The sequence below is a fragment of the Triturus cristatus genome, chromosome 9 (genome assembly GCF_964204655.1).
Source record: "Triturus cristatus chromosome 9, aTriCri1.1, whole genome shotgun sequence".
NCBI classification, from domain to species: Eukaryota; Metazoa; Chordata; class Amphibia; order Caudata; family Salamandridae; genus Triturus; species Triturus cristatus.
Window position 1 is genome coordinate 647,989,337 of NC_140592.1, and position 72,089 is coordinate 648,061,425.

Genomic DNA, 72,089 nt, shown 5'->3' on the forward strand with positions numbered 1-72,089 from the left:
TTGCTTGTTTTGACTTTTTCTGCCATCTTCTATTTTCTTTGCATTTATGAAAATGTCCCCAATTTTAATTTACCAGCAGTATGACTACATATCTTGTAGAATGATTGTCGCATGAAGGGTGTAGAATGAATATCCCTATTGAGCGGTCTAATCACGATACGGTGGATATGTTTGCGTCTTGATAAATTTTCACACTTAGGAAATATGACACACGTGTTTGTACACATTGCTATGCTAGGTATCACTATGAATGTGTGCCACTGTAAGGATGACATCGTAATAACTTAATAACTACTGGCTGAGGTATTCCTGTTTCAAAAAATACTGATCAATTTCCACATCTCATCTATGTTCTATAATTTATGGCCAAAGATTAACCGGCATATTATCGGCTGTATTTAGGCGTTACGGTCATCTGACTACTTGATATTTAGATACTGACTAATTTTTCTTTTCTTTTTTAAGATGGCGCCCAATTTTTTGGTTGATGTCTAGAAGAAGACCATCTTACTTTAGGGCTGGCTCTATTATATATATCTATCTTTCTACCAGTAGGACGGTAGGAAGAAAATATAATAATTTCTCATAATTTTTAGATGGCTCTGCTCATGAATTTTTCTCCGTAGCCTCGTCATTATTTACGCGCCAAATCTTTTGGGAATACACTCCTTAAATTCATAAACACAGCGTGATTAATCTCTGTTTAGTTGTTCTGGATACCTGGCATTTTGACACAGAAACTTGGAGATCACGCTGTCATTTTACCTTTTAACCTTATTCTATTCCTTACGTATCACATTAGCTACATGCTTATCGTAACTGAACGACTCGTTACGAACATTCTATATTAGGATTCTTCACCATTCCAAGATGGCGTCTAACAAATCGGTTTCCACGATTACCGTAGCCAGGGACTTCTCGCAGGACTTGTTTCTTCATTCCTCATATACGAGGCACCGGTCACTACGAGGCTCTCGCACTCGAGAACCCATCAGGATACACGACGAGAGCTCACCGGCACTATTCACGGTAAGCGTCCTGGATTACTTTTAGAATTAGGACTTATCTAGCTACGGCGGATATTAGAACCACGGGCAACTTAGCATAACGCCTTTATTACTGTACTACACGCATCTCTAAGGGACCGACTTTATAAGAGCGCTTGCTTCTGTAAGCTTTTACTTCTTACTTTAATTAGCAAGGGGAGTTTTCTAAGTATCGGCAATGAGAAGCCTTACTTATGGATTAGACCACTAAAATCTTTTTTCCTATATCGGCGCGTACATTATTTTTTTAATAGATCTATGCGTAGGGGATGGAACCACACTTTAGTTTCAGCCGCTTTGCACTTATACCCTCTTTCCGACGTTAGACTGCTATTTGTCTTTTCACTCTTTAGCCTAGGATTTCGGGCTATTGCGCTATTGTTACTAAAAGCTATAACATTCTGTTCTCATTGAAAATTGTTGACTGCACTATATGTCATTAGCAATCTCAGGCTTGCTCAAAACTATTGAGTGAGGATGGGATCTAGCTCACATTAACCTTTACTTTCTCTAATCTACGAGTGATTTATAATGAACGATAGTAAGGTCCGTTTCCTTTTTCCTTATATTTACAGACACCAGACCAGATTTGGGTTCTGGTTTTTGACTCTGAGGTACAACATTTTACCTACAGAACGTGTGGGTCGGAATTATCACCACACTAAAAGTATGTATTATACAGCTGTGTACAATTACTTTATTACCTGAATAGTATATAATTGCAGTTTGGTTTCCTCTAGCGAATTTTCTTTACATGGTGCTACTCCTTGTTATTCTTTTAGAAAGAACAGAACACAGAACACAGGAGGTTTGTCCTTTGGCACGTTTACTTGAGTGATGCACAAACTTTTTCATTTATGAGTGCTTTCTCACGGTCTGCCTGCACCTGATATGAGGTTGTATACGGAGATTGGGACTATATACACACAGTGTGATGTGATCCTCACCTACAGACACATCCTTATCCCTCAACCTTATATATGTTGTCATTCTGCTGACAGTGTCAGGTTTTTACACCTTTCACTCTTTTGCCCTTTTGGCCTTTTCGGTTACATGCACTGTGTTTACATTTTCGGTTTCTTTGGTTTGAACATTGTAATAATTTGCTTCATAATCAACATGCTTATTGATTATGCATCTTGCATTTTTATGTAGCCATGAAAAAGTCGCGGGTTAATCCCCTTGCTGGCGACGAAACACGTGTTGGCTTATTACCTGTATGACCTGTAACCTGTATTACAAAATACCGAAATCCAAGGAGCCAAAAAAGAAGAATAAAGGACATTAGAAAATATATTTCAAGATTTCCTGTACTTTCATGACATACTATTGCTACAGCTGTCATCCCACTATATGAAATGTGTGCTGGGGTTACAGTTTTTTTGTATTGAGAATGTGGCAATTGTTGCATTAATTTGGGAAGGCCAGTGGTTCTCCCCACCATTCAGCACCATTAAAACACGTATTAGTTTGAAACCAGATAGGGAGTGAACTCACCCTTAGAGCGCCATCTCCCATAGATAGCATACCACTGTCCAATAGTAATTATCACTTCTCCCGGAGTTTATGAAAGGTTTCTGGTAGGTTATTACATAGTTTTTTGTATGTAAGGGAAATGGCCTTGGTGAGCAATTATCCGTCCAGAAGCCTGTCGTCTAACGGCGAAGAGTCTGGAATGTCCGGGATAGCTGCAGTGAGGGTGTGTCGGATTTGTAGGTATCGGAACACCTCCCCGTGGGCCAGATCGTACGTCTTCTGTAGGCCGTCAAACTTGAGAAGAGCACCCTTTTTAACCAAGTCCCCTATTGTCGAGATGCCTATTATGTCCCATTTGTCGAACCCGGAAATACCTGCCGAGGAGCCCTAATCTCTGGGTACACCACAGGGTTGTAGCCTTGGTGAGGGTCTGCGCCCTACCCAGACGGGAGTTCGCCAGGTGCCATATCGTCACCGTGTGAGCTGTGGGGCCAACATAACAGCCTCTTCGAACCTTGGAATACAATGCCTCCAGATACCCCACCCTCCCCATCTGATATCTGTCCAGCATATATGCTGGGTCCAGCGGGGATCTATAGAGACAGTGGTTTACCACCACCAACTGTGATGCCCAATAATACAGACGGAGATCCGGGAGGGCAATGCCACCGTCATACCACCCTTTCATTAACTTTTTCATGGCAATTCGAGGGGATCCACCATCCCATAGCAGTGTTGTAATTTCGCTTTCGACCCCGGAGAAATAGGCATCTGGGACCCTGTGGGGCAGTTTTGAATGATATATAGAAACCTAGGAAGGGACAGCATCTTAAAAAGTGCCGCTCGCCCGATCAGGGACAGAGGCAGGGAACGCCAGTGTTTAACATCCGCCCGTAGTCTAGTCAGAGGGGCTGCGAGATTACGGTCGTAAATAAGATGGGGGTCCGGAGTTACAAAGATCCCCAAATACCGGAAGCCGTCCAACGTGACCTCCACCGAACATCCCGAGGGGAGTCAGGGAGCCTGGCCCCTTAGAATGAACAACACAGATTTACTCATTTATGGCGTACCTCGAATATTTCCCGAAATTTGTGAAAACGTTTAACACCCCATGAAGGGATCTGTAATGGGACGCCAGGTAGAGCAATATATCATCTGCATATAATGATATTCTATCCTTGTGGTCTTCCGCCCATTTCAAACCCTTCACCATAACATCACGCCTGACTCCAGCATTAGAGAAAAGAGCAGTGGGGAGAGGGGGCAGCCCTGTCCAGTTCCCCGTTTTAATGGGAAGGATCTTGAGGTGCAATTATTTACTCGGACCTGTCCCTGAATATCCGTGTATAACAACCTCACCCAGCCTATGAATTTGGGTCCAAAGCCCATACGTCTTAGTACCTCAAATAAGTTAGGCCATTCGATGGAATCAAATGCCATCGAGGCGTCCAGTGAGAGGACAACAGCGTCCTCCTTGAGAAACTCACGACGCGCTCTAACATTGTGGAGGCGTCTGATGTTTAGCGCCGTGTTCCCCCCGGGCATGAAACCCGATTGGTCTGGGTGGACCAGTGAGGAAATGACCGCTATCAGGCGTAGAGCAAGGACTTTTGCTAGGATCTTTGCTTCTGCGTTTATTAGGGAAATGGGACGGTAGGAGCTACAGGCATCCGTGGGTTTACCTGGTTTCCTAATTACTACTATGGACGCCAGCCGCTGGTCCTCCGGTAGGAGCCCTGCTTCGTAGCTTTCTTCAAGCATGGCTCACAGATGGGGAACCACCAAGGTGGCCGCCACTTTGAGAAATTCTATGGGGATCCCATTGGGTCCCATTGCCTTGCCTGACTGAATCTTACTTATTGCTTGCTGGATTTCTAGATCCGTCAAGTCTCGATCTAGTGCCTCTTTGTCGCTATCAGACAATGTTGGTATGTCGCTATCTGCCAGGAGTTGACGGAAGTCCTCCGTTGTGTATGAAGTGGACGGAGTGTATTCGCGTTCCAAGTGATTAGCGAATGCATTCGCGATGTCCCACGGATAAGTGACCTGCACCCCATCCTCCAGAGTTAATTGGGGCACCCATTTCTCCCCCTGCTCTCTCCTTTCCAGCAATGCCAGCAATTTCCCGGCCCTGTCTCTCAGTTCATATAGTTTGTGCGTCGTGTGCCGGAGTTTGGCCTGAATCCGTTCCCTAACTAGGATCTTATATTCCTCTCGTTTGAGCTCCAGGCGGTGCCTGGTGTCCCCTGAGGGGCCATGTTGTAATCGGTTTCCAATTTATGGAGGTCGTCTTCAACCTGGAAAATGTGGAGTTGCCGCTTCTTGGTGTAGCCCACCTTGAGGGCCAGTGCCTGACCCTTCACCACCGCCTTGAATGCCTCCTATATCATTTGCGCAGAGTCTACTGAGCCTACATTTTCTAGAAAATAATTAGTAGTGTGATCAAGCAGTTCCTCCTTTATGTCAGGAATTGTCAGCAACCAGGGACTGAGAGTCTGGATGGTGCGTGGTTGACGCTCAAAAAGTGTGAATTCCACTGCCACTGGGGAGTGGTCTGAGATACTTCTCGGGAGTGTCCGGGGGTTTTGGAAGTGGCCGATGGACTCCGACTGTGTTAAGAAGTAATCAATGCGGAAGGAGCTCTTGTGGGCGTTGGAATAGTAGGTGTACTGGACACCGTCTGGTTGGAATGTACGTCATACATCTACTAGACCCAGAGCAGTGGCAAACTCTTCCATATGTGTGTGAGGTCGTGACGACTGGGTGGATGTCTTTCCCTGCTGTCATCCATAGTCATATTAAAATCCCAACCCAATATGAGCGTGCCGATGGTAAGATCCGTTAATATCTTCCCTAGATCTACCATAGCTTCTTTACCCATCGCCGGGGGGAGGTACACTGAAACCACATTCAGTATGCTCCCCTCCCATTGTACCTCTGCCACTGCAAACCTGCCTTGTGGATCCGCCCATGTATGCCTCACCATGAGTGCTGAACTCTTTTTGATCAAGATACCCGTGCCCCTAGAACCCGAGGTGAAGAACGCATGCACCAACAGCTTGTATCCCCATCTGTTGAGGGCTTTGCATTTATTACCCACCATGTGTGTCTCCTGGAGGAATACCAGGTCAGGGGCCTGCCGTTTTAGGTATTGCTGCACTATCCCCCGCTTAATTTTGCCACCCATGCCGTTCACATTCCACGTCATTACTAGGAGTGATTTGACCCTATTAACCCCTGCCATCAGATGTTGCTAGTCTCGTACTTGAATGCACCCATGTCTCCAGGAGCGGAATTACTGCGTCTAGGAGGCAAATCTCCACCCACCTATCTCTGCCTGCCCTGAAGTGTACAGAAAGTTCAACCCAGTGTATAGCCAACTCAGCTACAAAGTGACTGTCTCGAGAGATCCTAGAACCTCCTCTCAGTGTGCCTGTGATTTGAGAACTTAAACCCCCAAAACATCTCAACCGCTCTCCCGAAAACTGCCTCCCCTCCCCCCTCCTGTGGATCTCGAACTACCCACTCCCAAACTAGGCAGAGTGCCTCTCTTCTCTCCCAAAGTACTCATTGGTGTTGGCTATCAGCTCACACTCCCTCGCCTTGTCGTAGTGTTCGTGTTGTTTTAAGTAAATGTTCACAGCCTGCTTTGTCATACATCACCGTCTCCCCCAACCAGCCACCCAGTGTCCTTGACTCCTGCCGCCACTTATCTGCGAACTGGTCCATGTCAATCCACGTCGGGGTTCAGGCTATACCGCTGCGCGACGTCCTACCCTGTGCCGCCGAGGAGGTTCCTTCTTCTTGCTCCCTACCATGCGTAGAATTGGGCGGAGGGGGTCCTCCATTCCGACCCCTTCGCGGACCCTCCACTCTCCGCCACCCTTCCATCCAGTCCCAGGCTTCCTCCAGTGTGGAGAAGAACCACGTCTTCCCCTCCGATTCCACTCGCAGTTTTGCAGGAAATAGCATTGCGTATTTCACTTCACGCTGTCTGAGTTCTTGTTTGTCAGCCATAAAACTGCGCCTTTGGGCCTGAACCTTCGCTGTATAGTCAGGAAAAAATTTAACCACACTGTTGTCAATTTTAAGTGGTGGATTAGGTCTGGCTGTCTGCAGGATTGCATCTCTGTCTCTGAAATTGAAGACCTTCGCTATTAGCGGACGTGGAGGGGCCCCAGGCTTGGGTCGACCGCCCAGCACCCTGTGGGCCCTTTCAATGGAGAAGTAGCCAGACAGTCGTTTGGGCTGGAGATGTTTAGTGATTAACTCTTCAACGTAGAGGTCCGCGGCAGGCCATTGTGCGCGTTCTGAAACCCCCAAAATACAGATGTTATTTCTGCGTGCCAGCCCTTCATAGTCGTCCAGCTGTTTGGCCATCGCGGCTTGTTGAGTTTGTAATTTGGTGACTTGCTGTTGGAGCTGGGAGGTGTCCGCCTGCAATGCCGCCGTTGTGTCCCCCAGGCTTCTAACTTTATCGTCCATTTTGTGAAAGTCTGCCCTGAGGAGGGACACCTCCACGTTCACTGAGTCTATGCGAGCTTCCAGAGAGGTACGTACCCCGGAGATGGCCTCCATGATATCATGCAGTGTGAGGTCCACCTGGGGCGATGGGGCGTGCTCCGCCAAACCCCACAGCACCGGGTATTAAGAATGCATTACTTGGGGGGGGGCCTCCGGGGATGTCACCTCCTTCGGTCCTCCTGTGGAGTGTCTGGTTTGGCCGCCGTCCGGCCGCTGAAATCGCCGAGGGCAAAAGGGGGATGTGGGCGCCCAGCACGTTGATGAGGCCTCGCTAAAGGCTCCCTCCAGGACCTCGATCTACAGACTGGCCAGCCGGGTCTCCAGGCGCCACGCTCCCTCCCCGCACTCACCGCCTCTCCCTGTGCCGGGACTGTCGCCGCTGGTACTGCCCACCGCTAAGCGGCGTCACCTTGAGCTCCGGACCCTCAGAATGCTGTCAGTCCACGCTGGTGAGCTGGGTCGTCCGTCTGGGGCTGCTGTACACGAACGGCCGATTATGGTGCCGCCGCCATCTTGCACACTCTCCCGGCTACCAGTCCCATCTATGTTCCGCTGTATGGGCACTGTGAGGCCCTGTTATACCTCCCACTGGGTCTCGGGAGTGTATTAAATCGGGCACACGATCTGTTCAGGATAATTAGCAGATTTTTCGCGAGGGCTGAGGAGCCTCTCTAGCGAGCCGCCATTCACCTCGGCTGCTTGCCGCGCCCCCCCTAAGAAAGGCTTTTGATTCTACAAATGACATCAGGTATAAAACTTACAGATTTCACTTCAATAACTATGAAAATCTTAGTATCAACAGCTAGCAAAATGGGTCAGTGAGCTCTAGCTCGCCACTAACAACTGTTGTGATCTGCAGGACATCAGTTTGGTTAGTGGCAGGGCTGGCTTAGCCTTCTATCCTGCCCCATTTTTCAAACTAAGTACTATTAATTTGGGTAACAAAAATATGTAGATACACAGTGCTCACGACTGGTCATATTATGGTGTAAAGTGCTCTGCAAAACACGTTAATGTACTGTCGGTGGCACTCTTTAGAGCAGGGGTCCCCAACATTTTCTTCAATAAGAGCTACTTGAGTTCAATGAATATCATCCCGGCTACTGTTATTCCTATAGTAACAGTGAGCTTATCAGATAAGGTTACATTTGCGACCACCCCATGCATGATTGCCAGCAGTGATCCTCTCAGTGCCACAGAGTTGCCACCAGTAATGTGAAAACAGGCTTTGTCAATTTAGAATGCCTCTACATTGGTAATACATAAAACCATATCTGTGATACAATTGATACCGAGGTAATATGAGTCATAATTCTCCCTGGTACTGCATGATTTATCATTCAAATGTTGTCTTTAAACATATTTTATAAATTCTATAGTTTTTAGCAAAACATACCCACATTTCATCTCGAATACACTCTTTTCGATTCTGGTATACATATGTTAATTCAACCCAGCAAAAGCTTCTAATTTAGTAGGCTGGGCTGCACACAGGAGAGCTACTTACAGGTATCTGAAGAGCTACTGATAGCTCACGAGCTACTCGTTGGAGAAGCCTACTTTAGAGTACTAAAGAGTGATTACTCACTACCACCAGCCACCACCACTACACCCATACTGTGCTTCAGATGACCACAAATAGCATAGAGGTTGGGCAGGCTCCTTGGCAAGGGCATGGGGCAGAGTCTGGTCATGTGTCGTCAAAAAGCTTATCATGTGACCAAATGTACCCATACTTTCAGGCCTTATTGCGGAGCCTGTCATGTGGTAGCTCTGGCTTTCCTATCTTTAGATGGTACTGACTTGTTCTAGAATCTGGGAATGATGTGTATTCAGTGACCACCTTCCTTTCCACTCTTCTCTAATAAAGTTCCCTCACTTTAATTAAGGGCTCACAGATAAATTCAAAGGCAAATGAATTACTACTCAGAAAATATGTTGTACCAAATATAGGGACAGAGATAACATCATGTAGTAATGTGCACCTGAAAGGTTCCAATTTCTTGTAAGCCACAGTCCATAGAGGCTAAACCTGGAAAGGTGGCAGTATAATGAAGGCTTGTTAGACAGCACGTGTTATTTGTTTAGTGTCATATTTAAGGGCCATAAGCCTTCCACCACAAACCTGTGATTGTGACACTCTTGGGTACAGCATGCAAGGCAGTTAATTTTTGTATCAGACAAAGGCAGTAGTGTTCATCTGGGAAGGCAACTTCAGCAGTAATATCCCTGGGCATATTTGACGGGTAATGCTGTCGGTGGGTTGCAGCAAATGATAATTGACATGGGGTGCCTAGGGGCATGTCTAGTAGGGGTTTAGAGTGACAAACTGGCTCTGCTAAGTACTCTTAGGTAGGTAGAAAGCACTTCAATTATTGAAGCAGTGGGAAAAAAATGATAGGCCTCTTTGGCATGGGAGGTGAGATAAGATTGGGAAGGGTGGGTCTGGAGTAAAAAAAAAAAGACTTGGAGGTAAGGCAAATTAGGGATGATGATGATAGAGGATTTTAGCCACTGGGTATTGTGCGGGAGTGGATTATTAGTTGGAATGAGTCCTCACCAAATAATAATGTCCCAATTCTGCACCAGGTCCAGTTAGGCCTCAATCATTTAAACCTGAGCTCAACCCTTGGTAGCTGTAGCACAGAGCAGACAGGCTTAACTTAGGAGAAAAGTGTAAACCCTTTATCGATACCAAAACACAATTAAAAAGCAGAAAACATAACACAATAAAATAGAGTAACATTTATTGAACAAGTAACACAATAAAATAGAGTAACATTTATTGAACAAGTAGACACTAAAATTACGAAAAACAGATGTAGGGAACCGGGGATATCATTTTAGATGTTTTAAGTCAAAATAGCAAACGTCAAGGATGACCGTGATCTGCTGGTTAGGTACAGAGACAAGGTTTGTCCCAGAGGAAAGTTTACCTTTTAACTTAGAAGATTTTCTGGAGCAAAGTTCTTGTCGGCAGATCGTCTGCGGGTCTAGCTGCAGGCTGGGTCTGAAGGAGGTCTCAACAACGGCAGCCTCATGAAGCATGTGTCGTTTGTGTGAGCCTTGGCTCCAGTGGGACTCTTGGCACAGTCGTCAATGACTGCGGGAAGCTCAGAGCAGGCCAATCCAGAATCTTTATCCAGGAAGGTCCATCAGTGGTTGGATGCTGTTCAATCTCAGCCTCTGTGAAGTCCCCCTAAATTCCTAGAAACTCTTTTTTAAGTTGAAATCCTTTCAACTGGGAAAACTGGAGAGTTGGATCCAACAGGCGATTTAACATCGGCGACTGCGGCTTGGGCGTCAGTCCCGGTCTATACTGGTTCTCTGAATGGAAAGTTCTTAAGTGTCTAGTTGTGCAGGTTGTAGGATCACAGTACACTCTAATGACAGCCAAGGGTTCAGGTCCTTGTGGGCATCACTTGGAGGTTAGGACCCACTGTCCCAGAAGCCACCTGCAGGGTCCAGTTTCAAATGGTCAGCTGGGTTCTTGGAAAAAGGAGGGTTCTTGCAGCTTTTTTTGGCCTTGTAGCTTAACGGGAGACCAGCCAACTGACTCTTGGAGTCCACTTCTTTGTCCTGGGTACAAGTGGGAGCAGGTACAGTCCTTTGGGTCTCTCCACAATTTCAACAGCAGGTGCAGCCTTTATCCTGTCTTCCACAGGTCCAGATGTGTTCGGAAGAAAGTACCCACATTAATGCCTGTCATTAGCTGATGGGTGTGAAAGACTCAATGACCAATAAGGAAAACGTCTCCAGAGGCAACCCTACCCACTTTAACATTATTTGCCGGGGGGGGGGGGGCGGGGGGATTGGCCCTAAACAATTCCACAGTGCACTGCTCTGTCAAAATTCAACTTGGCAGAATTTTTTTTTCCTTTGGTTGAGCTCTGGGCACACCCCTGATGTATGTCTGGGAAAATTAGAAACTCCCCCTGCAAATCAGTCTGGAATAGGGTTTTCCCTCATTGGGATTGGTGCCGGCCTGACTACTTGGACAATGGAAAGTGCAGACCGAGGAGTGAGTTACATCTGCCTGTGACATTGGCTGCCTCTTTGAAGCTTGTGCAGTTGGCGGCACATCTTCCAGACAACTTTGTCAGGAGTAGGTCACATCCCCTCCCACTCAAGGCGCTTTTGTTCCCTTCCCTGTGAGCCATTCACACCTCCTTACAGGGGGCCAGGAAGATACTAGGTGACAGTTGGGGATTCACTCTGAAAAGTCTTCCACAGAACTGTCCCAGGAAAATTGTGACTTTCTAAAGTCGCTATTTCTGATATAGTTACACAAAATTCGACTTTAGCGTTAAGATGGGTTTTGTGTAACTATAATAAATGAGTATTTGTAGTATTATTCTAGTGAGTGCCAATCTGAAGTTAGCTTTATTCAGCGTAATAAAGTAACCAAGTGTTTCTTATGGCACAGCTAGCCTTGCTACAGTGAAAATAACATTTAGGGCCCTTTTCACTGTAAGGCCATGTACAAATATTGAATTCATATGTCCTACTTTTAAATACTATTCACTCTGCCTTAGATGTGATAAGCCCTATTTTTGGGTGACTTACTACTATTCAAAAGGGTGATGTTAGGAGTTCACAATGGTAGTTTAAAACTGACCAGCTGGGCTGCTATAGCAGGCCTAGATTTATGTTTTGCATGGTCACATTAGTGGTGGCACAATAAGTGCTGCAGGCCTCCAGTGACATTTAACCTACAGGCCCTAGGTACACAGGGTACTACATAGTTGGAATTTCTATGCAAGTTAAATATGCCAATCAGGATTTTAACCAATTCACCACATTGTTTTGGGCCAGAGCACATGCACTGAGGTCTGGGTAGCAGGGTCCCAGCATACAAATTCCAAAAACCACCAGAATCAGTCCAAAACAAAAGGTAATGATCATGATAAAAGAGACATTTTCTACCAGGTAATTTTTGATGAAAGGTGGGTTATCAGGGACAGTGTTAAAGAGGGCGCAAAGGATAGTGGTACAGAGCAATGTGGGGTAGGTGACACACGAGGAGGTGTGGAGTCATGCCACTTTGGCACTACAGGAGTTAGTTGGTGATTATGAGAGGGGGTAATGAATGGGGTGAACATAAAAATGGGTATCAAGATGGGGAGTCAGGGGTCAGGATGGCTAGTGGTAGGCAACATGGAGATGGGGCTGTGAGATGGAAAAAGGAGCAGATTAAAGGAATGAAAGGCTGTTAGGATAGGAATGCGACCTACATGGTAGACAGGCGTGTTCTACCATGTTTTATTTTCTAAGCATGTGCACAGAACCCTAGGCCTGTCTCTGACCATTTGAGGTCCCCAGCCTTTACAGTAGCCTGGAGGGGCACTCCAAGCATTTTCTCATTGTGGAAGAGGACTACTGTCCCTGACATGGGTCTAGTGCACAAACCAGTGGGGGCAGCATATTATGGTTTGGAGGAGTAATAGTGTAACCTGACTTTTTATCTGCACCTTTGGGAGTGAGGCCTACCAGCGCTGCTTGTGTAAAGGTCCACTGTTATGTGTATACCAAGAACCTTGTGGTTGCAACCTGTGTGTTTTTTTTAGTGCAAGTACACTTTGAGTAGTACATGTACAGTGAGAGGATTATGTCTGTGACTATGCCAAAGTACTGAGGTCAGTGCAGTCCTTTGTGCATACTTCTGGCCTAGCACAGGACAAGATGGAGGGTGAGGACAGCTCTACCAATCACTGGAAGTGTATTGCCTGCATTCTTGTGGCAGGAGTGGAGATGTAGACAATGAAGGGAGGAGTATGTGGAGATGTAGACAATGAAGTGAGGAGTATGAAGACAGAGCTACTCTTAGACAATCCATGAGGCCTTTTGTTAGCAAGGGGTTACTGCTTAGCTATTCCTAAGCACTGTCATTTGGTTGATTGTAGAAGACAGGAGTGGAATTCCAGGTTCTGTTGTGTATGGTGAGGACGTTTCTAGGTTAGGCCTTTTCTGCACCTCTGTTTACTGCTTCATTTGGGATGACAGCCAGGTGCAGAAATCTCACACTTCACTGCGCTTGTATTGTCGGTGTCTGAAGACAGCCATAGTGTTCCTTGACCTGAGAAACATCACTCTACACAAAGATTGTGTCTGGAAAGCAGCCCGAGTAGGGCATCTGAAAGGAGAACCACCCCAAATAGGTTGTTTAGTTTGAGACAGTTGACACATATCTCCTAACTAAAAAACGTGTATATATATATTTAAAAAAAGAACCCAAACCACCCCAACGCATTCCAGTTCCAAGTGCTTTAAGAGCAGGGAAGGAAGTGCTCTGCTGATTACTTGATGGACTTCTGTGTGGCCAGGACAGGTGTCTACCTGGTAGTCAGTCATTCAGAGGTAAGGGGGCTTCCCTCAAAGTTTGCACTTCTGTTGGAGGACCTGAGGATTTGTCTAAAGTACCTAGAAGTCTTCTTACCTGCAAAGTGAAGGAAGCAGTCTTAAGCGCCATCCAGAGGGAGCTTGCCAAGGTTTTCAGTTGGGCTGTGAAGGGCCTGGATGAAAGAGAAGGGCAGAAAACTTACTTTCATCTAAGGAACACCAAGAGATGGGTGGATAGAAGTTGAGTAATTAATTGGAAGAAGCAAGAATCGAGGCTCCATTTGAATACTGGCTGGTAGAGGTTTTGATTATTTTCCTTTGTGAGGTTCCAAATAAAGAACTATGGAGATATGCTTGATTCAGCATCCTTTGTGGTCAGTAGAGTTGTCTCTGAATAATCTTATTTCAGAAGAGCTGAGTTCTGTGCACTTTGCCTCAGTCGGTGATATTGTGGAGCTTATCAGGCTAGCTTGTGCTCACAGCTAGGAATGTCTCATGCTGTAGGTCCCCATGGGCTCTCACAACTGATTTCTGTTTGGAATGACTTCAAGTAGTGCTGCCTGTTGGCCCATTGGGGTTGCATCTGCTTTGGTTATTGCATTAGCCTGATCGGGCTGCAACTACCTATCGGCCAGGTCACCGGCATATCTGCCATGTTTACTGAGTCAGCCTGATCATTGCTGCCTCTACCTTCATCAACCCAGGCGGCCCGAAAACTGACCCTTTGTTGAAAGCAGCCGCAGCAGCCAGACCTGCACTGTCTTCCAGCACTGAGGCTAAGCCATGTGATTTATTTTGATTTATTTGTCCATTGAAGTTTTATATAGCGCAAACTGGACCCAAAGGTATTGGACTGCTTTACATGAGCACCAGTTACATTACACATGGTCACATTCAGTATTTTTTAGGTATGGGTAGATTAAGTGATTTGCCCAGAATTACAGGATGTTGAGCCCATTCAGAGACTCAAACCTGGTTCCCTCGTTGCATGTTCGGCAGCTCTGGTGATAACGCCATATCCACTCTGTAAACAGATGAGGCCCATCTAACTTACTTAGTGGCCTTATGGGACAATCTACACCCTGCAGCACACACATGCAGAAGTGCGGAGAGGCAATCAAATCTGCTTCAGAGGAGTGAGGAAAAGTCAAGTTGTATACTTGCTATACTACCAGGGTTAAGAACTGAAAGAAACAGTGAACTGAATGTGAATATGACTAGTGGAGAGAAAATTGAGACTGTACATGAGATTAAATAATGCTTTTATCTAACTTCTTGCAGGGACCAGACATCAACGGGTCACCGTAGTGGGAACTAGCTCCATTTGGACTCGGCGGGTGCATCGCCACAAGGGAGAATTTTACTCAGGATCATTGCCCTGTATGCTAAGATGGATTATGTAGTACTTTCTCTTTCTTAAATGAGAAGCCTGTGGCTGGACTACAAATATATTTGTGTCTTTTGACTGATTTTGGAGTGCTAGCACAGAAACTCCACACTACCTCCCTGTGAAGCTTGTGACTGCTTGCCCTCCTTACCCTGATAGTCAAGTGTGGAGGGGTTACCACTTGGCCCAGTTTGTAGAGCCATGGAAGGGTGTATCACAGGACACTGGTGGCAAATGACCGCAATCTCCACAGATGGGGCCCAGCAACACGTCTGCCCTGTGGCTCCCAAATATGGGGTATGATAGATGACCAAGGCACATGGCAGGATATTCATGGTTGGGTGGAAGGCCAATGAGAGAGCTGCAACATTTAGAACAGGTTTAGGGAAAGAGAGTGGTTATACAAGGGGGCAAAAGGGTGTGATAAGAGGGCAATATCTGTTGGAGTTGAGCTTGATGTAATGAATATGGAGAGGAAGGGCATTTTAGGAAGAATACGTGTTTTTTGGACAAAGGGCTTGGGAAGGACCAGCCAACCACAAAAGAGAGCAATAAAAAGGATGGAGAGCAAAAACGGGTTGGTAATGATATGGCTGGTAATGGAGGAGAGAAGGAGCAGGCAAAATGAAGGAGAAGCTCAAGAAGCTGCCATAGATGCAAGTCACTAAACCAGTGGGTGTGCATTTAATAGCAAAGAAAAAAATATGGAAGAGCAAATATGTGGCGATTGTCAAACTGTTGCACTGGAAGGTGAGAGCAAATGGAGGGTACAAGTAGGAGGAGTTTGAGCTATCGGAACATGCCTACGGCTATTGCAGTTGGATGCTAGTATTTTTATTTACACTTGTGTGTATGGTAAAAACTAAAAAAAAGCAGAGTGGCTTCTTTCATATATAGATGTGATTAGGAAAGTAAACATCAAATATTGTGAGGAAGGAACACCATAAAAAGGTCCGTGAACTCTAGTCTTCTGTCTTCTAAATTTCTTTATTTTCCACAAACGTGGAATCTTCAATTGATGATGATTCAATAATTCACAAAATATTGGGCTTCCAAATACATTTCACAAAACTTTATCAACCTCTTAGCCCTTGTTAAGCCAACGCGTTTCGTCCTACCCTTAGGACTTCCTCAGGGCTGTAAAGAGTTCAAAAGAAACAGAAAAACAAGTTTTTACAAAATAATATGAACAATACAAAAACAATTTTTCTTTTTCAAATACAGGAATTCACTCTATTCTCACTTGATTTTACTATATTACAATGTTTGTTGAACCCATAATTTATATTGCACTAGGCAACACCTATCGACTATACATCTTCTACTTCCTAATTCACCTGAAGCTTTTCAACCTCAAACAATTTTTCATATCAAACCTCAGATTTTATTGATTCAGAGTTCAAGAGGACGCACATATGCTAATTTTACAGACAATTCTTGGACCATGTGAGTACTGAAATTATTACCCCCAGCTTTTTCTTGTTGCACCCACGTTTCTTCAACTATTGGATCCATCTTCCCACCAGTGTTATCTATATACAAGTTAGACAGCAAAATTTGTATGTTGAACTTCTCTCTCTCCATGACTTCCCCATGCAACCATAGCCCTAGGTGATCTATACTCACCAAAAACTATCATGGATATCAATACGATATGTGAAAAACAGTCCTTGTCTCAGAAATTATAACCAATCTATAGAAAACAAAAATATCAATCATTCTCCACCTATTTTTAACTTTTGTAATTTTTTTTTTTTTTAAAACACAAGACAGTCATCATGAATTAAGAACAACGTACCTTTCTCAACATAAGTTAAATGCCTCTAATAAAAGGCAAAATTCATCCAAAATGCCAACAACTTCCGAATATAATCATAGCTAAAATAATTAAAAAAACGCCACATATTAGGCTTTCATATAATGCCACATAATATCCTCTAACGTCTGCCCAATATCCCTTATGACAACAATAACGTCCTTTCACGCAACTCACCAAGAGCGTTATATCTCAAAGACCTTCTCTTCTGCCCGGGGCTCAATAAATCCCGTCGGTGAAGTTCATGCCCGAAGTACTGTCTTAAAAAGCCTCCATTAACCAATCAACGCTGGTGTTGGAAAACGATTTTTAACCAATGCAATTACTCCATTCTAAACCCTGGTTATCATAAATCAGTTCCCTCTCTGGTCCATTCACCACCATTGACCAAACAACGCTAGTGTTGAAAAGCGATTTTTAACCAATGAAATCACTCCATTCTAAACCCTAATTAGCATAAATCAGTTCCCTCTCTAGTCCGTCAACCGAATACTGCATAACATTTCATATCCCTGAATAAAAAGCTAATATTCTAGATCGCTCCAATCCAATTAGAAAAATTCTAACTCTAACGTTTATTCTTTGCTGATTGTTCTAATCAGAACTATTACCCTTTTTCCAATCCAGTTCGGTTTAGCCCTCCTCAAGGATCGAACTCACCACCCTGCCAATTCATTATGTCATCATTCTTTATATTACGCTATAAACGATCCTCTCTTAAAACCCAAGCAAACGTGTAAAAGAATCCGCAACCAAAATCCTTGCCTATACAAAAAACAATTCTACAACTTTTCGAAAAATATTATTTAATCTCCGAAAAATTCTCCAAAAAAAGGAGGGGGGTTTTGTGGTTCTTAATTATTAAACCAGTTTTCCTGGATGATTCCAGATTAAAAATTCTATTCGGCGTCCTCAAGACTCGAACTCACTACCTTCCCCCTAGATCTTGTTTCTATTCTCACTGTTCCTATTGAGCTATCAACTTTCCTAGATCAATCCACTAATATAAGCATCACATGTATTATCCTATGCGCAATTCAACCATGCCACGTTCTTCCAACGAAAATTCCAGCAGTTCAACTTTTCCTAATAAATCGGGTTTTTACTCCCTCAAATTAAAAAATAATGTAGCTCATGATCACTATTCAAACCCGAGCTTACTGCTCTGCACCGGCTAATCCATCTCGCCTCCTGCTGTCTTAAATATAGCTCTATGTCGCCTCCCCTTGAACTCTGTGTGATTCTTTGCAACCCATGGAACCTGAAAGACAACTTTTCTTTATGCTCTACAAACATGTGTTGATAAATCGGGGATTTCATGTCCTTGTTTACAATCGACCTCCTATGTTCCTGTATACTTAATTTAAGTACACGCTTAGTGCTCCCAATGTATATCTTTGAGCAGTTGCATACTATAACATATACTACCGCTGTACTGTTGCAATTAATAAACTCATTTATACGCCATGATCTCACTGTATTGTACTGGAATGATCGCGTCCGGTTCAGACCTAAATCACAAATGCTGCAATTATTGCATGTATAGAAACCTTTCGGAGGCATGGGTAGCCAATTTTTTTCTCCTTTGTCCTCCAATTTTTCAACATAATTCCTGGTAATAATGCTACCTATGTTCGGGCAGGTTCTATTTGAAATCATCGGTTTCTCCGAGATCACCCCTACTAAACCTGGCACTCCTTTAAGCAAATCCCAATTCCTATTTAAAATCTTGTAAATCTGACTCTTTTCATTGCTAAAGGTTGATATGAATGCCAGTCTTTCCTTTGAACTTGACCTCTTGGTTGTTACCAACGTTCTCACCCTTGAAATCCCCTCCATTTTCGTCCTGGCAGTAGCTAAACTCTGTTTCGAGTAACCTCTATTCCTTAACCGGTCTTGTAAATCGGTCAGCCCTGTCACAAAGTCTTTATCCTGACTGCAGTTCCGTCTCAATCTGATCATTTCACCATACGGAATCCCCTCAATAACTCATCTGGGATGAGCACTGTCTGCCCTCAAAATAGAATTAGAAGCTGTGTCCTTTCTAAACAATTTACTTTGAATCCTGTTGTCTTGTACAAATAATTCTACGTCCAAATATGAGATTCTATTGCAATGATGACATGCTGTGAACTTGACATTAAAATCATTCTGATTCAAGTAACCTACATACTCTTCCAATTCAATTGCAGTTCCTCTCCAAATTACCAACACGTCATCAATTAATCTGCCCCAAAAAACAATCAGATCAATCCATTTGGCAGCACCTCTGTGCCAAGTTTTCCAGTTGGGCTGTGAAGGGCCTAGATTATAGAGAAGGGCGGAAAACGTACTTTTATCTAAGAAACACCAAGAGGTGGGTGGAATGAAATTGAGTAATGAATTGGAAGAAGGGAGAATGGAGGGCCCATTTGAATACTGACTGAAAGAGGTTTTGATTATTTTCCTTTGGGAGGTTCACAATAAAGAATTGTGGAGATATGCTTGATTCAGCATCCTTTGTGGGCAGTAGAGTTGTCTCTGAATAATTTTATTTCAGAGGAGCTGAGCTATGTGCCCTTTTGCCTCAGTAGTTGATAATATGGTGGAGCTTATCAGGAGATGGGGTAAGGGGCTTTTATTGCTAAATGTGATTTTAAATCGGCCTTTCAGCTACTATGAGTGCATCCAGATAACTATGAGTTGGTGGAAGTACAGTTAGTTTCAAGGGCAGATGTTTGTAGATATGACATTGCCAGTGCATTGTTCTATTTCGTATTCACGGTATGAGAAGTTTAGAAGTCAATGCCTTATTATTTTTTTTACAATATTTTTTTATTGGCTGAAAAGAAGTGGCCACCTCTAGCCTGGCGTTGGGGAACTTTCAAAAAGTTAATGAAATACTCAGAGGTGCTGTTGGCTCTTGAGAAGACAGTAGGTCTGGTTACAACATAGACAACCTTTGGGCTTGGGCTGGATTCAGTGGTAAAGGAGGGGAGATTACCAATCGCCAAAAGAAATATGATGTCACAGATACTCGAGAAGATGTTGGTGTGTAAGAAAGTGGAAGCTTTGTCTCAACAGGTATTGCTGGGGCATCTGCACTTTGCATATCAGATGGTGAGAGCATGAAGGGTGTTTTGTAGGGGGCTTGGCTTGGCATTATCGGTGGAATACTTGCCCCACTGTAGAAGTAAGCTGTCCACTGGTGTTAAAGCTGACCTACAAGTGTGAGAAGTCTTTCTGAACAACTTCAGGGGTGTTACTTTGTGGTCTATTGGCGATCAGGTGGAATGGATTGTGCAAATATTTTTATATCCTTCAGCAGGTGGTGGTTTTGGTTTATTCTGGCAAGGAATGTGGAGTGTGGAGCAATGGCCATAAATGTGGAAGCAATAAGAAGGGACTATTGGCTACTGGAGTTTTTCCCTTTGTTGGTGGTATTGGTTCTTTGGAGACAAGACTGTCGAAACAATACGAACATGAAGGTGATGGAAATACTTAGCTGGCAGTCGGTCAGGAACTGAAGGTTTTGCAGCTTACTTAGGTTTTTGTGCTGGGCTATTAGCATTATAAAATATTGTGTTTCAAGTGAGGCATGTGCTAGGGGTTGACAATGAAATTGTGGATTTGTCATTTTGTTCACCGTTTAGAAGCTTCTTTAGTCTGGCGTGGGGAGCAGATGCACGCAAGACAGGGCTGCTGCAAATAGGTAAGTGAGGGTGTTGCAGCTGATCAGGATTTCTTTGTGACCCTCGAACAGACAAGCATGCAGATAGTTATGGCTATAGGGGTGAAACCATAGTTGTCAAATGAGTGTCCATTTGAAAGGTGGCAGGTGGAGGTAGCGGACTTTATAATCTCATGCTTAATATGGGCTTTCTGTCAGTGACCATAGCATGTAAAGTGGCATACATTTTTATGGTAAATTGTTTTGGGCTATGACCCCTCAGCACATGAGGTGAGTATTGGAAATTTAGAAGGGTGGTCTTGGAAGTTTAAGGGTCAGGAGAGAATTTGGTGTCCGATCACCTTGTCTCTGTTGCAAAGCATAATACATGCCTTGGGCAGTATGTGTCTTATTAGAGTTGAGGCATTCAGGGTATCAGAATTATTATAGGGTAAATGAGGTGTTGGGCTTCTGAGCCAAGATGTTCTCGTTAAAGAGGATGAGACTGGGGCATGGCTGAGAAGATTGAAAACTGATCAGAGAGGGAGGGGTAAAATAGGTTTCAGCAAGATTTATTTTCCCAATTGTGTGCAGGCACCATTTCTGGAAGTTGGTTAAGGGTAAGGAGCACATGTTTCTGGACATACTAATTGATCAACAAAGCAGGTTTTCACCTATTAAAGATTTTGTGCAAAATATTAGTTACGTTGGGCTTGTCTGATTGGAAGTTTGGGACCCATTTGTTTAGGATTGGGGCAACAACAAAAGTCAAAAAGATTAGGGATCTGGGGAGATGGGGATCTAATTGTTTCTGAGGAGATAGCAATCAAATTTTTTTAGTAGGTACACAAGGCTTGAAAGGGCTGTGCTTCAACAACCTTAGTCTCTTCATCCCATGGTCCTTGACCCTAGCGAGGCGCGCAACGCCTATAGGGTTAAAAGGGCTTCAGCTCCCCCACTGGTGTGTCTCAGGCCGGGCTTCTGGAGCTCGAGTTGCTGTGGGCTTGGGTGCGCAGTGTCTGGAGTCTTATCTACGGTACGCCCATTTTTTCACAGGTCTTTACAGACCATTTGCATTTTTACATACTGTTGTGAACGGGTTATCAAGGCTTCATTTTTTTTCTGGTTCCAGTACCCGCTGGGCCCCCACTCTGCCTTTTCCTTACATCCATATTTTACATTGACTGCCGTAGTGTGAGAATGTATTTCATGAAAAAGAATATAAAGTAGGGTCACCTTAAGAAAAATGCCAATTGTGTTGTTTAAAGGGCCTGCAAAGACCTTGTCTTGACAGTAAATAGGGTTATAACTTTAAAAAAATATGTATTCATTTGTAATGTGACTTCTCTGTCTTTGTTCCCTCTAATTATCAGTCATGGATCATTAAGGCAGCCCTAGAACACGTAAAAGTGCTTTCTATTTATATTTGCTGTTCGAAGTATGCACAGATAAGTGCTGAAAATACAGCTTTAGGTGACTGCTTATTTTTGTACCATCTGGGACATCAAGATACTGAGCTGGCGACCCTAATCATAAGAGTGGAAGTCTGCTGCAGGATCTGCAAATCAATTATTTCCTCCACCCTCGATCCCTGATTAATGCCATAATAGCAGGGCTTTAAGTGGGCTGGATCCAGCGAGTGCTCAGCACCCGCAGTTGTTGAAAGCAGGTGCCGAGACGGGTTCCTATCAGGCTCTCCATTTTCACCCACACACTCAGAATGGACCAAAAAATCTTAACTCTGCAGCAGTTCACTGTTTTGATGTAACTTTTATTCTTTTGCAGTTCTGTTTTGCTAGCTCAAAGTGCTTTACATGAGCACCAACAAGGACATCTTCATTTATGTTTTGGTAGGCACGGACGATTGAGTGATTTGCCCAGAAACACAGGGTGTTGAGCCGACACTGAGACTCAAACCTGCTTCCTTAGCTCCAAACTTGGCAGCTCTAGCCATTACGCCATAACTTATTGCGTAAGAACTAAAGCATTTTCAATATTATATGCAACAAAGCCATAGTTGTATGTATGCATGTAGTATAATTATCTTAAAAAGAAAGTTAAGAAAAGTGTTCCCTTAGAAAATGCTTATCACAATATCCATGCACTTATTCACCACGACCTTTCACTCATACACTGGGTCCCATAAATACTACAGCCAAGATGCCAAAGCCCTTATAAAAATATTTAATAAATCAATATTTTTAATTAACAGTACTACAATAATGCATACAAATTTGTGCAAATCAGCAGTTTAAAAAAAGACATACATAACATATTAAAATCCTATACATCACAGTTATACAAATTCATTTTACTACCCACTCCTTGGAAAGGAAAATTTGAGACAGTTATATTTGTCTTATAGCTGTTAATTTACGATAATATTCACAACTGTGCAGGGTTGCTACTATCCTGTCCTCGTCTGGCAGAGTTTTGTATAGCACGAACTTGACCCGAATCGGGTATCATAGCGCTTTACATAGCACCAGTTACGTTGCATAAGGACACAGATTCATTTTTGTTAGGCACGGGAGATTAAGTGATTTGCCCAGAATCACAGGATGTTCAGCATCATTGCCGAGACTCGAACCCAGTTCCCCAGATTCGAGGTCGACCGCCCTAGCCGTTAGGCCAACTCCTCTCTCTTATTGCTGTCTTTTAACAAATTTAACAAACAAATTTTGGCGTCAACACGTTTCGGTGGCGTAGCCTTGATTAAGCCACCTTCTTGAGGACAATATGTTTAATTCACTCCTTTCCATCATTAAAATGGTACAAACACTCAATTCTTTATTCTAAGTCGAAAGAAAAATATGTTCATAAAAAGGTTTACACCCTTTGTCTAACACAATCATAGTAGAACAAATGAAAAACTGAGATGCGACAACAATTTTTCTTAACCCTTAACTCATATTTCAAAGGATCAAATTACCGATTTCAAAACATATCAGGCTATATAATAACCTCTCCTTAGTCCCCACAGAATCAATAAGTGCTTCAAACATCCCTACTTTGGTTTAGTTACCATTTAACGCCCATGTGTAACACCATTCAACCTCACTCATAACTCCATCATCATACATTTCACCATCCTCTTGACAACTCACTGGTGCAATAGCACTCAGTAGATAGTTGTTTCAGTATGGATTATTTTGGGTGGTTCACCACTAGTTCAATGGTCTCTAAATAAAAAACATGAGATGGAATCTTATTTTTTAGGAAAACATGTTTGATTTCTCTTCATGCTTAAACATAATCAGGACTGTCCAGTATCCCTGATATTTCCATTCCATTACCTATGGATCTCCACTGTCTCCCAACCTGGGGTTCTCTGCTGTTCAATCAATACTTTTCACAGCAACACCTGGGTATGAAGAAAGGATTTGTTTGTCCCAGAGAGCACACATTTTCAACCCAAATCATTAAGGTTATTTATTTTTAACGATCTCACCAGTTATGAGTAAGTGGTACACTTAGCCACAGGGGTTTGTTAAATTCCCAGAGCGCGTATCCGTAGCTAAAATATAGGCATGGATATACACTTTAGACACAGAATATCATTGGTGTATTAATATAATTTAGTAATACACCAATGTACCAACTTAATCATAAAAGGTGAGATTGTTAAAAATAAATAACCTCCATCCTCATGTTTTTTATTTAGAGACCATTGAACTAGTGGTGAACCACCCAAAAGAATCAATACTGAAACAACTATCTACTGAGCGCTATTGCACCGGTGAGTTGTCAAGAGGATGGTGAAATGTATGATAATGGAGTTATGAGTGAGGATGAATGGTGTTACACATGGGCGTTAAATGGTAACTAAACCAAAATAGGGATGTTTGAAGTACTTATGGATTCTGTGGGGACTAAGGAGAGGTTATTATATAGCCTGATATGTTCTGAAATCGGTAATTTGGTCCTTTGAAATATGAGTTAAGGGTTAAGAAAAATTGTTGTTGCATCTTGATTTATTAAATATTTTTATAAGTGCTTTAGCATCCTGAGTGTAGTATTTATGGGACCCAGTGTATGAGTGAAAGGTCGTGGTGAATAAGTGTGTGTATATTGTGATGAGCATTTTCAAAGGGATCACTTTACTTAACTTTCTGGTTATTGGTGCTCTGTCCATTTGGAACATACGAGTCCCTCTCCTTATTTTTCAAGGTATAATTATCTTATGCAACTAGCAACCTTTGACAAAGCCAATAGTCCTGGCTTGATGTAGGTGTAACGTTATTTATGGGAGGGCAATAACAGAAGCAGCGACATACCAGTCGGGCGGCACATGATGCTGAGCACAGATTTTTAGCATAAATGTTTTAAGCCACGCCCTTAATTGTACGGGCCACGCCCCTTTGAGAGACCCACTTTGTTTTTCCATCCCACTTAAAGCCCTGCATAATAGCAATAGTTTAACTTATATCGGAAACCCTAAGCCTCCGTCAATAACATGCTGAGTTACTTCAATTGTCTGGAATGCACACTGCATTCAGACAACTCACTCCTCATTCTTGTCCTTCACTTTCACGCTCACCCTGCACTCATAGCGATCACAATGCACTCATACTGATCACCATGCACTCACACCATTCACCCGCTCACCCTACACTTACAGTGATGACTCTGCACTCACAATGCACTTGCACTGTTCACCTGTACCTCACGCTGCAGTCACACGAGCACACTACTCATTCTGCACTCATGTGACACTTCACTCACATGTCCCCCTCACTGCTCAATCTGCAATCTCACTCAAACAAGCCCATCACTAACCGTGCATTAATTCGTCCCACTCTCCACTTACATCTGCACCCAAATTAATATGGTCACCTCACTCACCATGAAGTCACTCCTCTTATTCTACTCTCATACTATTGCATCGCTCACCGTGCACTCACATGGACACTCCTGCCACCCACACAGCGCAGAGGGTTAATGTGCCTGCTACAAAGAACGTGTACCATGCAGATCACAGAACTGAGTGTGAGTAAACTATGAGTAGCGCTATGAAAAAATTAAATATTTGTCAGAAAGGTGCTATAGAGTAATGAGGTGCATTGTTGGTAAGTGGTAGTTAGGGAATTCATGGAGAAAGAGGAAATAGGGGAGGGGGCACCAAAAAAGACTGTTGCACCGTGTGCGACCAGTGCTAAGGTCAGCCCTGGCTGGAAGTGTTAGCCCCCCCTGAAGTTCGGGTCTAGTTGCGCCCCTGCCCCTAGCCCTCCTCAAGCGAGACCCGTCACTACTTTGGCCCACAGAACACCAGTAAACCTGCCATACAGACAAAACTCTCCTCCTACAATCTTTTTTTACCCCACCCCTAAAAATCTAGCGTCAAGCCCCCTCCTTTAGCAACACGGCTAGCGTCTCACGCAATTATAAAAGATGAACACCGGCATACCTAAAGAACTGGCACTCTTCAAAGATAGTCTCTGCATGCTGAATTCTCTGAGCCCTACCCTGCAAAAAATTCTGTATCTCCCTATTAACCATGCACCAAGCATTGCCTATTGCCAAAGGCCTCATTGTCCTGCGCCACACTCATCTTGGAAACTATTTAGGCCATTTAACGATGTTCCCTGACCACCATTTTTGCAACTTTCTGATGTCTCCCCTCATCTTCAACAAACTGTTACCACTGAGGTGCAAAAAACTCCTTCTCGCCATAATGAATCTCTAAATCATTAGGATACACTGGGAGAAGCTGTGTCCATTGCTGGTCGGACTGGCATATAGGGCAATCAGGCAGTGACCGAATGGCTGATCTGACTGTTCAGTGTGGGGGCAATTTTTTTTTTAGATTTGTGGGTCCTTATTATGATCTGTTGGTCGTGTTTTTACTGTAAATTTCCCAGATAATACCACAAACATTGATTGCCTTTAGGAAGACAAAAGCATGCACATCTTACAAAACACCTGTATGACATGTTTCTAAATGTTCAAAACAGCCCTATTTGCAATTGTCAGCATCTTTTTTACCTATTTGATTCACTAATCGGGTTCACCAGTCCGAACCTGCCTCAATGCATCCCACACTTAAGCTACCTTTATCCTGATCCCAAGTGCCATTAAATCCTAGCTGCTTCCCAAACACCCATCTAACGTTTGAGTCAGCTGATCCACACAGCAATCACATCCTCGGTGGAGCCGAAAATGCAGCCTGAAAATAAGCAGCTACAAAGCAAGTAACATACATGAATGTACACAGAAGTAGTCAGAAGGTAGAGGAACAGATGTAGGGGTCTGGACCAGTGCTTTAAGTGGGAAAAAAAAACTGGGGGTGCTCTAAAAGGGGCGTGGTTAATGTCTTGAAGGGGCGTGGCCTATCCGAGTAGGGGCGTGGTCTAAATCAAAATAACTAGCACTGTGTGCTTAAGAAAATCATGAAGTCGCATCCAGCAAAGGATAATAAAATAGGCAAAAAGGTATATTTATTAAGTATAACCCATAAAAATACCAAATACTTTAAAATACATGTAAAGAATATTTATATTACTTAGAAATCTATTGCAAGATTCCCCAAAACCCTCGAAGATATTCAGTGTGTTTGTTTTGCTGGGGTTTCTCACAACAATTTTCTTCAGCAGACCTTCTACCTTTTGCAAGCCAACTCTTTACATACAGCTTTGGGTCAAATGTTTCAAATGGAGGACCATTGAGTTTTATCCATAGGCATGAAGAAATGGTCGCTACAAGAAGAGAGGCCCTTGTTGGACAAGCAATTAAGTTCATTGCGCTGAAACCTCTCTCGCAATCCGCATTACTTGCTGGCAGGGTTTCCATGCAAACTACTAACTTTTTTAATGCTTCAGGGGTTTTCTTTCCACCAAAATCTTTGAAAAGTCTAAAAGCTGGTATAGTATCTCTTGCTGGCAGCTGAAATTCTGAACACAGTTTCTGGATATCTGTTTCCCCATAAAGAATGCATTCATCACCAGAAGGCAAGTTGCCTGCATCTAGCACACTGAAGCTGGCTATATGTTCTTTCTCAGAATCAGGGGCACATCGTTTATTGATATTTACTGAAAGACTTTGGTAAAACTGATTTTGATTAAGGGCAACAGAGTTACTTCTACCATGGGAAAGAGGAACATCCTTGAATTTGCCCTTGTCCACCGCTTTCTGAGCCGCAGAAGCAAACTCCCCTGGTGAGTCCTTCATTGCTAGAAATATGCGTACTTGACTAACCAAAAGTCTGTGGGCATTAACAATTGTAATATCCCTCCTCTGTAAGGAGAGGGATAAGTCTTTGAGCTCTTGAAGTGCATCACACATTACCCCAAAATCTCTGATAAAAGAATAGGATGTAAGCTTCTTCAAGAGACCTTCATACTTACTCCGGTCTCTTATGGGTCTGGATGGGTCTTTAGAAGCATTCTCAAAATGTTTGCACAAGGCAGGGAAGCAGTTCCAAACAGCTTTCACAGATCTGTAACTGGATGCTACCCATCTAGTATCAAGCATTTTCCCTATCTTCTGAAGCTGTACACATACCTCGCTGGCGGCCAGATTTAGCTCTCTCTGGTTTTTTGGTGACATGCTGTATGTGGCATACAATGAGTCCATGAAAATCTTAAAGTGATTGACCCCTGCAACCTCATCAACTGTATCTGCCACAGCAAGTTCTAGTCTGTGAGCCAAACAGTGCCATGTCAGTACAAGATTTGGAAATTCTGATTTCAACAATGCTACTACTCCTCCTTTTTTACCAAACATTACTGCTGCTCCATCAGTACATACCGCAATCAAGATATCATGAAGCAGATTTTTTGTGAGTCCAACTTTTTCAAAGTAGCTTAGGAGAGCTGTCTTTACGCCAATAGCATTAGTTTCTGCCAGCTCCAGAAGGCCGAAATAGATGGTCACTGGGGTACTTTCATTTCCAAAAATGCCACGGAGGTAGATGATCAAGGTAGAAGCATTGCTAATAGAAGTGCTCTCATCAATTAATACTGTGATCTTTGGTTTTTGTTGTCTGATATAACAGACCAATCTTTGTTGCATTTCCAATGCAATGTGTTTTATTATTTCTGTTGCAGTCACATTGCTGTGCAAAACACGGCCCATTGCACTGCCACTCTTTGCCTGAAGGAGAATTAGATCAGGGTGGTCAGTGAAAGGGCGATCTTTTTTTGCCAAGTAGTAGGCAGTGTCAAATACCCTGCATGTGCTCTCCATATGTTTTGCATTACATTCGTGTACTGTCACCACAAATGTATTTTTCTGCTGAGCTGTAAGAATGTCCTCAGCTGCCAAGTGACCAGCGCTCGCCTTATGCTCCATAATCTTCTTCCTGAGCTGTTACTGCCTAAAAGCTTTTCCGTCACCGGAAGGACCAACCTCGCCATCTGCCCACACTTTAGTTACGCGCATGCCTTGGGTGTTATTGTGCACTGAAAGACCTGTTGATTTAGCCCGTTTACAGGAAGAACATCCAATATTGCCTGACTTAAGGTACAACCACTTATATTCCTCCTGAAAGTAATACCACTGTTTAGTGTTCCAGCAGTCAGGGAGTTCGACAGTTTTTTTCTCTGGCACACATTGAAGTCTTTGTAAAGGTGGACTGTCCCTGTCAGACTCTTGCTGAGTTTGACTAGCCTCATCAATAGTTGGTTGTACTGGACAAGACTCCCCTGTAACTCGCTGGCGCTTCAGTGCCGGTAGGAAGTCAATCATTGAAGACTGCATAGACTTGCGCTTCAGAGCAGAAGCAGATAAGCTACTAGTAGCCATGGTAAAACGTACAACTTCCTTCTTGAAGGCTGGACTGGTATATCTGAAAAAGAAAAGAAAATTTTGCTCTCCTGGTTTCCTCTGCCGATTTTGGTTTCCAGGTGATAAGGCCTTGCGTCACGAAAATAGAATATTGAGCCTCTTATCTGCAACAAAAACTGAATAGTTTACTCCAGTGATCAACAATGTTTAATTGGAGTGCTATTTGGCAGGCAGGTGTTACTCTTCATTTTGTGCTGCTCCTGAAAGGATCTCTCATTGTATAGTGAAGTTGTAAGGTTTTCCTGATCTGGAGATCCCAAAATACGTCTTCCCTGTGTCTCCAAAAGTCTTTTAGATGGCACTGGTACATCTGTATGTACTCTACTCCAGTCTACTTACTCCTTCGTGATTTGCATACACTGGACTTGTTCACTGCCTCACACATGGGATACCAGTACACACTGCCTGCACAGTTCTCTCACACACATACTCCCTGCTAAGGCCCGATGTATAGTATTTTGATTTATGTAACACTTACTACCCCTGATGAGGGGTTGCATCGCTTGTTCGGCGAGTAGCATGCTACTATGAAATCCATAAAGGATTAGTGGCAAATTAGTATAGTGATATATGAAAGTAATTTGAGCGGTGGATGTGTTAGTCATTTGGATTGAGAAGGGTAGTGGAGGGATAGAATAGGGAAAAGGTATGCATTTATATAGCACTTGCTACCCCCGAGGTGTTGAATTGCTTTTTCGGCGAGTAGCAGGCTACCCCAGAACCCATACAATACTAAACCCACAGAACAAACCCACAAAGCAAGAATAGACTACTGCAACACTGCATGGAATAAATAATATCCAGAGGCACTGCCATCATACTGCGTCACTGCATGGAATAAAGAGTACCCGTAGGCACTGCTCTCTTCCTACCTCACTGCACAGTATAAAGAACACTCCTAGGCATTGCCATCCTTCTACATTTTTATATCACTGCACAGTATAATGAATATCCTGAGGCACTGACATCCAGCTGCCACATTGCATCCACCACAGCTCTCTGAATAGGATTAACTCTACCACCTCAGTCAGAACCTAAAGATGTGTCTCAGGTGGTCTGCAGCCAGAACACCTTGGAAGGAGGTGTCGCTTGAAGCAACATCAGCAAATCCATTCCTTTCTTCAGCTCTGATGGTGGAACGCAGCTGTGGGCAGGAGTCTGAACCAGAGCAAAATGCCAGGAATGGGCGCGCGGGAAGGTGCGCCATTAACTGTAAGCATTAAGAAAACCTATCCAGCACAGATACAGGCCCTCACACAGGCCCTCGCCACCTCTACAGCACAGACACAGGCCCTCACCACCTCTCCAGTACAGAAGCAGGCCCTCACCACCCCCACCCCCCAGCACAGACACAGGCCCCCATCCCCTCTCCTGTACATATCCAGCCCCTCACCAATTCTCCAGCACATATACAGGCCCCCATCCCCTCTCCCGCACATATCCAGGCCCCCACCACCTCTCCAGCACAGACGCAGGCCCCCACCACCTCTACAGAACAGATGCAGGCCCCCACCACCTCTCCAGCACAGATACAGGCCCTCGCCACCTCTACAGATCACTCAGTTCAAAGTATGCAGTACACAACAGTTCTGTGTTGCACGAAACAAAAACTACTTCCTGGTTGGGGGGGGGGGCGACGACGACGACGACGACAATTCCTCTTAGGGAATGCAAGATGAAGTAACACGTGACTGCATGCATAAAGCACTCTCAACGGATACCATCTCTGGGTGATGAAGAGGGCTTGGAGTCAACAAATACTTGGACAGACTGTCAGAGGGCTATAATTAGCATTTATATAGTGCACAACCTGCCATAAACTGCACTTACCGAGAAAGGATGGGGCTCCACAGGTGAAAATGCTGAAGGTCGGGTTTTCGTGCTGGAGCAGGCTGCCTGGGGTCCTCTGCCTCTTCAGTTTTTCAGCATCCCACGCTGGCACCACCTCGACGTTGCTCCTGGATTTGTCCCGCGCTGCCACCACCTCGACGTTGCTCCTGGATTTGTCCCGCGCTGGCACCACCACGACGTTGCTCCTGGTCCTGGATTTGTCCCACGCTGGCACCACCACGACGTTGCTCTCCCGCCGGAAAAAGAGAAGAGAAGGGAAATCCCGAGAGAAAATGGCTCTCTTAAAGGATTTCCCTTCCTCCAACAAAGCTCACCTGGCATGACGTCATGCCGTCGTGCCGTGGACGTCAGGCCGTGACCACTGAGCTGATAGGTTCCCAACAAGTTCAGCAAAGTGGAGGATGGCGAAGGGAGACGGGGTCAGGTTACCTAACAGTGCAGCAACAGTGGGCAGAGTCTGAGCACCGGCAGTTTTTTTTGGGGCCCTCAAAACGGGTCCGAAAAAGAAAAAAAATAAAGAACGTACTACCTTTAGTAGCCACGAAAATAGAGCCCGATAGAGACCCGTTTCGAGGGCCCCAAAAAAAAAACTGCCGGTGCTCAGACCCGGACAGACCCGGCCCACTTAAAGCCCTGGTCTGGACACAGCACAGGCATGGTTGTGGAGTGAAGTTTCGGGTGTTGCCAGTTGGGAAAAGATAAAGTAAAAGGTTTTGTAGTGTGAAGAAGTGTGGCCACTTTGCTTATGTATGTGTGTGTGTGTGTGTGTGTTGGTGCGCGCGCGTATGTGTTTGTGCCCGCTTGTGTGTGTTTAGTAAGGTTATATTATGTCTGAAAGGCCTCAGTCAGTGTGTTGGATTGTGATACTCACCTGTCACATTAAAGCGCCCTTTCTCACATTTACATCTGTTTTGCTTCCTTCTGTACACCATCTCGTCCAAATCCCCGTAAGGTGGAGAATGAGCAACTGTGCGTCAGACGATATACTGTATAGACTGCTGTGGCCGTTTTAAAGCATGTTCCCTTCGTGGTGACACGCATGCGCACGAGCCCAGTAGTTTTGAACCAGGGCAGCTAGGCCCAAACATGGACCTTAATAGTGACAATTCAAGCTTCTGTTAGAGAAAAGCGGTGAGAAAGTGAACACATGCTCTTTTTTTTTTTTTTTTAGCAAATATTTGTTTAAAAACTACATGCTGTAATGGAATCCCCTGTAGGGTTTTATTTTGAAATGCATTCCTTTGGACGCAAATTTTAGAGGGTCACGACAGGCAAAAGAATCATTAGATAAAAATGTGAGCCTGAGCATGCTCATAGCGGTCGTTAAAGACAACGATAATATACTGTGGTGCGCATAAATGTTCGTTGTTATTTCAAGTTTTGGCCATTGTCATAAATTATCGAAAAAAAGCTGAAAATCTGTCTCATTGTCCAAACTTGAGCGCTGTTCCAGTTGTTCGCTCCTATATTTTCAGTAGGAGGACGCCTGTCTTAAGGCATCAGGCACGCTTTAAAAACTCGTTACCGCAACATAACAACTCAACGGTTTGTCATTTAAACAACGTCACTCGTGAAACGGCCACATCAGTAAATATTTTGTAAAGGTAAACATTTTTTGTTCAAATATATGGCAACCACGATTAGGTTTTTTTCCCCTCTTTTTGTGGCATATGCTTCAAATAAATTAAAATACAACATAATTAAGCATTGCACTGCTTGCCAAGGTCTGACTTATTTATTGTGCCGATGCTTGTTTGGGTTTTTTAGCGCGGTTTGTTTGTGGCCCTACAACGGTGAGAAGTAAATATAAAAAGATCAATATTAGCATCACAGCTCCCTCTACTGGACATGCTGAGACAAACGACTTATTTCCTGAGAACTCAAGAAAGATATGTAAATTGTTTCCCTACCTTACTTTTTTGCCGAACTTGTGGTACTCGGAGTTTCCTCGGGTAACAGTCCAATTAGGAAGAGCTTTCTGTTGTATAGTACTCGCTGATTCGAGCACAGGGTTCTCCAACCTTTTCTATAGCGAGAGCTACTTCTGACCAGTAAAAATCATTGTGAGCTACTGAAGGCTAAATAACTCACACATTGTTGCCAGACACCCCCACGCCAAGCTTCATTGACTTTAAGCCTCATGTCCATAGAGCCAGATACTATGGTTTGAACAAAATACTTTGACAACGGGCACTATGCCACAGGGCTGCTACCTGTGTTAATGCGGATGTGGTCTTCGGGGATGTATGAACATGTGTGCATATGAATGGGATATATTTGTATGGGTGACTGAGAGTCTGTGGCATATGTACTTAGAGCACCGGACGTGCCTTTTGCCATATTTGGCACTGTTACATGTATAACACAAACATACAACCATTTTCTTAAATGGGAGAAATTAAAAGCGCAGAAAAATGTTCTGCAAAAATGTTCATATTATGGAATTTTTTCTTCACTTTAAATTTCTCCCATTTAAAACAAGAATTGGAAATGCAATAGGTCTCACATTGGTTTGAGTTACAGCTATTGGCATTGTAAACAGCAATGTTTTTTACCTATGTTTTATGGAGTGTATGTATGTGGTGTGCAGTGGAATTATATAGGCTGGATTGGATTAGTTAGGCATGGTATTGTGGGAGTGGATTTGTGTAGTGGAAGTATGTGGCATGGTTGCTGTTGCAATTATGGGGATAGTAATTATGTGGTATTAAATGTACTGCAATTTTGTGGAGTGGAATTGTGTGTTATGGAGTGTAATTATGTGGAATAGTATTTTCTATTGTAGAGTGGTATGCAGTGAAGTTTAATTATGTGCTGTTGAATTTTGTGGCATGATGTGAAATTGTGTGGTGTGGATTGGATGTATTTGCTGTGTTGTGCAGTTGTGTTGCTGAGCTGTATTATGTGGTTTGGTGATAAAGTATGTGGTGTGGATTGGAAATGTGTGCAATCGAATTGTGTGACGTGGAACTGTGTGGATTGCTTTGCCTTTTTGGTGATGAAAAAGAACAAATAGGAAGGAGCTAAGCTCCAGATCTGTTTGTTTGGATGTAAAAAAAAAAAAGAGAGTTAGAGCTATTGGCGTTGTAAATGTAAATGTCTCTTATCTATTTGTTATGGAGTGGAATGGAAGTATGTGGTGTGTAGTGGTTATGTGGGCTGAATTGGAATTGTTAGTTGTGGCAATGTGTGGCTGGGAATTTTGTGGTGTGGAATGGATTTATGTAGCTGAATTGTGTGGCACAGTGTGCAGTGGTATTATGTGGGTATTATTTATGTGTCTTTGAGTCTTTTTGGAATTATGTGGAGTGGGATTGTCTTCAAAAGAGAACGAACCATGTATCTTGAAAAAGCCAGGGTCTATAAGTGTTGTACAAAGGCCCTCATACACTCTAACCCGTGGGCAGCGGTATATCTTGGTTCTCTGGTTGAGAAGGTTAGGTGATTGGATTTATCATTGGGTCCGTTTCCGTCTGAGTTTCCCGTTCTCCAGGCAGCCAACCTTCCTCCACCTGGAAGGAGACCATCTGGTTCTTTGACGGTCGTGTTTTCGATAGTGTTAGTGGAAAAAGTGATAAATTAAAAATACCTCCTATCCTGTACTCTTGTTTTATTTGTCAGGATGGGGGTAAGATTAAAAACAATGTGTGGTGCTCTGGTGGATCTGTGAATGGTCCACCACACCTATATAAGGATGATTTCAATGGTCAACATGTTTCAGTCCATGGGTGTCTCTAAAGATCATTGGACTTTCATCAGGACCTTAGTCATAGCAATAACGTGATAGATCGCTTTGACACATTGAATAAGTTAATGTCACTTACCCATCTTCGTCATTATTTCCTCTAATCGATGAATTTATAGGTTATGGTTCTACCTATAACATGGGAAAGAAAAAGGGGAAAAGGAAAAACATGCATATTGTTTGCTTTATACAGATTTCATGTAGTGTTGCCCAATTAGGTGCTTGGATATGTAATGCTACTTGCATATGGGACACAATTTGTGTGCTGTACTCATGTAATTTATCATTACATATGACAGTGAAGCGTTAATAATCAATCAGGGATCGATAAAAGAAGGCATGCGGTTATATTTGTTGGCATCAAAGGCTTACAAAAGGACGTAATAATACATTGATTTGTGCTCGGTTGGTAAGAAAAAATGTCTATGACTGTTAAGTCATCATTAAGTTAGTGTAAAGCATATCAATAATTTTACTCTACACCACAAGAGCCTGCATTGAGGATGTAATCAAACGTGTGCTCAAGAACATGTCCAATAAACGTGTCTAGAAAGATTATCACCATTGTTGGAAACGGGTAGCGTGGTGCAGAGCGGGTGGGCCAAACTCTGGAGGAAATGTGCAAAGCATCCACGCAGTTCACACAGGCGACACACAAGGCACACTACAAAAAGAGACGCTACACAAGTTTGTGTGAGAATAACTTTTGTATTGTCAAACCACAGTATGTTTGGTAATCTCTACACTGCGCCAACTGGCGCTCGGTTCAAATTTACAGGGGGGAATTATATACAGGGCAGGGCCAATCGGGCCCCTGCCGGAATCATTGCGACATAAAAGACAATAACAATAAGTCCATCAGCCTCAAACCTGCAAGGAAATCATCATGGCATAACATTAAGTAATAGTCCGGAACACCTGTAATAAAAACATCATGGCATTCCCCTATGCATCACCACTATGAGTGACCCCTGAGCCTGAGGCAGAAATTAAGGTAGGCAGTGCATCAACACATCAAACCTTGGCATCTAAACATAGCGCTACACATAGCAAATTACTAGCACTTCAAATAGAGCCTTTAAACATAGCGCTGCACATAGCAAATTATTAGCGCTTCACATATGGCACTCTAACATAGCGCTGCACCTAGCAAGGCAATAGCGCTTTAAAACAGGGCACTTGACTTAGCACTGCACATATCAAGGCCATAGCGCTTTAAAACATGGCCCATAAACACAGCGCTGCCCACAGCAACCCAACAGGGTCCAGAACATGGCATACAAACATAGTGCTGCACGTAGCAATGCACCAGCGCTTCAGAACATAGCCTTGAACATAGCAGTTCACACGGCGCTGCACACAGCAAATCATTAACGCTCCCAATAGAGCAGGACAATATAGCGCTGCACGTTACCAATTATGAGCGCTTCAAATATGGCAGTTCAACATAGCGCTTTAGAACATGACATCTGCACCTAGCGCCGTACCGGGAGGATCAATAGCGCATAGCCACTCAATAGGGCCTCGAACTATGGCCTCTGAGCAAAGCGCTACCCCCGGCAAGTATACCAGGGCTTAAACGGGGCACTCAGTCTGGGGTGAGGTCCCACACTCTGGGGCTCCAAAGTCAGGCAGGCCCCTTCGTTGCAGCTGCCCGCTGTCAGGTGGGGCAGCTGTGCAGGGGACCAATGCGGGACTTCCACTAGGCTCCTGGCACCAGGGGCAGGCACCGGCAATGTGCCCCGACACACCCCCACCCAGCAAGGCTGAGCCCCACTCACCGGGCTCACGAACGGACTCCGCTCTTTTAGGGCCGCAACTCCGACGACACAGGCTCAGGCGGGGCTCTCCTCGGCTCACGGGGAGTCCCGCCACCATCCGCGCCTCGATAGCCTTCACCCGGGCCCCCTCCTGGGACCCGGGACTTACACGCCCGCCTCCCAGAGTGCTCCGCCGGCCGGCTCCTCCCTGGGCTTCACCTCAGGACTTCACCCGGGCCCTCTCCTGGGACCCGGGACTTCTCGGGCAGATGCGCGGGGCTCCCCTCACGGCATGGGAGCCCTGCGAGAGCGCCGACGTCCTCTGGCCGCCATCCAGTGCGGGGTAGGCTCCCGCCTGGATTCTTCTTCCCGGTCGGCTTCCTCCTGCGGGTCCGCCCCTGCCGGCGATCAGCAGCCCTTCCGGGTCTCGCAGGCAGCGCGGCGGCCCTCAACGGCAGCACGTGTCGCGGTGGTGATTTTTGCCAGTGTCCTTCCCACTATGAGGGGTAGGCTCCCTCCGACATTTCCACACACACGCGGGGTGGGGTCCCGCTTCCGCAGCCGATCGTGGGTTGGGCTCCCACTCCGGTTTCAGACAGAAAAGGCGGCAATACGCGGGGTGGGCTACCGCTTCTGCAGCAGATCGTGGGGTGGGCTCCCGCGGCGCTAGCACATAACCAATTCTTTCGGGCCACGCAGCGCCCCTGGGCCATGGAGTATAGCGCTTCCTCGGCGCTGGGCAGTCCCACCAGCTAACACAGTCAATTCAAATATAGCGCTCACCAGCTATAGCGCTCTCCTTCCACGGGCAGCTTGAATATAGCGCTCTCTCTCTGCAGGCAGCTTGTAAATAGCGCTCTCTCTCTGCAGGGTCTGCAGTCCGGGTCCCACGAGGCGCTTGCTGGTTCCTGCCCCTTGGTTGAGGGTTTCTGGTGGGGGGGAAGTTGCGCCGGTGGCTGACAGTAGACTAATCAGTCTCCGCCGGTCGCCCCTGGGTTCCCCTCCCGACGGCCCAGACCAGCGGGCCAGCCCAGGATCCCCCACCCACCCAAAAGGCAGCACCCAAGCCCCGTCACTTTCAGAGGCACAGGTCCCTGACTAAACCCTACCACCCAAAACTCCTGCATAGGCCTCTCCAGGTCCGCGTCGCCCCAACTATAGCTCTCCCTCGTCCTGGGGACAGTAGAGGGGGGTAGATAGGCTCAGGGCCCAGCACACTGGCCCATGTGGCGGTAACCCCTGGCAGCAGGTCCCCTCTCTCTCAGGTCCACCCTCTGACTGAGCACATGGCAGCCCAGCTCCGCCCTTTATACGCCCCTCACCCCACCTTCCAGACAGTGCCAGAAGCTTCTAGAAGCGTCTGGGGAGACTGGCTCTAACTGGCCTAGGGGGAGGGGTAGAGCACCCTAGGTGCCAGGCTTCCCTCCAAAAGCTGGGGTTGCTGGGAGATAACGACTAGACTGTTAACCCAGCTCAGTCAGACGGCACAACCACACAGCTATGGCATCCATTTTAAGTTACTTGTTTAAAATGGGGAAACTCAGTCTGCGTACATTATCACACAGCTTTCAATCTCGCCTTTACACATCGTGCGATTTCCCCGAAAAGCGAAACATTTCGGGGAAAAAGGGCCAAGTCCAACACAACCCCCTTCCAGCCAAAAGCCAGAGTAGACCGATCAATGCCTTGATGGGCTTCCCTGCTTAGGGCGAGAAAAGGTGGACGCAGGCCCGCAACTGCAGGAGCACCCGCAGGTTCTCCTCCACTCTGGAACCCGATGGTTCCCTCCTTCAAACCTTCCTCGACCAACTAAGCCACCACCCGGGGGTTCCCTTGCTGGTTGTGGCCAGGACTGGCCCCTGGGCCATCCAGATGTCTCTGTCCCTTGCGGTCGCACAGAGTGGGGGGCAGTAACCCCAGGCCCGTAGTACCCGTTGACCACTCTCCTTCTCCTCCTTGCAGTTCCAAACTGCCACTGGTCCTCCCACCTGGGGTCCGCACCCTCAGGCTGACCAGCCATCAGGGGCGAGGCTCTCCTCCCCCTACCTCTCCTTCTGGGGTTCCTCACCCTACTCCTGTGCGAGGCACCCTCAGACCAACACTCTCTCCCCAGTCCAGTGCCTTGACCCTTCAACTGGTTCCCCAGCCTAGGGTCTAAACCCTTAGGCTGCACCGGTGCCAGGGGCGAGTCCTCCCTCCCCCTGCACCCCCTCCCAGAGTTCCGCACCCTCCCAACGGGAGTAGTACCCCTGGAAGACACTTGTGGGGGACAGTGCTAACAGATGTCCCACCCGCCAGGTCAGGCAGTACCCATCCCTGGCCTCCCAACCCAGGATCTAAGCCCTGTGGCTGAGCCGGTGCCCGAGGCGAGACCTTCCTCCCTCTGCACCCCCTTCCAGAGTTCTGCACCCTCCCACCTGGAAAAGTACCCCTGGAAGTCACTTCTGGGGGGACACTGTTAACAGATGCCCCACCCGCCAGGTCAGGCAACCCCTGAACCTGGCATCCCAGCCCAGGATCTAAACCCTGCGACTGGGCCGACCCCAGAACCTCAGGAGCTCTGATTACAGTCGCCCCTGGTTCTCCTGACACTAGGGGCTCCCCTTCCCTGGACGGCACATCAGGAGAGCCTAGGCCCCCAACCTGGGGATCCCTTATGGAACTCTCCAGGCCCTGAGACTGCGGTTGGGGCACCTCAGGACACCTCCCCGTCTCACTCCTTCCTGTAGATAGGACGTGAGGCCCTACCACCCTCTCACTTCCCTGGGACCTAGCTGGGCTATTCGCCACCTCTCCCACCTCGCTGGGTTGGAAGATCCCTGCACCACCCCCTTCAGGGTCACTCCCCAATGCCTCCTCAGACACCCTGGCACTCACCCAGAGGTCTGCCTCCCGTGCAAGCTCCCTGGGGTCGGAGAACCCGCACTGTAACAGGTGGTGACGCAACCGTGGAAAACAATTCCCGAGCATGTGCTCCTTGATGACTACCTGGCACAGCCCTTCCCAATCACTCAGTGCACTCCTCACCACCCAATACTCCAATGCAGTCCAACACACCTCCGCAAACTCCCCCCAGGACTGGTGGGACAGTTTTCCCCTGCCCCTAAACTCTAACCTGTCCCCCTCCTTCTGGGAATCAGGCACCATCTCCTGGGCTCTGGGAGTGGGACACCCTACATTGGATCCACTCTCGCTGCCACCACTGGATCCCACCCTCACTGGCGAATCCAGACCACAGAAACCACTCTCAGGGGACAACCTACCCTCCCGAGCTAGTCTCTCCCTGGCAAAGGCCCTCTCTGCCTCCGCCATCCTTTCCTGCGCTAGGACCTTCTCCGTCTCTAGCCTCTTCTCCTCCACACCCAGCCATGTTAGCTCCACCCTGAGCCTTTCCAGCGCCAGCTGATGCTCCCTTTCTTCCCTCCTATCCACCCACTCTTCTGGGGACAGGGAAAGGGACGGGGCAGTACCCCCGGGACTGGACCCAGCGCGGGACTCCCTAACTCTGGTGTCCTCCCCCGCTACTGGCGTCTCCCCCCGATCATCTTCTTCCTCCTCGTCAGTGTCACCCCCCTCCTGGGTTATGGACTGGGCCCCCTCACTGTCGGAGTCCTCCCCTCTCTGGAGGTCCTCCTCCGGGTCTCCACTAAATCCACCCTTTAAATATGCGGAGGGGTAATCTGACAGGTCCCCACCGATCTCTAAGGGTTCCCCCCTCTTGAGGGCCTCATAGAGAAATAGCTTTCAGCGTGTGTTGCCTACTGGGGGTTTCCCTCTCTCCCTGCAGAAATACATCACTTCCTGCTCCGTGTACTCCCCAAGATTATCCTTGTTGTAGGTTAACCCCATCCTGGCGAGGTACACCCGGGACACACCACCCACAGTGCAACAGGGGGACACAATTTAAAAACTCACTTCTAGGAGGAAATCACAATCAAGAAAACAATAATTCCCCAAAACCTGAGATTACTTTAAATGCTCAGTTTGCAGTGCAACCCGTTGTCGCTGCGGTACTGCGCAAACACAAGTCCTATCCCACCGCTGAACACCAATGTTGGAAACGGGTAGCGTGGTGCAAAGCGGGTGGGCCAAACTCTGGAGGAAATGTGCAAAGCTCAAGAATATTGAAGTGTGGGCCTCTTAACCAACCTATCTCATTTTACTGGGTAGAAAAATCTCTAAATTGATATAACACAACCCCACAGTGTCCCCTATAAGTGTACTGACTTCACAACATAAATGCTTTTTCTTTGTGTTTATTATTTAATCAAAAGCAATACATAAATTTTTTTGTATCAAAAATATATTCATATAATTTTTTCAATTTTTTCTTTCTTGTTTTGTGATTTACATAAATTCTCAAAAAACATATACATACAAAATCACTAAATATAAACAAACAGTTAAATCCTTGCCCTATGCGGACGCAGTGATTGAAAAATTGACAGTGCCCCTCAAAGAAAAACAAAAATTATGTACATGAACAATACCTAATCTCGCATACCAACATCCATACCATATGCCACAAAATATACACCACAAAAAAGATTATAAAACATATATTTTCCAACTGGAAGGCTCTCCTTTCAATTGTTATCTATATACATATTATTCTGCTGACATTTTCCTTCAACTGTCTTTTTCTTATTTTCTTCGGTTTTAAGTTGTTCCAAAGGAGTTTATTTTCCAGTTGTGAAAATAGTTGGTCAATAGTTGATCTGGTCTACGTACGTTTCGGTGAAGAAGTAAATAAGATCACCTTCCTCAGGACCATCATCAAAAAAATTTTTTTTTTTTAAAAGCTGTAGAGGGGCTACTTTTATTCTGAAAAGGCAAAACCATTTTATGTCAGATATAGGGAACATGAGGGTACTTAATGTGTTCTTTATAACAAATTATATAGGCAATTTCTTTTTACTGAGCTGGTGCATGCATGTCTCAGGTAATCAGAAAAAATGGAGCTGTTAAAGTGAAAGACAGCTGTGAAGAATGAAAGACAGAAAGTTCCATATAGCCATTCTCCAAAGTCCCAAGGAGTGCAATTAATTATAGAGATAGCCTAGGAAAGAATTTGTGATGTGCCTATGGAATGGAGCAAATTGAGAAACCATCTCCTTGTGCTCAAAACAAAAAGGCAAGATTAAATCTAGAGTACCTGTTTCGACACAGATTGTAAGATGGAAACCCTACACGAGGACCTCTGTGGTGGCCATATAAAAGAGTGTAGCTCCGCAGTTCGTACACTCAGCACAAAGCTGGAAGAGGGAATGAAGAAGGCTAATTACAGACAGGTTCTATCGTAACTTATAAGTATGGCCCAAGAATAAATAAGTGATGTTTCTTACTCTGTCTATTTGGGTGTATGCAGAGACAGAAATTCTTCTAATGGGTAGAATTTGTTCTATATGACCCGTATTGGTCTTGCGTCATAAATACCTTCTTGCGTGAACATGTGTCTATAAGTTAAAAACATATAGAGACAAAAATTCTTTTTTAGGTACCTTAGCATTTAGTATGGTTATATACAAACAAGTCTGATGCTAATCTTACCTCATAGCGAAGTATGAACCGCCAAACAGGAGGGTTGTCTATTGTATGTTGGGATGTCCATTGTCCATATTTACCTTATGCAAAAAATTCCAGGTATATGCTCTGGAAGGTAGATATAAAAGTATTTACAAAAAGTTTTTGAGTTCTCTACTATATTGTTACTGTGACAACACTCTGTCATGGCTAGTAGATATATCCGCGTATTATATCGAACTATTTTTTGGTGAACCGGCATTAGTTCTTTGTCTTTTCATGTTAATTATTTAATTGTAAGTTAGCTTGGCTGTAAGTCATTATTACACGCCAAACTTATATTGGGCTATCGATGGTACTCTGTTAAGAAGACGATATTTCTCGCAATGCATTAGACAAAACAGAGTGGCAAAGCTCGTCTGTGTTTTAATTTGAGAGAGAAAAGTGTTTACGACATCCAGGCGTATTAACCAAAAAGGACTGACCTTTATGATATTTTCAAAAGGGGGGCCAGACCTTGACCAAAGTATGCAAGCACTCTACTTAATCTTTACTAATTGAATTAGCTAGTGGATGGTCTACTTATATTATGGTGCATATCAGGATTGGTAATTTCGGGAACTAGCAGGCTTGTAGGCTTGTATGTCTATATGACGATTAGTCTTGCGATGGTGTCTGTGTAACAAGTCTATTACAATAGAGAACCTGATGGCTGAGGCGACCTATATTTAGGTGTGGTGTAGACAAAATTACGGGTGATCTCCTGGTTCTAATTCGCTTATGGCATTATCGGAAGTCCAATGTTAGAAAAGAAGGGCTTTCTAAATTTAAAATGAGCTTTGGTGATTGTTCATTAAAATAAACAGAAAAACGGGTACTCGTTGATTATAGGAAACTATTCTGAGCGTGCGGAAGGTCTAAGTTGTTTTAACTAGACGCGCTCAAAAACTAGCAAGCAGTATCGGCTTCCTAAATATTCTCTTACCTCTCGTGCTTTGATACGGCGTGTCCCTCCTGTTGCTCGATGTAGTGTTTCTGATAAGTGAAAGCAGACATTTTAAATGCATCCCAATTATCACGTAGTCTCGCGACGTTTACCAGCCTACCTGGTGTCGTAATTCTACGTGATTGTTTGACTTGGGCGACATGTTGGAGAAGGTTGTAATCTACAAAGGCTGATGTGAAAAATAAGATTAAACTGCCGCGTATGCTATGCTTGGTATGTTAGGGAAAACTCGCATGAGAGATCTACGTTAAGTTTTACTTCATTTATGTTACATCATTTATTAGAAATAGTTAGGGGTCACTTATAGGGAGAGTGCTACAATGGTACTTGTTATACATATTGAAATATGTCCGTGGATCAAGTAAAGTGGTTTAATGCCGAGTTTAAATCTGTAGCATCAGGATTAGGCGACAGAACAAGAAAAATAAAGATAAAAATCCCTAGTGTTTACACAAATCATATTACGGCGAAGAGTGAATATATATTTCAGGGATGAGATCAGCCAAAGCAACCGCCATCTTGGAAAGGTGTTGATATATTTGTAGTTTGCGCTCTAATGTGGCGATTAGTTAGATCTGTAGAGATAAGCCGGATCTATTGACTAGTGAAGATCTAGTAGTGCTTCTAGATGTGGCTTAATGTAAGATTGTTTCTACTTAGTCTAGTGGTTAAGACCTGATGTCTAGGTCATATGGAATAGACTATTTGCGATCGCCAGACAAAGCGGGCACTACCATTGAATACTAAGATATGTTGGTATATTATCTTGATGTAATTTTAATCCCACTGCCCAAATGCCTCAGATATTTAGAGGTTGGACAGATCTGTGGGTATTCAAGATTTAGTAGTGCTTCTAGATATAGCTAAATATGATGTTGTTTCTATTAGCCCAAGGGGTCACAGTCCAAGAAAGGGGACTATTAACGGTCATCTAAAATGAGTCAGAACAAATATAGATGCCCATTAATTTTGAGGGAAAGTATACGTGGTATGCTGGGTGTGAGGCCAGACCTGATCTTACTGCTACTAAGCCTAGCAGGGCTATTAGTTAGGTAATAAGTTGTTAGTGTGAGACATAATGTCAAGAATTCAGGAGGTCACTAGACATGTGATATCTTCGTTCAGACCTTGATCTACAGTGTCCAGTGAGAAAATCCAAAATGTTTCGCGTTGCTTGCGAATTTTGGTTGAATCTTTCCCTGGTATCGGCCTTATTTTCTCTAAGATGAGCCAACGGAGGTCTGTTTCAGTATGTTTATTTTCCATGAAGTGTCTGACTAGTGGTGCTTGTAGTTTGCCTGTTCTTATGGCAGATTTGTGTTCTGACAGACGTATACGAAATTCTCTAGATGTTTCCCCTACATAGGCTAAGTCGCAGGCACATATAATCATGTAGATTATGTTGGAGCTCCTGCAGTTGGTCAATGTTTTGAGATTCCCCTTTCTTGTCCTATAGGCCCAGGTCTTGGTAGTGATCGCTGATGCGCATGCATGACAATTGCCACAACTGTAATTGCCTATCGGTGGGGGTAAGCCATCAATGGTGGTTTGTGTGGTTTTTTCCTTAGGGTGTTCTCTGCTGTGTACTAATTTATCTCTCAAGTTGGGGTTCCTTCTGAATGCCACCAGTGGTTTCTGTGTAGGTTCTTCGTCACTGGTATTGAGGATTTTCCAGTTTTTATCTAGGACTTGTTTGATCTTATAATTAAGGTTGGAGTGATCTATGACACAGACTAACTTATCTTGTGCTGGCTTAGGTTCTTTATTGAAGAGAGTATCTCTGTTGTAGTATTTAGCTCTCTTGAGTGATTGTTTGATAAGTCTTTTTGGGTAGCCACGAAGGAGGAGACGCTCTTGTAACTGCTCCGCATGTGTCATATAGTCCTTCATGTTGGTACAGTTCCTCCTAATTCGCAGGAATTCTCCGAATGGGATCGAATCTTTTTGGCATGGTGGATGGTAGCTGCTATGGTCTAAAATAGTGTTTTTTTGCTGTTGGTTTTCTATACAGACTAACTGCAAGCTGTCCTTCTCTGCCCATAATCCATATGTCCAGAAACTCTACCTTGTCCGATGAATAATGACAGGTGAATTTGAGATTGTTATCGCTAGAGTTCAACCAGGATATGAATTCTAATAGATCCGGTTCTGTGCCTGACCAGATGAAAAAAATATCATCTATGAACCTACGCCACTGTGTGACATTCTCAAAAAATGGCGCTGCCTCATTATATATGTGTTTTCTCTCATACTCCCCCATGTAGATATTAGCTACACTGGGAGCACAGGAAGCTCCCATGCTGGTCCCTTTGATTTGGTGGAAAATGTCTTGCTTAAATTCAAAGTAGTTGTGTTGTAATACTATTTGTAAGCACTCTATGATGAAGACATCTGGTCTTGCCCCAGGGACTCTAGCTAGGAGCGCTGCCACCGCCTCTATAGCTAGGTCCTGGGGAATGTTGGTGTACAAAGATTCTATGTCTAGAGTGACAAGGAATTGTGTTTTCTGGTCAAAGGGTGTATTTTCTAGTGTTGCTATCATGTGCCCTGTGTCTTTGATGTATGAGGCATACTGTGTGGTAAGAGGGCAAAGAAAGGTATCAACATATTGTGATAAGGGCTCCGTGCATGAGTTGATGGAGGAGACTATCGGTCTTAGAGGGGGGTCCAGGGTATTTTTGTGGGTCTTTGGTATCCCATATAGGGCAGGTGTTACTGTATTTGTTTTATTCAAAAAATCTAATTCTTTTTGGCAGATGTAGCCATCTATGAAGGCTTTGGTTGTGATGTCGTTGATCCTGTCTTTAAGACGGGTAATCGCTCTCATGTTGGACGGCTGATAGTGCTCAGAAACTGCTAACATATCTTTATAGAGAGAGGTGTCCATTATTACGATTCCCCCTGCTTTATCACACGGTTTAATAGTGATACGTGAGTTATCCTGTAAGGATTTGCAGGCCTCTCTTTCTTTAGGAGTTAGATTCGGTGCTGGTTTAGGGATATATTTAGTTATCCTCTTTATCTCATTGACGACTGTCTTTTCAAAAATGGCTACTTCTGGGCCAACCATATCTAGAGTTGGAGTAAAGTTGGACGGAGGTTTGCAACCTGAGTAGTTATTATCTTGTTCGTCTAGATTTACAGTGGAAAAATATTTTTTCAATCTTATTTTTCGGAAGAACGAGAAAATATCTTTATTGAGTCGAAACGTGTTAAGTTGTGTACTTGGTACGAATGAAAGACCTTTGCTAAGAAGTTTGGTTTCTTCTATGGACAGCTCATGTTTGGACAAATTAAAGATGGGGATTTGTTCCTGTAGGGAGTATGATGTCATTTCCAATACTGTTGGTTCCTTGTCCTCATATATGGCTGCTGATGTGGATGGTCTTGTGGTTGATAATAGTTTCTCGCTAAAGAAAGAGAGGCCTGCAAATCCTTACAGGATAACTCACGTATCACTATTAAACCGTGTGATAAAGCAGGGGGAATCGTAATAATGGACACCTCTCTCTATACTGACAAAGTTAAATCTATGTTAGCAGTTTCTGAGCACTATCAGCCGTCCAACATGAGAGCGATTACCCGTCTTAAAGACAGGATCAACGACATCACAACCAAAGCCTTCATAGATGGCTACATCTGCCAAAAAGAATTAGATTTTTTGAATAAAACAAATACAGTAACACCTGCCCTATATGGGATACCAAAGACCCACAAAAATACCCTGGACCCCCCTCTAAGACCGATAGTCTCCTCCATCAACTCATGCACGGAGCCCTTATCACAATATGTTGATACCTTTCTTTGCCCTCTTACCACACAGTATGCCTCATACATCAAAGACACAGGGCACATGATAGCAACACTAGAAAATACACCCTTTGACCAGAAAACACAATTCCTTGTCACTCTAGACATAGAATCTTTGTACACCAACATTCCCCAGGACCTAGCTATAGAGGCGGTGGCAGCGCTCCTAGCTAGAGTCCCTGGGGCAAGACCAGATGTCTTCATCATAGAGTGCTTACAAATAGTATTACAACACAACTACTTTGAATTTAAGCAAGACATTTTCCACCAAATCAAAGGGACCAGCATGGGAGCTTCCTGTGCTCCCAGTGTAGCTAATATCTACATGGGGGAGTATGAGAGAAAACACATATATAATGAGGCAGCGCCATTTTTTGAGAATGTCACACAGTGGCGTAGGTTCATAGATGATATTTTTTTCATCTGGTCAGGCACAGAACCGGATCTATTAGAATTCATATCCTGGTTGAACTCTAGCGATAACAATCTCAAATTCACCTGTCATTATTCATCGGACAAGGTAGAGTTTCTGGACATATGGATTATGGGCAGAGAAGGACAGCTTGCAGTTAGTCTGTATAGAAAACCAACAGCAAAAAACACTATTTTAGACCATAGCAGCTACCATCCACCATGCCAAAAAGATTCGATCCCATTCGGAGAATTCCTGCGAATTAGGAGGAACTGTACCAACATGAAGGACTATATGACACATGCGGAGCAGTTACAAGAGCGTCTCCTCCTTCGTGGCTACCCAAAAAGACTTATCAAACAATCACTCAAGAGAGCTAAATACTACAACAGAGATACTCTCTTCAATAAAGAACCTAAGCCAGCACAAGATAAGTTAGTCTGTGTCATAGATCACTCCAACCTTAATTATAAGATCAAACAAGTCCTAGATAAAAACTGGAAAATCCTCAATACCAGTGACGAAGAACCTACACAGAAACCACTGGTGGCATTCAGAAGGAACCCCAACTTGAGAGATAAATTAGTACACAGCAGAGAACACCCTAAGGAAAAAACCACACAAACCACCATTGATGGCTTACCCCCACCGATAGGCAATTACAGTTGTGGCAATTGTCATGCATGCGCATCAGCGATCACTACCAAGACCTGGGCCTATAGGACAAGAAAGGGGAATCTCAAAACATTGACCAACTGCAGGAGCTCCAACATAATCTACATGATTATATGTCCCTGCGACTTAGCCTATGTAGGGGAAACATCTAGAGAATTTCGTATACGTCTGTCAGAACACAAATCTGCCATAAGAACAGGCAAACTACAAGCACCACTAGTCAGACACTTCATGGAAAATAAACATACTGAAACAGACCTCCGTTGGCTCATCTTAGAGAAAATAAGGCCGATACCAGGGAAAGATTCAACCAAAATTCGCAAGCAACGCGAAACGTTTTGGATTTTCTCACTGGACACTGTAGATCAAGGTCTGAACGAAGATATCACATGGCTAGTGACCTCCTGAATTCTTGACATTATGTCTCACACTAACAACTTATTACCTAACTAATAGCCCTGCTAGGCTTAGTAGCAGTAAGATCAGGTCTGGCCTCACACCCAGCATACCACGTATACTTTCCCTCAAAATTAATGGGCATCTATATTTGTTCTGACTCATTTTAGATGACCGTTAATAGTCCCCTTTCTTGGACTGTGACCCCTTGGGCTAATAGAAACAACATCATATTTAGCTATATCTAGAAGCACTACTAAATCTTGAATACCCACAGATCTGTCCAACCTCTAAATATCTGAGGCATTTGGGCAGTGGGATTAAAATTACATCAAGATAATATACCAACATATCTTAGTATTCAATGGTAGTGCCCGCTTTGTCTGGCGATCGCAAATAGTCTATTCCATATGACCTAGACATCAGGTCTTAACCACTAGACTAAGTAGAAACAATCTTACATTAAGCCACATCTAGAAGCACTACTAGATCTTCACTAGTCAATAGATCCGGCTTATCTCTACAGATCTAACTAATCGCCACATTAGAGCGCAAACTACAAATATATCAACACCTTTCCAAGATGGCGGTTGCTTTGGCTGATCTCATCCCTGAAATATATATTCACTCTTCGCCGTAATATGATTTGTGTAAACACTAGGGATTTTTATCTTTATTTTTCTTGTTCTGTCGCCTAATCCTGATGCTACAGATTTAAACTCGGCATTAAACCACTTTACTTGATCCACGGACATATTTCAATATGTATAACAAGTACCATTGTAGCACTCTCCCTATAAGTGACCCCTAACTATTTCTAATAAATGATGTAACATAAATGAAGTAAAACTTAACGTAGATCTCTCATGCGAGTTTTCCCTAACATACCAAGCATAGCATACGCGGCAGTTTAATCTTATTTTTCACATCAGCCTTTGTAGATTACAACCTTCTCCAACATGTCGCCCAAGTCAAACAATCACGTAGAATTACGACACCAGGTAGGCTGGTAAACGTCGCGAGACTACGTGATAATTGGGATGCATTTAAAATGTCTGCTTTCACTTATCAGAAACACTACATTGAGCAACAGGAGGGACACGCCGTATCAAAGCACGAGAGGTAAGAGAATATTTAGGAAGCCGATACTGCTTGCTAGTTTTTGAGCGCGTCTAGTTAAAACAACTTAGACCTTCCGCACGCTCAGAATAGTTTCCTATAATCAACGAGTACCCGTTTTTCTGTTTATTTTAATGAACAATCACCAAAGCTCATTTTAAATTTAGAAAGCCCTTCTTTTCTAACATTGGACTTCCGATAATGCCATAAGCGAATTAGAACCAGGAGATCACCCGTAATTTTGTCTACACCACACCTAAATATAGGTCGCCTCAGCCATCAGGTTCTCTATTGTAATAGACTTGTTACACAGACACCATCGCAAGACTAATCGTCATATAGACATACAAGCCTACAAGCCTGCTAGTTCCCGAAATTACCAATCCTGATATGCACCATAATATAAGTAGACCATCCACTAGCTAATTCAATTAGTAAAGATTAAGTAGAGTGCTTGCATACTTTGGTCAAGGTCTGGCCCCCCTTTTGAAAATATCATAAAGGTCAGTCCTTTTTGGTTAATACGCCTGGATGTCGTAAACACTTTTCTCTCTCAAATTAGAACACAGACGAGCTTTGCCACTCTGTTTTGTCTAATGCATTGCGAGAAATATCGTCTTCTTAACAGAGTACCATCGATAGCCCAATATAATTTTGGCGTGTAATAATGACTTACAGCCAAGCTAACTTACAATTAAATAATTAACATGAAAAGACAAAGAACTAATGCCGGTTCACCAAAAAATAGTTCGATATAATACGCGGATATATCTACTAGCCATGACAGAGTGTTGTCACAGTAACAATATAGTAGAGAACTCAAAAACTTTTTGTAAATACTTTTATATCTACCTTCCAGAGCATATACCTGGAATTTTTTGCATAAGGTAAATATGGACAATGGACATCCCAACATACAATAGACAACCCTCCTGTTTGGCGGTTCATACTTCGCTATGAGGTAAGATTAGCATCAGACTTGTTTGTATATAACCATACTAAATGCTAAGGTACCTAAAAAAGAATTTTTGTCTCTATATGTTTTTAACTTATAGACACATGTTCACGCAAGAAGGTATTTATGACGCAAGACCAATACGGGTCATATAGAACAAATTCTACCCATTAGAAGAATTTCTGTCTCTGCATACACCCAAATAGACAGAGTAAGAAACATCACTTATTTATTCTTGGGCCATACTTATAAGTTACGATAGAACCTGTCTGTAATTAGCCTTCTTCATTCCCTCTTCCAGCTTTGTGCTGAGTGTACGAACTGCGGAGCTACACTCTTTTATATGGCCACCACAGAGGTCCTCGTGTAGGGTTTCCATCTTACAATCTGTGTCGAAACAGGTACTCTAGATTTAATCTTGCCTTTTTGTTTTGAGCACAAGGAGATGGTTTCTCAATTTGCTCCATTCCATAGGCACATCACAAATTCTTTCCTAGGCTATCTCTATAATTAATTGCACTCCTTGGGACTTTGGAGAATGGCTATATGGAACTTTCTGTCTTTCATTCTTCACAGCTGTCTTTCACTTTAACAGCTCCATTTTTTCTGATTACCTGAGACATGCATGCACCAGCTCAGTAAAAAGAAATTGCCTATATAATTTGTTATAAAGAACACATTAAGTACCCTCATGTTCCCTATATCTGACATAAAATGGTTTTGCCTTTTCAGAATAAAAGTAGCCCCTCTACAGCTTTTAAAAAAAAATTTTTTTTGATGATGGTCCTGAGGAAGGTGATCTTATTTACTTCTTCACCGAAACGTACGTAGACCAGACCAACTATTGACCAACTATTTTCACAACTGGAAAATAAACTCCTTTGGAACAACTTAAAACCGAAGAAAATAAGAAAAAGACAGTTGAAGGAAAATGTCAGCAGAATAATATGTATATAGATAACAATTGAAAGGAGAGCCTTCCAGTTGGAAAATATATGTTTTATAATCTTTTTTGTGGTGTATATTTTGTGGCATATGGTATGGATGTTGGTATGCGAGATTAGGTATTGTTCATGTACATAATTTTTGTTTTTCTTTGAGGGGCACTGTCAATTTTTCAATCACTGCGTCCGCATAGGGCAAGGATTTAACTGTTTGTTTATATTTAGTGATTTTGTATGTATATGTTTTTTGAGAATTTATGTAAATCACAAAACAAGAAAGAAAAAATTGAAAAAATTATATGAATATATTTTTGATACAAAAAAATTTATGTATTGCTTTTGATTAAATAATAAACACAAAGAAAAAGCATTTATGTTGTGAAGTCAGTACACTTATAGGGGACACTGTGGGGTTGTGTTATATCAATTTAGAGATTTTTCTACCCAGTAAAATGAGATAGGTTGGTTAAGAGGCCCACACTTCAATATTCTTGATTTTTTTCCCCCCTCTTGAACCTCAATGTAACCGGGGAATACCTTTCAATATAGTACGGAAATGTGCAAAGCTTCCACGCAGTACACACAGGCGACACACAAGGCACCCTACAAAAAGAGACGCTACACAAGTTTGTGTGAGAATAACTTTTGTATTGTCAAACCACAGTATGTTTGGTAATCTCTACACTGCGCCAACTGGCGCTCGGTTCAAATTTACAGGGGGGAATTATATACAGGGCAGGGCCAATCGGGCCCCTGCCGGAATCATTGCGACATAGAAGACAATAACAATAAGTCCATCAGCCTCAAACCTGCAAGGAAATCATCATGGCATAACATTAAGCAATAGTCCGGAACACCTGTAATAAAAACATCATGGCATTCCCCTATGCATCACCACTATGAGTGACCCCTGAGCCTGAGGCAGAAATTAAGGTAGGCAGTGCATCAACGCATCAAACCCTGGCATCTCAACATAGCGCTGCACATTGCAAATTATTAGCGCTTCACATATGGCACTCTAACATAGCGCTGCACCTAGCAAGGCAATAGCGCTTTAAAACAGGGCATTTGACTTAGCACTGCACATATCAAGGCCATAGCGCTTTAAAACATGGCCCATAAACACAGCGCTGCCCACAGCGACCCAACAGGGCCCAGAACATGGCATACAAACATAGCGCTGCACTTAGGAATGCACCAGCGCTTCAGAACATAGCCTTGAACATAGCAGTTGACACGGCGCTGCACACAGCAAATCCTTAACGCTCCCAATAGAGCAGGTCAAAATAACGCTGCACGTTACCAATTATGAGCGCTTCAAATATGGCAGTTCAACATAGCGCTTTAGAACATGACATCTGCACCTAGCGCTGTACCGGGAGGATCAATAGCCTATAGCCACTCAATAGGGCCTCGAACTATGGCCTCTGAGCAAAGCGCTACCCCCGGCAAGTATACCAGGGCTTAAACGGGGCACTCAGTCTGGGGTGAGGTCCCACACTCTGGGGCTCCAAAGTCAGGCAGGCCCCTTTGTTGCAGCTGCCCGCTGTCAGGTGGGGCAGCTGTGCAGGGGACCAATGCGGGACTTCCACTAGGCTCCTGGCACCAGGGGCGGGCACCGGCAATGTGCCCCGACACACCCCCACCCAGCAAGGCTGAGCCCCACTCACCGGGCTCACGGACGGACTCTGCTCTTTTAGGGCCGCAACTCCGACGACACAGGCTCAGGCGGGGCTCTCCTCGGCTTAAGGGGAGTCCCGCCACCATCCGCGCCTCGATAGCCTTCACCCGGGCCTCCTCTTGGGACCCGGGACTTACACGCCCCGCCTCCCAGAGTGCTCCGCCGGCCGGCTCCTCCCTGGGCTTCACCTCAGGACTTCACCCGGGCCCCCTCCTGGGACCCGGGACTTCTCGGGCAGATGCGCGGGGCTCCCCTCACGGCATGGGAGCCCTGCGAGAGCGCCGACGTCCTCTGGCCGCCGTCCAGTGCGGGGTAGGTTCCCGCCTGGATTCTTCTTCCCGGTCGGCTTCCTCATGCGGGTCCGCCCCTGCCAGCGATCAGCAGCCCTTCCGGGTCGCCGCAGGCAGCGCGCCGGCCCTCAACAGCACCTCGGGTCGCGGCGGTGATTTTTGCCAGTTTCCTTCCCACTATGAGGGGTAGGCTCCCTCCGACATTTCCGCACACACGCGGGGTGGGCTCCCGCTTCCGCAGCCGATCGTGGGGTGGGCTCCCACTCCGGTTTCAGACAGAAAAGGCGGCAATACGCGGTGTGGGCTCCCGCTTCTACAGCAGATCATGGGGTGGGCTCCCGCGGTGCTAGCACATAACCAATTCTTTCGGGCCACACAGCACCCCTGGGCCATGGAGTATAGCGCTTCCTCGGCGCTGGGCAGTCCCACCAGCTAACACAGTCAATTCAAAATATAGCGCTCACCAGCTATAGCGCTCTCCTTCCACGGGCAGCTTGAATATAGCGCTCTCTCTCTGCAGGCAGCTTGTAAATAGCGCTCTCTCTCTCTGCAGGGTCTGCAGTCTGGGTCCCACGAGGCGCTTGCTGGTTCCTGCCCCTTGGTTGAGGGTTTCTGGAGGGGGGGAAGTTGCGCCAGTGGCTGACAGTAGACTAATCAGTCTCCGTCGGTCGCCCCTGGGTTCCCCTCCCGCCGGGCCAGACCAGCGGGCCAGCCCAGGATCCCCCACCCACCCAAAAGGCAGCACCCAAGCCCCGTCACTTTCAGAGGCACAGGTCCCTGACTAAACCCTACCGCCCAAAACTCCTGCGTAGGCCTCTCCAGGTCCGTGTCGCCCCAACTATAGCTCTCCCTCATCCTGGGGACAGTAGAGGGGGGTAGATAGGCTCAGGGCCCAGCACACAGGCCCATGTGGCGGTAACCCCTGGCAGCAGGTCCCCTCTCTCTCAGGTCCTCCCTCTGACTGAGCACATGGCAGCCCAGCTCTGCCCTTTATACACCCCTCACCCCACCTTCCAGACAGTGCCAGAAGCTTCTAGAAGCGTCTGGGGAGACTGGCTCTAACTGGCCTAGAGGGAGGGGTAGAGCACCCTGGGTGCCAGGCTTCCCTCCAAAAGCTGGGGTTGCTGGGAGATAACGACTAGACTGTTAACCCAGCTCAGTCAGACGGCACAACCACACAGCTATGGCATCCATTTTAAGTTACATGTTTAAAATGGGGAAACTCAGTCTGCGTACATTATCACACAGCTTTCAATCTCGCCTTTACACATCGTGCGATTTCCCAGAAAAGGGAAACATTTCGGGGGAAAAGGGCCAAGTCCAACAACCATGTTGAAATGATTTTTGAAAAATTCTCACCCTTCTAAATATTTTTAAGGGGAGAGAAGGGAAGAAAAGTATGCTGTACAAAAAGTATTACTTTAGCCTTAATGTTCGTATTGTTTTATATCTGGGGCTTTGTAATTCAAAAGGAAAACATGCAAACATTAATAAACTTAATGGTACCTTTATGGGAGTTTAAATAAACTACATCAGGTGCTGCGGGAGCTCTACAATAAAAAATGGAAACAGGCATGACGGTGATAACTTCTTTGCTCACATTACCTTGGGTTGTTGGTGTCATTTCTTTCTCAGTTACCTCTAGAATACTACTTGCATGTCCTTGTTGTAACTTCTTACCACGACTCGTAAGTTATCACCTGCGGTCTGTTAGGAAGTGCACCTTTATAGTGATAATGCAGTATAGAAACTGAAAAAAGACTATTCTAATGCCTATTTCGAGATGAAGACAGACTTGAAAATTCCCTAGAGGGCGTGAAGGTGTATTTGTTCCTATGTGGTTTCATGTGCCACCTATATTAAGTGCTGTTATAAAATTACTGTTTAGAGGGCGGTGTTAGGGACAAAAGGCGAGTGTCGATGTTGTGCTTCATGTGGTCAATGCAATCCTCTATGAAGGGATAAGACAGGTTTACCACGGCAATGTGCAGTATTATGTAAATGCTATGGCATTATCTTGAGTGCCCATTATAACGAAGTTGTCATTGTTTCTGTGTTGTCTATTCGCCCATAATGTACGGGTTAAGAAACGTGTTCACAGGTGATATTTTGTTTCATGTACACACAGGTCACTCTGCTGGTTTAACATTAGTAGTTCAGTGTTTTAATGACATCCAAGGAATATTGTCATTTAATCCTTTGTCATATGTCAATAAACGGTATCCCCAATGTTGTTCTTTGTCAAAGATCATTTTTTCTGCGTTTGGGTCTCCTTTGTTATCTAGAGTTTCAATGAAGACCCATTCCATGTCCTTCATGGTTTGGTTCATGTTCAGAAAATGGGTGCTCATGCATGTGGTTGATTTTTTACACTTTATATCACTGCGTTGTTGTTTCATTTTCTGACACGTCATGCCTATATATTTCAATTGGCAAGGGCATGTGATCCTGTATATCACATGTGTCGAATTGCAAATTGTGTGTTGTCTGAGTGACCAAACAATATCATCAGTCAGCTGTAAAGTGTTGTTTTTTTGGTCAAGTGACACACGGAACAGTGGCCACAAGGGTGGTGTCCTTTAATAGCTTGAGACATCCACGGTATCAGGTGAGACTCCCTCTGATTTATTCTTGGTCTTGTGTGGACTAGGATGTCCCAAATGTTCTTTGTTCTCCTATTGGCAAATCTGGGTTTGGGCCATTGTAGGTTTCCTGACGTGAAGATGTTCCAGTTTTTGCTAATTACATTTGTTACCTTGTTTGAAGCTAAGTTGTACGTAGTTACACAGGTGAGGATATCTTTATCTGGTGTTTTGGGCATCACCTCAAGAAGGTTCTCGCGGTTTTGGTTTCTCGCTGCAACCTGGATAAACAGTCTGCAATAACATTCCTGCAACCCTTGACATACTCGACTTCAAAATTGTAGTCAAGAACGGAAAAAATCCACCTCGATATATGTGGTGTGACATTCCCCTCCAATTCTCTGCCTCCTTTAAACAAATAGGTGAGTAGTTTATAGTCCTTTTTAACCCTAAAAGGAATACCCCACACATAAAATTGAAAATGATTAATACCCCAACAACAAGCTAGGGCTTCCCTCTCAATCACTGAGTAGGACATTTCTGCACCTCTTACCCTCCTAGATGCAAACCCAATTACAAGCTCTTCACCATTCAGGTTTTGCATCAAAACTGCCTCCAATCCAACACCACTCGCATCCGTTGCAATGTATGTTTTCCCAGATATCTCAAAATGGCCCAATGTGGGTGCCCATGCTATGCTTTCTTTTATCTTGTTAAAAGACTCCTTCAATCGTCATTCCACTCAAACATTACATTCTTCGCCATGATTAACCTTAATTGTTCTACAATCTCCGCCAAATTCTTGACATACTTGGAACAATATTCAGCAAGTCCAAGAAAAGTCCTCAATTCATCTTTGTTTGAGGGTTCCGGTGTATTTTCAACAACCTTTACAATACTTTCTTTCAGCCTTATACCCTTTGCATTTATCACATGCCCTAAATATGTCACTTTTCTTTCTTTATTGTCAAACCATGCTTTTCTAACCTTTCCATCACCTCACAAAACACCACGTCATGATCCTTCTCTACCTTCCCCAATGTAATTATATTGTCATGGAAGCACATGACTTGGTTCAAGTCCCCAAATATGTTCTTCATCACCCTCTGAAAATTAACAGACGCTGCCACTAGCCCGAATGGCATTCCCTTATAGAGGAATGCCCCCAAGGGTGTTAGAGAAGATGTTAGATGTCTTGACCCTTCATGTAAATTCACCTGGTTGTATGCAGACGACATGTCTAAAACACTAAAGATGGATCCACCCCAATGACAGCAATAGTCTCCAAAATGTTGGGAATTGGTTCGATTATATCTTCTTCTAACAACTTAATCAGCTCCTCACGTAGTGGTTCCCTCATCATGTTCAGCACATTCCTCCCCTTGAGCGCAGTAGGTTTGGCTCCATTCTTCAATAATATTTTGTGGGAAAGCCCTTTCAGTAACCCCAATGTATCAGTAAACACCTCAGGACATTTTGACAGTAGGTTCCACCACCATCACAGGTTCCTTGGCATTAGGATTTATAATGATGTTCAAATCTTTTTGATGATGCCAACCTAGTAAATCTGAACCAAAATTGGTCACGTATACACGTCCGTAAACACCCTCAGATTTAAATTTGACGGTCATCCACTTCATTCCTAATATTTCAATCCTTGTGCCTGCATATCACACCACCTTCATAACGTTCCTGGCGATACACCTCATACTAGACGATATATAGCCCGGAGCCCCACAACAGAAACATTTTATTTCCCCAGTTCCTTTCTCGTAACGTTTTGCACTATCATTAAAAGTACCCCAAGTTTCCTTTTGAATACTGCTTTTCTTGTTTAGTGCTTTTTCTTGCATCTTCATCCTTACTTTGTTCTCTTTTGAGACTTCACTAACCACTTTCCATTGATCATGATCACTATCCTCCATTTCCCTTATCCATTATGCTGTATGCTCCATGTTCTTAGCAATCTGTATTGGCTCCTCTAGGGTATTTTCTCTCACCAAAAGCTTCTCCTTCACGTTTTAACTTTTTGTGTACTTTACTATCTCGTCCCTAAGAAATGAATCTGTTAATTGCTCAAATCTACAAGATAACGCTAATCCCCTCAAAGCAGCTACATATGACACAATATTTTCGCCCACCCGCTATGCTCTGGAATTCTTTTATTTTTTTTGCTTTAGATTTAAGAGTATTACATTTTTGTTGGGTATTTTACTAGCCATTTGCATGACAAAATACAAAGAGAAAAATATAAGTAGATAATATGGAACCAGTACAGAAGAGCAACACAAACACAAACATCTGGGGGAAGAGAGCAATAAGAGAAACACTTACACCACACATTAGACATATGCTATTTAGTTAATGCTCAAGTTCAGTGCAACCCTTAATAAAAAGGAAACTGACATAAAGAAAAGAAGACCATGTTCCTGATACATAGAATAGGCTAATAGGTGCGAGTTTACATCCATTGAAGACTATCCCAAATTCCTTTAAATCTAAGCCAGGAAAACCTCTGGTCTTAGCTAACGTTAGTTCAGGCTCGAATACCTGTCTAAGCAGTGACCAGACTTCGTTTGCATTTGGGCTGATAGGATCAATCCAAGCTCTTGCAGTACACTGATGAGCACATATGATAATGATAGAGTTTAGTGACCTCTCTAACCTATTAGCCCCATGTTTGCACCCCAGTAGAATTTCCTTATCCGTAAGCTGAAACTTGTGGCCAAGATGCCCTGTAAACATTGTGGAGAATTTATTCCAAAATAGATTCAACCCCGGACAGTCAACAAACATATGTTTTAAATCTGCCGCAAACAACTTACATTGTGGACAGTATGTTTTTGTGGAAGATCCTGAAGTTGCCCATCTGGAGATGAGCTTAGGTGTATAATATAACATGAATATTGTCCTGTGTTGCTGTAATTTCAAGTTAACTGAGGTTACTGATTGATCTAGGGTGTACAGTGACTCATGTACTTCTTCTGCAGATATATACGTTTTGAGAAGACAGCTTAATTTAGTGGAGATCTGCCGACTGTCATCACCGGCTGCTGCAATAAAGTTCTGATACATTGCACTAATGACACCTTTCCCGATAGCCGAATATACCCATGTCAAAATATCCGATGTGCAGGGTAAATCTAAAATTTTCCGTCCATGTAGTAAATAATCCCTTATTTGTAGGTATTTAAAAAAGGAGTTGTGCGAAAGCCCGATCTCCTCTTTTAATACAGCAAACCAGCGAACATCCTGGCCATCATACAGGTGTCCTAGGTTATTGATACCCTTCCGCCCCCATACTCTACCAACAGCATCCCTGAAGATTTCTGGAAATGTTGGATTACCCCATAAAGGAGTATATTGATGTAATTTCGGCATAGAGTATTCCTTAAACTGTAATTCTTACCAGATATTAGTGATATCCTTAATAACCTTAAATCTGACTCGTTTGAAATAGCTGGGGTCAGCTGTTTTATACAGAGTAAATCCGATCGAAGGTCCGCAAGCTAATTGATATGCGACTGAAGACAGGCCACCTTCGAACCTGTTTAACAGATTTTGAATCCGCCTGATAAATGCGGCCCAAAAGTACAGCTTAAACCTGGGCGCTTGAAGCCCCTTTAAGCCCCTTTGCTTATTAGAGAGTTTAATGTAGCTTCGAGCCCTTCTAGCACATCTATAGCCCCAGATAAAACTACCTATCGCTCTTTCAAGATGCTTAAAAAAAGATCTGGGGACTCGTAGAGGGATTAACCGATACAAATATAAGAATTTAGGGAAGATGCACATCTTAATTACGTTACACCGGCCAAGAATACTGAGAGAGAGCTGGTGCCAGCTGCACAGCTTGGCTACGACTTGTTTAAGGAGTGGCTCATAATTCAAAGTAAAGACCTCCTCTACTTGGCTACAGAGTCGAATACCTAAATAAGTGACTGAGCATGTAGCCCCAAGAGACCACGGTACCGAGTCGGGTTAGTAATTCAGAATTGTCTGGGTCTTAGACAAATTTAGCTTGTATCCTGAAAATGAGCCGAAAAGCTCTGCCGCTTCCATTATACAAGTTATGGCTACCACCAGGTGCATCAAAGACACAGGGATATTGTCTGCATAAGCGGTAAGCTTTAATTCTATACCATTAAGATGTACTGGAGAGATCCCCGCATTCTGCAGCAAGTGTCTGATAAAAGGCTCGATGTAAAGGGCAAAAAGAAGGGGATAAAGTGGGCAGCCCTGCCATGTGCCCCTTGGGACAGAGAAAGATGTTGATGACATGCCATTAAGTTTAATCATGGCAACCGGGTTGTTATAAAGCTTTTGCACCAAAGAGATGAACTGGGTGCCAAATCCGAAAGCTTTCATAGTTGACCAGAGTGTCTCCCAGTTTACTCTTTCAAAAGCCTTCTCGGCTTCTAACATAATCATCCCCATGTGTTTATTCAGTTTGTCTGCTACATCGAAAGCAGCTATAGCAGTGTTGATATGAGCTGACGTGTCTCTCCCAGGAACAAACCCATGTTGATGATTGGAGACTAACTGATGAATATGGAGATCCAGACGTGCAGCCAGGATTGTAGAAAAGATTTTAGCGTCAGCATTAATCAAAGATATTGGATTGTAAGAGCTTCTGTCCTCGGGGGGAATACTACTATATTAGTCACACTCCAGTACGCCGGAGTTTCTCCCCCATTAATAATATAAGTAGTTAGTTCTGTAAACTCTGGCGCTACGATAGCCTGAATTTTTTTATAGAATTCAGGAGGAATAGTGTCCTCACCCGCCGCCTTACCCGAGGAAAGGGATTTAATTCCATCTTTTACCTTCATTATCTCTATATATTTTTGTAGTGTTGCCGATTTGATGGCATTAAGCCGAGTTAGATATCTCTCTCGTAAATATTCCGTGAGCAAGTGGCTGTTATGAGGAGTTGATTCCCCATATACTTTAGAATAAAGTAAACCAAATTGCTCAGCTATGCCCTGAGGCTGAAAATAAGACACTCCACCCTCCCCTTGGATCAATTTGATATTAGATAGCCTTCTTGTTTCTGCAATATATATATATATATATATATATATATATATATATATTACCTACTGGCGGTCGCCAGTAGGTAGTTATAGTTAGGACCCTGTTTCCATAGGAAATCCGCAACATTCTATTTGGAATAACTTTGGCGCCGGTCGACGAATCCTCGCGAAATTTTCAAAATAGGTGGGGCGCTACGCTCCGCTCCTACCCTGAAAGTCTCGGGGGGATTCGTCAAGCAGGGGCCGAGAAAAAAGGGGGGTCCCAAAACACGTTTTCCCCATGCATTTTTCCATAGGACCTTTAGACACAGCTACAGCCCGAACGGCTGAACAGAATTACTTGAAATTTGGCAGAGAGGTAGCCATAAGGTCAAGGAAGTGCCTTTTGCAGGTCTGGTGTAAATCTGTTCAGTATTTCCTGAGAAAATAGCATTTAAAAGCATATATATATGTGGGCGGAGCCTAACCACACATCTCATCCTGAGATCTGATTGGCTGTCAGCACTTCATCCAAGAAGTGTTGGCAGCCATCTTGGGACCAATATACATGATAGCACCTCATTAAAAAGCATTGCAGTTAATAGAAGGTTTTAAGACTTTAGTTACATTATAAATCATTTGTTGATGGTACCATACTCATTTTAGGAATTGTGGTATGTTCTAAGGTGATTTCACCATGTGAAAAAGCCTTCTGCTGGGATATCATGATTGAGAGAAAAATATTTTCTCATGCTTTTACCACAGAGGTTTGGAAGGTGATCTATAGGCTAAACTGAGAGCTTATTTTCTGTAAATTCACATTATCTTTCTCAGTCATGTGAGAATGAAGTCTGACATTCTCAGTAAAACATGTACATCCAACAAGGGCAGAGACTGTCAGTTGATTCCTTTGTGTTCTACTGCAGCTTCCCAGAGTGTTCCAAAGAACTACTAGAGCGCTAACAGTCCTACTTATGATAAACGTATGGCACACCTGAAGCCATCTTGCTTGGATTAAAGTGGTAACTCTTAAAACATTTAATTGAAAAAGGAACAAAATGAGGGGGTTCATTTTTCCATAGAAAGTATGATTAGTGCTGCAGAAAGAAAAATTAGGGCACATTTTGAGTGACTTCTCAAATCCTCTTCTATTTCATTAAAAAATTCTGACATGCAGACTGAAACATGCACTTTCAATACCAGCAGCAGTTTTCCCTGGTGAGCAGTAGCTTTACTACAGTGATCTAATGAGCAAAAAGAGTGCTAACATTCTGAATTTATGGCAAATGTGTGACACATCTGAATGCCTTCTTGATGGAATCAAAGTAAAAAACTGAAAGTATTTCCTACTGAGGAGACTGCAGTAAATGAGGAAATTAGGAAACTTCATAACAAATAAGTCTCCCAAGATGGCCACCAGAGACAAAAGAGCCCAAATGTAGCCCAAATATTACCCAGATGTAGCCCAAGTATAGCCCAATGACAGAATGTCCCAGAATGTTCTTAAAAACAACTAGAGCGCTTACTGTCTTCATTATGACAAAAGTAAGGCACACCTGAAGCCACCTTGATTGGAATAAACTGGTAACACTTAAAACATTTAATTTAAAAAGGAACACAATGAGGAGGTTCATTTTGCCATAGAAATTATGATTAATGCTGAAGAAAGAAAATGAGGGCACATTTTGAGTGACTTCTCAAATCCTCTTCTATTTCATTAAAAAATTCTGACATGCAGACTGAAACATGCACTTTTAATACCAGGAGCAGACTTCCATGGTGCAGTAGTTTTACTACAGTGATCTAATGAGCAACTAGAGTGCTAACATTCAGAATTTATGGCAAATGTGTGACATATCTGAATACCTTCATGATGGAATCAAAGTAAAAAACTGAAAGCATTTCCTACTGAGGAGACTGCAGTACATGAGGAAATTAGGAAACTTCATAACAAATAAGTCTCCCAAGATGGCCACCAGAGACAAAAGAGCCCAAATGTAGCCCAAATATTACCCAGATGTAGCCCAAGTATAGCCCAATGACAGAATGTCCCAGAATGTTCTTAAAAACAACTAGAGCGCTTACTGTCTTCATTATGACAAAAGTAAGGCACACCTGAAGCCACCTTGATTGGAATAAACTGGTAACACTTAAAACATTTAATTTAAAAAGGAACACAATGAGGAGGTTCATTTTGCCATAGAAATTATGATTAATGCTGAAGAAAGAAAATGAGGGCACATTTTGAGTGACTTCTCAAATCCTCTTCTATTTCATTAAAAAATTCTGACATGCAGACTGAAACATGCACTTTTAATACCAGGAGCAGACTTCCATGGTGCAGTAGTTTTACTACAGTGATCTAATGAGCAACTAGAGTGCTAACATTCAGAATTTATGGCAAATGTGTGACATATCTGAATACCTTCATGATGGAATCAAAGTAAAAAACTGAAAGCATTTCCTACTGAGGAGACTGCAGTACATGAGGAAATTAGGAAACTTCATAACAAATAAATCTCCCAAGATGGCCACCGGAGACAAAAGAGCCCAAATGTAGCCCAAAATCACCCAGATGTAGCCCAAATATAGCCCAATGACAGAAGTGTGCAAAACACTTATTATTTTGTGTTTTTGCAGTGTTATATAGTGCAGACTTGTCAGGTATTGGAGTGCTTTACATGAGCATTGGTTACATCACACAAGAACAAATTCATTTTGGTTGTAGACATGGGAAGACTAAGTGATTTGACCAGAATCACAGAATGTCGAGCTGAAGCAGAAACTTCAACCTGGTTCCCCAGTTGCAAAGTCTGCAGTTCTGGAAGTAACACCACATCCTCTCCCCTAAGTGCAACATTTAATCAAGTGGTCAACTGGATAAAAAAACATAAAGATAACAAATAATTTAAAAGTGCTTTGTCGCTATTTGAAAACTCAGAAAATATGTCCTTATTTTAGTCTTTTAGAGCACTAACCATAATTCTGATGCCAATAAAACCCTCTCATATATGTAATTTCTAAAGGAAATGCTCTAGGTATTACAGTTTTGATTACATCAAGATGATGTCAGGCGTTCCACACTTTTGTAATAAATATAGAATGTTAGCAATCTAGTTGTTCATTAGGATACTGTTGAGAGGCAGAGGCCAGGGGCACGGACTCTGAAAATTGAAGGCAGGTAGGAGGGTGCAAAGGCAACAATTTAACCACACTGAGCAGGCAGGAAGGGCCGTGGAAGCACAACAGACTATGGAGGGCAGTGGAAAGGGGGGCAACAAACCAACAATACAGGACTTGCAAGAGAGGCTGTTGGAGGGAAGATCTATTACGGGTCAAGGAAGCTAGGGGCGGTCCCCAGATCCCCGGGAGCCACCACAGAACTGAGCAGGAGAGTGAGCCAGGGACAAAAGGGGCACCTTAATTTGAGCCGGGGTGCCTAGGAACGCTTGCTCCAAAAATGAAGAAAACAGACATATGAGACATGGAATTGGAGGCAGAATACAATGGCAGTTTAATGAGAAGATGCAACTTCAAAGAAACCGCAGAATAGAGACATAAAGTACAAAATACAGAATCCAGATAATCATACAGCTGTCATAATATTCTCTGTATCTCAATTAATGTACTGACAGAGAGAGAGAGAAAACACATCTATAAATGCATCATGAGAAACAAGTTACACCAAGGAAAATGTTACCTAGGAACACTCACGTTTACTCTTAGAGCAAGCATTCCTGCAATTACAATACAAAATCTTTTAAATGCAAAAGTAAAGAGAACAATGGTTAAACATAACATGACATTTCACATAGGTAAAATAGAATAAGATACTTCAAGCAAAGCAGAGCAAGACATTTTAAGCAAAGGAAGACAAGAGCTCCCAGCTCTTGGGGAAAACCTGCACTGCCTGTTAACCTACATACAGACGGCGAGGTAGTCCGTCGATATCTGTGGGTGCTCCCTTTTTATATCATTTTGTGGGCTCCTTTGCACGCTACATCTACCTACGTATGCTACCCAAAAGCTTCGTCTGCAGATTTTACCAGACATTTCGTCATTTACCCACTTAATGCTGACAATGGACTGGGTGAAAAGGTCAGTCTCTCAGGCCAATCGCTTATCGTAAGTTCCATAGAGCAAGCAGAAAATAATGGGTATTGTACGGGAATTCAATATATTCATGTATAAAATCTCCTCAGTTCTCCTAACTTGACGCTCTGCGGTTGCCACTTCCTTAAAAGCGGGAAACCTGCCCAGGAAGCAAGTACCAGTCCAGGATGCAGCCTACTGTATGTCGACAGCTTCAGGGGGATGTTGAACTTTGATACCGAGCACGGAGCACTCGGGTAGGGTGGGGGCTACTAGTTTGGATCAGAAGGCCTCGCAGACCTGCCTTCAGACTGCTATACACTAAAATTGCAGAGCTATGGTCAATTTAACAAAGAGGCCTACATATTGAACAGAAGGGCCTACACAGGGGTTTTATGCTGGCTGAGTGGTAAGGATATCTCAGGATAATTATATAGCAACACAGGACCCGCTGGTCAATTTAATACGGCCTACAAATGCAGCTGGCAAGGCAAGGACAAGGGTCTCATACTTCAGGTGTGGACAGAACGGGCCAGGGGGCCCCTGTGATACAAAATCTACCCTCCTTCAAGGCTGTGGCAATGTAATAGACCATTGTGGGCAGAAGGAAGAGGCAATGGTAGTACAACCATACATGCCAACAGACCCGATTCAGCCAGGAAACGTCCAATGTTTTTAAGCTCAAATGGGCTTTATTTGATCTGTCTCCTGTCTACAATATCCTCTTTTTCAATGTAACTCAAAGGGGAAAATCAATACCCCAGTTTTTTTTCAAAATCTCCCTCTTACCAAGTTCAAAATGTTCGCAAGTATGGTACATTGGATCATGGAAGGAAATGGGATAGGGTCATGGACTTGGATAACAGAGGACAGGAGGGACATGGAGAGGTGCACCAAACTGACCCTGCAGGGCAGGCATCAGGGTTTGCAGCAGCACAATACACCACACAGGGCATGCAGGACGGGAGTGCAGCACAAAAATCCATAGAAAGCAAGAGGGAGGGGACAGGACCATGCACATGGACAACAGAGAACAGAGGGGCAAGGGGCAATGGTAGCTAGCTGACCATAATGGACAGACAGGAGAGAAAGCTGCAGTATAACAGACCATAAAGGGCAGGAGGGACGGATCAGGGGCATTACAATGGAACAGACAAGCCAGGATGGAGGGAGTAGGGCTGGGGGCAAGGGGGCAGGGCAGGAGCAGCAAGATAGCCATGGAGGTCAGGCAGGATGGGCACTAGAAGCAAGACACACCATGAAGAGCAACAGTGAGACTGTGATGGCATACACACAGACCATGGAGGGAAGGTGGGAGGGGGTCAGGGGCAGCTAACTGACCACACAGGGAAGGTGGGAGGGGCCATGGCAGCACAGAAGACCATGCATGGCAAGTGGGAGGGTTAGTGACAGCACAATGGCTATGATGGGCAAGAAGGAGGGTGGAGGGGCATGCACAAAGGACGATGGAGGATAGAAGGAAGGGTCAGGACCTGTGCACAGACAAGAAAGTTCAGGGGAAGGGACCTCACAACAGACCACACGGGGCAGGCAGGAGGAGCAGTTGCAGCACAACAGACCAGGGAGGGCAGAAGGGTGTGGCAGTACAATGGACCATGTAGGACAGGAGGAAGAGGATAGGGGCATGGCATGTGGACAGGCAGGGTGGAGGTGGCAGGGACAGGTTACAGTCATCTGACAATGCTAGGCAGGTGGGAGGGGAGTGGCAGCTCAACAGAACACTCAGAGTAGATAGGAGTGGCAGGTCCATGGGACATGGTGGGCAAAAAGGATGGAGCAGGGGCATGCACAAAGATATCGGAGGGCAGGGGGAAGGAGAATAGGGGCAGCAAGCTAAGCACAGAGTTTAAGCAGGAGGTCAATGATGGGGCATAGAATTGGGCAATGGAGGGCAGGAGGAGTGGACTGGTACATCATACTAAATTGAGGGCAGTGGCAGCACATCAGACCATGCATGGCAGGAGGGAGGAGGCTAGTCCATGGATTCACACAACAGAGGATAGGGAGGAAGGGGATGGGGCAGCAAGCTAACTGTTCAGAGAAGGCGGGTATTAGGAACTTTATTGTTTTTAAAACATTGTGTCTGTGCGAACTACTTAAAATATGAACAAGTATGCAGCATAATCTCACTTTTATTCAGGAAGAAGAGGACGTTTGTGACTGTGACTCCGGGCTCACTTGGCAGAAACACCCCCTGACCCTCCACCCCCTATCGCAAAATGTAATGCCCGTGAAAAGGGTAGGTGAACACAGTGTTATATAGAACATAGTCCTGAGAGCACGATTGAAAATGAAAACTAGATATAGTGTATGGTATAAACTATGCACCAAAAAGTGTGATATAAGATGAACCGGGCGTGAAAAATAATATGCAATACATTGTGCGCAATGACAGATTCATTGGAGAGCGCGAGATAGCACAGGCACTAGCGCGTGCTATTTTGGTCGAATTTTTGTCGAATCCCCTTTGAATGGCTTGGTGTGCATGTGTATTAAATGTGCCCGTCAATAGCTACCCATGTTTGTATAAATAAACGACAAGGGTGTCTACCAGGATTAGGCACGGTAGGGCATCAGACATGTCAGAGCTTCACTAGTGGTGTAAATACATTCCACGTGGATTCATTGCATGCATAGTCGCCTTTTAATGAATATCACGCAAATCGTCATGGTGATAGGTACGTACGGTTTGTCCAGCATGTCCTAGGTGTGTCTATAAATATATATTTTTTAAAAATAATAAAAAACAGTGGCCGGCCCTGGGGATTGGGGTCAAAAATATATAATTAGGAGACTGGCCCTGGGGGATGGGGTCATCAGGGCCAATAAATTAGAATAAGAAGGGGAACCAAACAGCCCCCCTTCTTAAAAAACTAAAATAAATAAAAGACTGGCATCATGCCGGAGGCCATGCCCCCTCCGTGCAGCACTCTGCAAACGCGCCCCCAACAGGCATCTCCAGTATGCGCCAGGGAGCTGCGCTGCAGCCAGGTGTTCTGAGGCCAAGCCCCTTTTTACACCTCTCTGCAACGCAGCTCTGTGGCGCTTACTGGAGGTACCTAGTGGTCTAGTTTGACCCTAGGGACCCTTAGGATTCAGGGGGACTTAATCTCTCAACTTAGAACAGCCACAGGGCGCGTTTACACAGTGGTGAAGGGAGGGGACGGGGCCTGAGGTGACGTGTGCAAACACGCACTATGGCACGTTTTAAATTGGGGATATAATTTCCCTTCAATACTGAGGGCCCCTGGGGGCTAACTAGCCCACCAAGTGCTTCCAGTAAGCGCCACTGAGCTGCATTGCAGAGAGGTGGTCCAGGCCGTGCCACTTTTTACACCTCTCTGCAACGCAGCTCTGTGGCACTTACTGGAGGTACCTAGTGGGCTAGTTGGACCCTAGGGACCCTCAGGATTCAAATGAACTTAATCTCCCAACTAAAAATGGACACAGGGTGTGTTTACACAGTGGTGAAGGGAGGGGACGGGGCCTGAGTTAACGTGTGCAAAAACGCCCTGTGGCCTGTTTTAAGAGGTAGTTTTAATCCCCATGCCCTATTATACACTAGGGGCTTACAGAGGAGGTCATGCTAATCACAGGGGGACCCCAACGCATAATGTTCCCTAGTGTATGTAGGTGTTTTCACTGTATTCTAAGTGTCTTTTAACATAGCACTGGCTCTAGGACTGGTTAGTCAGACTCAGTTACCACCAGTATCCGTCTGAAAAAGTTGAGGGTACAGGATGATTTTGCAACAAGGCTTCTTTCTGCTCTTCTTTTTGTTCTTTCTGCACGTTATCCTTCTTCCTGCACTTATCTTCGTATTTGAGGACTTCTGTTGCTTCTTTCTGCACTTCTTTTGTTTCTTTCTGTGCATTCTTTCTTCTTTCTTCACATGTCCTATCTCTGTAGGCATAGTTAGAAATTAGCATTTAAAAAACCTTTGAAATTCACAGACAAAACCATAGGTTTCAGGCACGTTATAGTTAGGAATTAGCATTTAAAAAACCTCAGAAATTCACTGAAAAAACCATAGGTTTCAGGGGTTTTATAGTTAGCTGGACTTTTCACTTGTACAAAACCATTGAAATTCCCCCGTTATAGTTAGTTCAGCTAACTATAACTCGCGCGCCCGCAATGCACTGCTGATGACGTCACATATTACATCACTCATGACATGGTCAGTGACATCACTCATGACATCACTGATGACATCTCAAATGACATCACTGATGACATCACTGATGACATCATCCAGTGAATGTGTGTTTTTCTGAAAATTAAATATGTTTTATATATGTATATCTCAAGGTCGATGGAAGAATAAATGGGTATATAAGTGTCTAAATGGATGATTTGTTTTTGAAAAATTGATTGTGTAACTGACTGATTAAGTGTATCATAGTGAATACATGGCTTAGTGAGTAATGTTTAAATATGTAAATATCTGTATCAGTCTCTCACTTTGCGTATAAGTGGCTGCATGGGTTGGTGAGTAGCTACATGGGTGTCTATATAGGTTATTAGTTGGTTTTTTGAGTATCAGTCTGAGTGTCTGCATGGTTCGGTGGGGGGTATTACATAGTGCATAGGTGTATGAATGAGTGACTCACTGTTTGTATGTGTTGAAGACAGCATGTGTTCAGGACTGTATGGGTGGATGAGTGTGTGTATGGGTGTGTTAGTGAGTGAATGACTGTCTCAATAGTGTCTTTATGAGTAACTACATATGTTTTAAACTAGTATATGTGACTATTGGTGTATATAAGTGAGTATATGTGAGAGTGAGAGATTGAAAGAGTTCCTGTATGAATAAGTATGTGTTTCTATAAGTGATTGTTTAAAAGACTAAGTATGTGTAAGTTTCCGTAGAAGTAAGTGTGGTGGTGTGTGTATAACTGTATATGCAAGTAAATTTATGTTTGATTCTTTATTAGCATGAGTGACTATGTGTGTGAGTAACTCTATGGATGAGTGGCATTGTGTAACAGGATGTATAGGTGTATGAGTACATATGATGAGTGAGTACATGTATGAGTGACTGTATAGGACTGTTGGTGAATGAGTGGATGTGTATGTGGATCTTAGAATTCCTGAAGAGGTTGTTGTAACTGGTATTGGTATGTCCATTGTTTTGAAAATGTTATTCTCTATTTTTGAATGTGTGTATCAAAGGTTATATTAGGGTGAGAGGAGGTCTGCCACTCTATCACAAGGATGATGTCATCAGTGATGTCATCAGTGATGTCATTTGAGATGTCATCAGTGATGTCATGAGTGATGTCACTGACCATGTCATGAGTGATGTAATATGTGACGTCATCAGCAGTGCATTGCGGGCGCGCGAGTTATAGTTAGCTGAACTAACTATAACGGGGGAATTTCAATGGTTTTGTACAAGTGAAAAGTCCAGCTAACTATAACACCCCTGAAACCAATGGTTTTTTCAGTGAATATATATATATATATACATATAGCTTTCCAAACGACCAAGTTTCCAAAGTCTGTGGCCCGTAGACAGGTGGCGAGTCAAACCGGGCAGGTCTCCCGGTATAATTGTCAAACACTGCAAACTTCTTCGAAGAAGGACTCGCACTCAGGGAAAACCAAGATTTATTCACCACGGTAACGCGTTTCGACAGACAAGCTGTCTTGCTCACACAAAGTCGTGTACATTTCAAAGGAATCTTTATAGGTACAGAACATGAAAGAAGGACTACTGTTTGTCAAATGGTCTTGGCCTGCGAATGTGGCGGCCATGTCTGAATGTCCAAAAACGAAAATTACGTTGTGTTATGACTTCAATAGATCAATTAGAATAGACAAAACAGGCATGTATACAATGTCCAATATATACAATTATATTTCATTCTGGTAGACCCATAGTCCTCTAACTGTAATCATATTATAACAGAAAAAAGAAGAAATTAATCAAATTAATGCGGCCAATAGTGCTCGACAAATTAAGACACAAATCACATATATTTGAGGTGATCACATTATAATCCAAAGCGGGAATAAATCAGACTTGATACCTATGTTGTTTCATCAATATACTGGCGGCTTAGTGCCCCTGATGTATTAGGCTGATAACCCACTTGGTAAATTATGTTGTGCCTGACTTCATAATATAATAAATTACTGAGGACTGACCAATATTGACAACTTAACTGAGGTTGTCAGCAGACATGAGTGATATAAAGTTCTAGCAATTATTTAAGATTCCAGAAATGTAAGGAAGAAATAATTATTATAGTGCACCACACAACGATTCAGGATAAAGAAAAAAGTGATATATATATAATAATCTTATCTGGGAAAGACCCATGGTTTGCGGAAGAAAAGGGTAGGGTAGCCGGAACGGAAGAAACAGTCCACACCTGGAAAAACCCTTCCTTACTTCCTGTGTAAAAGATATCAAACATGAAAGAAAACTTGTAAAATCACATATTAAAATATATCGGCACATACTATTACATCATAGTTGGTACTTCAATATAATAGCAACAACAAACGGGACTATCCCAAACTATCCATCCTATATCTTTTGCCTAAGATCCACAAAAACCCCACAGTACCACCAGGGAGACCTATTGTCTCCTCAATAGGAAGTGCCTTTGAGAATGTATCCAAGTATGTGGATCACTTCTTACGAGAGTACGTCACCGAACTCCCCTCCCATGTTAAAGACACCACCGATTTTTTGACCAAACTCCAACATATAGTCTGGGAACCCAATGATCTTATGATTTGGATTATAATGTGATCACCTCAAATATATGTGATCTGTGTCTTAATTTGTCGAGCACTATTGGCCGCATTAATTTGATTAATTTCTTCTTTTTTCTGTTATAATATGATTACAGTTAGAGGACTATGGGTCTACCAGAATGAAATATAATTGTATATATTGGACATTGTATACATGCCTGTTTTGTCTATTCTAATTGATCTATTGAAGTCATAACACAACGTAATTTTCGTTTTTGGACATTCAGACATGGCCGCCACATTCGCAGGCCAAGACCATTTGACAAACAGTAGTCCTTCTTTCATGTTCTGTACCTATAAAGATTCCTTTGAAATGTACACGACTTTGTGTGAGCAAGACAGCTTGTCTGTCGAAACGCGTTACCGTGGTGAATAAATCTTGGTTTTCCCTGAGTGCGAGTCCTTCTTCGAAGAAGTTTGCAGTGT

The 72,089-nt window shown here is 43.9% G+C and overlaps 1 pseudogene; it reads right to left on the reverse strand.

The window, feature by feature from the left end:
* Window positions 1-26,747: 26,747 nt before the first annotated feature.
* Window positions 26,748-28,979, reverse strand: LOC146798434 (E3 SUMO-protein ligase KIAA1586-like; annotated as a pseudogene).
* Window positions 28,980-72,089: the final 43,110 nt, after the last annotated feature.